Genomic DNA, 67,814 nt, shown 5'->3' with positions numbered 1-67,814 from the left:
ATAGCAAATTTCAGCAATTACTTGTTTTCTTTGAATTTCTTGGAAATCTCTATCCCTTGGATATTTTCTCCCTTTTTATGAGTACATGCTTGGGTCGATCTGTGGAAGGTTTTCACGCAATTTTATATGTCTGCGAATCAGAGAGAGAAAATATAGTATTAGAATTCTCAATAAGTCTTTCAATAATCTCATCTAAATCATTCTTATCAACAATTTTTGAATTTTCTTGTGACAAGTGATTAGCGATATCAAGAGTATTAATAGTGCTTTCACTAACATGATATTTCATGTTAACATCAATATTAAACTTAGAAATCTCACCATCAAATTCCATAGTAAGGGTACCACTATTAACATTTATGACAGACTTGGAAGTTTTCAAAAATGGTCTTCCTAGCAAAATTTGACTGTTTAAATCATCATTTTTCATGTCAAGCACATAAAAGTCAGCAGGAAAAACCAAATTTTCAACTTTCACAAGAACATCTTCAATTGCACCTCTAGGATAAACAGTGGACCTATCAGGCAATTGAATCACAATGCCAGTTTCAGTCAGAGGTGAAAGTTCCAAATAATTATAAACAGAATCAGGCATGACATTGATAGAAGCACCCAAATCCAACATAGCATTTTCAAGTCTAGTATCGCAAATAGTACAAGGGATAGAAAACATATCTGGATCACTGCATTTGATGGGAATAGTTTTTTGAATAACAGCAGAAACACGTTCTCCTACCTTTTTTTCTTTTACAGCCCTTCAACTTATTTCTCTTTTGTGCAGTACGCAATTCTTTTAAAAATTTAACACAACGAGGTACTTGTTTAATAACATCTAATAAAGGAATATTTACCTCGCCTCTACATAAAGTGTCATTCAACTCCCTAATACTTTTACATTTTCTATTCATTGCATGAGGGAATGGAGGAATAAGTTTATACTCAAATAGAGGAGAAAACTTACCTTTCGAAGCATCATCTTGATTTTATCCTCAAATTTTATCTCATTTTCTTCCTTTAGCTTGACTGATGCTTTGAAACGTCTGCCGTTTTTATTGCTTAAAAAGTACTAGAATTTTTTTTTAAACCTCACTTAGCATCGGCCGAACCATGATAGGATCGATTGACGTGTCAAGAGTGTTTAGAAGGGGGGGTTGAATAAACACTCTCAATTAATATTGGTCTTTTCGAATTTTTGAGTTCAGTTTGGTGACAAACTGATTATCGGAATCTTGTTGGTCAATATCAATCAGTTAAACTGAGGTAGTTGCGGAAGGTAACTGACTGACAGATAGAATACAGAACTGAAATAAAATACACAAGGATTGTTTCTGGATGTTCGGAGAATTTAATTACTCCTACGTCACCCCTTCTATCACAAGCATAGGATTTCCACTAAAAGACTTTGATCAAATACAACACTTGTACAGACCCACTTCAGTTAGGACTTACCCACTGCCTAAACTGAAACTCTTAGTATTACAAAATGATCTCTGTGCGTAACTGATCTTAGCACTATTGAATTAACAAATATTACAGAGTGCTAGTTTGCTCAACTTGTAGCCTTGATTGCTACGAATAAATCAAATAAGAGTGAGCTGAGATTTTGACAGAGTAATAGCAAGTTTTGAATGATGTATGTGTTTTCTTCTTTTTCTTCTGCCATATTTATACTCTTCTTTTCCAATGGTAATCTTGAGATAAATTTGAATCTTTGTATCCGTTGGTTTTCACTTGATTATTCCTTCGATATTGTTTGCTTCATTCATTGTAATTCGGCGTCTTAATTGCATTGTCCGGAATGCGTTGATTTAAGTAGTCTTGGTTGTTGTGCGGTGCTCTTGTAATCTGTTATGTCTTCTTTGTTCTTTCCCGAGACATCTTCAGTTGAGAGACTTTGAGGCATTCAGCTGAATGTTTTAACTGATCAGTTCCAACTGATCAGTTTACTCTGTATCATTGTATCAGCTGATTTCAGTTGATAAGTTCAGTTGATTCATATTTTGTTAATCGATTGATTCATGTTTTGTCAAACTCCAGAATCTAGTTACCAACAAACCATAAAATATTTTTGACACCATTTTATAAATAAAACATCTAACTAGTACTTGAAAATTCAAAGAGCAATAGTCAGGACAATAAATCGTAAAACGTTTTACCAAACCTAAAAAGCAATAAATATTTGAAAAGTGTAGCCCATACTACCTCTCAAAAACCTCTCATAAGCATAAAGTAAAATGTCGTAAAAATCTTTAACTTAAAGTCATAAACTTAAATGCGGAAATAGAAGCGCTAGTCCTCGGGTTATGTGCACCGACAGTCCAGCAAGTCACTCGTCAAGACCTCCAATATCATTGCTATTTAGGTTTGGTAAAACGCTTTACGATTTATTGTCCTGACTATTGCTCTTTGGATTTTCAAGTACTAGTTAGATGTTTTATTTATAAAATGGTGTCAAAAATATTTTATGGTTCGACCGATGCTAAGTGAGGTTTTAAAAAAAAAATTCTAGTACTTTTTAAGCAATAAAAACGGCAGACGTTTCAGTTGGTATCAGAGCCGACCTCTCTTAGTACGGTGTGGTTCGGGGACGAACCAAGCGAAAGCTGGTGGGCATGTGAGGCCCGGGGCCGAAGAGGGCGGGGGGTGATCGCCGGTGCCATCAGTTGCACGGACAATGAGCGGCTCCTGGCAGGCTTCTAGGTGGAGGGAACATGAATGAACCGACCCACACGGGAATGAGAGGGATTCCGAGACTGTTCAATGTAATGGACTGTACAGTTGAAGAGGGCTTAAAAGATTTGATTTGTACTACTCATATCACGAAGGTGCATCTTTTTTTCGGTAGCTCATCACATAAGAACTTCAAAGTTAAGCGTGCTTGACTTGGAGAAATTTTGGGATGGGTGACCTTCTGGGAAGTTTCCAAGGGTGCGTGTGAGTGAGGACATTAGCACGCTGGAAAGACTCGTCTGGATACAGTGAGGACAGTCATCAAATCTGGGATGTTACATGCTTGTACCCCAATCTCTTGAACCTCCAATTCTTCACAACTCAAAGTAATTGCACTCACATTCTCCCTTGGATTCACCACTTTCTGAGAAGGTAGATTACCTAAATTTTGTGCTTCCAACTTGTGAATTGCGGTCGCCAACTTTCCCACTTGAGTGCTCAAATTCTGAATGCTAGCCCTCATTTCTTGTTGAAATTTTTGAGTGTTCTAAGCTAAGGCCCTCACAATTTCATCTAGGGACATAACTGAGTACTTGAAAATTGTCTTTCAACATGTGTAAATCATTCTATTAGACGTATCCCACAAAATACACTAAAACACTTACTTAAAAAATTAGTTGTTGAACAAAAAAGAATTACAACGGTCAGGAAGATCGAGTAATGTTAACTTTGTAATAGAGAAAGGTTGAGTCACCATCAGCTGCAATCACATTTAATGTTCTTCAGATATGCATTAAATGTTCTCTTTGCTGGCATTTCCTTGAGTCCCGTTCTGAAGATTTGGCTACAGAGTTTCCTTTTATGGTGACTGTTTTTATCCTCAGACTTTTCAAAGATAAATGATCTTTCCTGTCTGGGATAGTGATATAAATTCAGATCATTCTCGGGACTGATGTAGGATACGTTGATTATAAAATCGGTGCAAGCTCTTGAATGTCTTGAACCGGTCAGAGAATGTCTTTCATTAAGTAGAAAATAAATAACCTTCTTTAATAATGTCTTTTAATCAATCGGTTGAGAGTTTCATCTTCTTTTATTCTGAGCCGTATGAATTACTGACGGTCTGAAAGTTAGGCGGTAAAGTTTCCCTAGTATATCCTTTGATATAGCGGTTAGAACTCTTTTGTCTGAAGCCGGTTGAGAGCTGGGCGGTAAGCTAAAATTTGTTACAAAAGATAAGCATCTGTCTCTTGAAATAGTGAAGTGTTATTTTGATTTTTTCGATCACCAAAACTTCTTGGGTAATAATTTCTTTAACAATTTATCCCTTTTTGGTGATGACAAAACCCAGCTGCAATGCTATACAATTTTTACATATTATAATGGTAGGCTAGCACTAAGACATAATCAAAAAGTGTATTCCATTGAGTCGATGAAATTACAATATCTATCACGAACCTAAACAGTTTAAACAAAAAAACAGATATTTAAAAAATGCTTTAGAGGAAAGAAAACCTTGAGGGAAAAGGGTAAGAAATGATCCAGTGAAGAAGAAGGAAGAAGAAATATGAAGAAGCCTCTAGAAAAGGGTTTAATAAGCCATTCCCACGCCCAAAAATATGAAAACCCGATTTTACTGTTGGACAAAGCGGCGCATATGCGCGACACCATCCGGCGCATATGCGCGCACCTTGCTGCCCCGCTCGCGCATATGCGCAACATCAAGTCGCGCATATGCGCGGAAGCTACTGCCAGGGAGTTCCGAATTTGCAAAAGTGGTCAACATAAAAGTTGTAGTCCTATGTCTTTTCTTGCATCTCCAGTTAGTCTCATGTCATTTGAAGGTCTGAGTAAAGAGTTATGCTCATTCTCCCAACATGTGTCAGTGCAGGAACAATGATACACACGACACACTTCGGGCCACTTTTGGCTCCTCTTCCCTGATGATTTGAACAAAACTCAAAACATGAAAGTTGTAGCCTTGGATCTTAGCTTTCTAATGAACTTGGCCTCGCTTTATTTGGATCAATATACAAATTATTATGCTAAAAACCTTAAAAACTGCCATAATTTTCATACCATTTCTGCACTCCAATCTTCTAAAAACTATAGTCATCAAAGCATCTACTCCAAAACCTCCACCAAATCCAATAACAACACAAACTCAAACCATCCAACAAACATCAATGAACTCATTCCCCTCTATAAACATCAACAGCTATGAAACATAACGCCAAAAACAATAACCATATTCCCTAAACACCAAACCAAATAATAACATCATAAACAATAAAATCATAAAAGGTTGGGATATTACATCTTGATTGTGCAGGAACTAGGGATCCTTTTGAGAGTTGTTTGATAGGTGCTGCAAGAACTGCTAATGAAGATGATTGGGAAGTGAAAGAGCAACTCATGGCTCTTGATGGATTGCAAAAAGATAGAAAAAACGATGCGCCACATGAGAAGTTGAATGTAGATGGAAAAACCAAGGTAATACTATCTTCCCTTGACTTGAAGGAACTGCCAAGCCACCTTTACTATGCATTTTTTGGTGAGAAGTCGACATATCCGGTAATCATTTCTTCCATCCTTTCTTGTGATGAAAAAGATAAATTATTGAGAGTGTTGAGAAAATATAAGACTGCTTTAAGATGGTCGATTTCTGATATTAGGGGAATTATACCCACTATATTCATGCATAAAATTTTGATGGAAGAGTCGTATACTCCTTATGTGGATCATCAGAGGAGGTTGAACTTAGCGATGAAAGAAGTTGTAAAAAATGAGGTACTGAAATTATTAAATGTTGGTGTGATTTATGCTATTTTTGACAGTAGTTGGGTATCTCCTGTGCAAGTTGTACCTTAAAATGGTGGAATAACTGTGGTTAGAAATGAAAATGATGAACTAATATCTACTCGTACTGTAACTGACGCGAGTATGTATTGATTATAGAAAGTTGAACAATGCCATACGTAAAGATCATTTTCCACAGTCTTTTATTGATCAAATGCTTGATAGACTTCCTGGTGATTGTCATTATTGGTATTTAGATGGTTATTCAAGTTATAACCAGATTGCTATAGCGCCAGAGGATCAAGAGAAGACTACTTTCACGTGTCCCTATGGCACGTTCACTTTTAGGAAAATGCCTTTTGGGCTATGCAATGCTCCTGCTACTTTTCAGAGGTGCATGATGGCCATATTCACTGACATGGTAGAGGAAATAATGGAAGTCTTCATGGACGACTTCTCAGTATTCGCCTCTTCTTTTGATCATTGTTTACATAAGCTATCCCTTGTTTTGAAGAGATGTCAAAAAAGGAAACTAGTTCTTAATAGGCATAAATGCCACTTTATGGTTCAAGAGGGTATTGTTCTTAGACATAAAGTATTTTCTAGGGGATTAGAGGTAGACCGGGATAAAGTGGTTGCAATCAAGAAACTTCCTCCACCAAAGAACATCAATGGAATAAGGAGCTTTCTAGGACATGCGGGGTTTTATCGTAGATTTATTAAAGATTTCTCTAAGATCACTAAACCTCTGTGTAATTTTCTTGAAAAGGAGTCTACTTTTAACTTTGATGATGATTTTTTGCAGGCATTTGAGAAGATCAAGAAGTCATTGGTGACTGCACCGATTATGATAATCCCTGACTGGAAGGAGCCCTTTGAGCTAATGTATGATGCGAGTGATTATGCAGTGGGCGCTGTGTCATGCCTCGGGACGGGGGTTGGTCGACACCGGCATTGCTCTCAAATTTACATTTGAAAACAACAAGCCTCAGAAGTACAAAATTTAGAAACCAGCCTTTTTATTCATAATACTAAATAATCCATTATCTGTTACAACTCAAATACTAATGTTTTACAGTGGAAACGTAAAACCATACATAACAGTATCTTAACGGATGCAGCGGGAATAACATAAACTAGAATCAGAACTGAGAAGTGGCAGTCTTCTTCACCAGTCCCAAAACTGGATTTGCTCTTCTTCTTCTAATATTTTTTCCTCGTTCTTATCTGAGATGGTTTTGGTAGGTGAGTGATATGATCGTCACTCAATAAGCGGGGGCGGGAATAACTCCCAGTTTTCGAAATCATTTCAACAGAAACAGCAATACAAATAATATATAGAAAACATCTTATTTTCAGAATAGGAATCGGTATTCAGAACAGAAATACAAGTAAGTAAGCACTAAGAATGTTTGTGAATTTCATGGCTAACTGATATCAGTCCCCTATATGTTCTCTCCTCTAAGGGGTGAGGCCAGAATCAGAAATCAAAATTCAGAAATGTTTAGAATATATATTCCTACCATTAGTTCACTATGTTTCAGTGCTTCAAAAATCAGATATCAGAAATCAAACATACAGAAACTTTGCTTTAAAACAAAAGTCATCAAACTGGTTTCAAGATATTTATGCATAAGTCTACTTACCGTAATTTGCTATAAAGTTTCGGTTGGAGTCTGGAATATGCTTGTTCTTGCTACTGGTTTCTACTGCTCGAAAATAAGCAATCTCTTAGCTCGAAAATTCAAGTGATAATCTCCAGATTTGTGTAACACCAATTCAAGGTTTGAGGGTGTTATTTATAGGCAAAATTCTGACTGTTAGCCTCCCAATTAATGGCCATAATCTGACATTAACAGCCTTTATTTCATGTTAAATGCTTTAGTTACAAGTCATAAGCTGAAACAGTAACTGTCTGCTGGAATCTCGCTCTTCTGCTGCTGGATTTTACCTGTTGTCTGCTGCTGGATTCTAATCTGTTGGAAAAATACCAGCTTCTGAAATATTAGCTTCTGCTGGAAATTTTGAACTGCTGCTGAATTGCTGGAAATTCGGGTTCTCACACGCTGTCTTGGGCCAAAAAAGGGAAAAGATGTTTAGGGCGATCTACTATGCAAGCCGCACAAAGGATGCCGCAGAGCAAAATTACACTACAACTGAGAAGGAGATGCTTGCAGTAGTGTTTGCTTTCAACAAATTCAGGCCCTAATTGATCGGCACAAAGGTAGTTGTTTTTTACTGACCATGCAGCTATTCGCTATCCTATTCACCAATAAGGATGCAAAACCACGCTTGATAAGGTGGATTTCGCTACTACAAGAATTTGACTTCGAGGTCAAAGATAAGAAATCAAGTGATAGACCACTTGTCGAGACTTGAGCTGGAGGAGAAGAAAGAAGAGGGAGCTATACATGAAACATTTCTGGATGAGCAACTCTTCGAGGTAAACTCTTTACTTCCTTGGTTTGCAGATTTTGCAAATTTTTTGTCTTGTGGTACCCTCCTTCCAGATTTGAGCCATCATCAGAAAAAAAGTTCTTCCATGATATAAAATTTTTCTTTTGGGATGATCCTTTCGTGTATAATAGATGTGCTGACCAAGTTATTCGAAGATGTGTGAACGGTGTTGAAGAACAGGAAATTCTGGAGCAATGTCATTCTTCACCATATGGTGGACATTTTGGGGCATCACGAACAGCGCTAAGGTATTGCAGTCTGGTTTTTATTGACCTAATTTGTTTAAAGATAGTTATACCCTAGTGAAATCATGTGATAAATGTCAAAGGTTAGGAAAACTATCTAGGCGTCACGAATTACCACTGACAAATATATTGGAAGTGGAACTTTTTGATGTCTGGGGCATAGATTTCATGGGACCCTTTCCCCCTTCTTTTGGTAATTCTTACATTTTGCTAGCCGTGATTATGTCTCAAAATGGGTGGAAGCAATTGCCACCAATACTAATGATGCTCGTGTTGTAGTTAAATTTGTGCATAAGAATATTTTCACCAGATTTTGAACGCCGAGGGCCATCATAAGTGACGAAGGTACGCATTTTTGCAATAAAATTTTCAAATCACTTTTGGCTAAATACAGTGTGATGCATAAAGTGGCACTAGCATATCATCCTAAATCGAATGGACAAGATGAAATATCAAACCGGAAAATTTAACAAATATTGGAGAAGACAGTCAACATTAACCGGGGCACTCAAGTTGGATGATGCGATATGGGCATACCGAACTGCATTCACAACTCCTATTGGGATGTCTTTCTATAGGCTAGTCTTTGGGAAAGCATGTCACTTGCTGCTATAATTGGAGCACAGAGCATTTTGGGCAATAAAGAAGCTGAATTTTAACTTGAAGGCTTCTGGCGACGTCAGAAAACTACAGTTAAATGAGATGGAGGAATTTCGAAATGAAGCATATGAGAATGCCAAAATCTACAAAGAGCATACCAAGAAGTGTCATGACAGACTCATTGTACGAAGGGAACTCAAATCGGGACAACAAGTACTACTATTCAGTTCTCGTCTGAAGTTGTTTCCTGGTAAGCTGAAATCGCGTTGGTCAGGGGCATTTGCTGTGGAGACACTGTATCCTCATGGGCTATCGAGCTAAGGTGCAGTGATGGAAGAACCTTCAAGGTGAACGGACAGCGGGTTAAGCCTTACTATGGGACTGAAGTAAGGAATATCGACATTGTTAGTTTGAGCGAACCGAACTGAGAAGACTAGTGATAGTTGGGCTGAAGACGTTAAACCAAACGCTTGTTGGGAGGCAACCCAACCAGTATCTTTTATTGATTTCGTTTTCTTTATCTATTTTTATTTTATTTCAATAGTATTTTTTTTTTTTGCAGTTTTTATGTTATTGAACTAGGCATGTGATGATTAACATTGATATGTGTTCTATTATGCAGGTAAAAGTTGAACCGGGCGTGGAACGAAGCTTAGCAGACAAAATCTCGGGAGTGTTAGCGCCGCAGGACCACAAAAACAACGCCGCAGTGCTCAGAACATGCGAAGATGTATCGCCTAGGCGCTAAGAATCCAGCGCATAGGAGCCAGAATTTCGAACAACAAAGCACCTAGGCTCTAGTTGTCATTCGCTGCGGCGCAGACAAGGCCGAGCATTAGCACCGCAGCGCTACTTACTCAACACAGCGGCGCTAGTTCATTCTATATAAAAAATAAGTGACCGAACATTTTCAGAAAACCTAAGAAACCAGCGCCGCGGCTCCCCTACTCCACCACCGAGAAAATGCCTCCCCTCTACAATTTCTCCTTCAAAACACCACAAGACACAACACCATTCTCTCCCAAGCGGAATCCACATTCATATCTCTCTCCTAGTTTCCTTCAGATCAAGATTTTCGACGAGAATTCTTCAATGAGCCGACACCGGACGAATTTCAAGAATATTTTTGGTACACTATCACAAGGTAATCGTTCTTGGTGTTATGAATCTTCAATATCATGTTAAAATTTGAAGAAATAGAGTTCTAGAGCTGGTGCACACAAGGTGTTCGATAAATTGCATGAATGAGTTTGTGGTTGAGAATTGTTGGATTTGGAATATTTCATAGTAAAAAGGAACCGTAGATTGATTAATTTTATTGATATTGTGGGTGCTATATTTTTGGAATATCGTGTTGTGAGGCGTTGTTGAAAAAAAATAAAAATTGTTGAGCGAAGTTTGGATGAATTGAATCATGCCTCCGAAAAAGAAAATTAAGCGTGGTGCATTTGGGGATGGTGAGTCGTCTAATGCCAATTTTAATAGACGACGGTTCTGGGATGCAATAGCCGTTGAAAATTATGCTAAGTTGTTAGAAAAGAATATGCAGCGGGAAAGAGGCATGGATCAGAGTCACCTAGATTGTCCTACATTGGCTCGTGCTCGAGCGTTAAATTGGTATGAATTTGTGAAGCCCCCGGCTCATTCTGTAATGTCCCTTGTGAGGGAATTTTATGCTAATCTAAAGGTTAAAATGAAGGTTATCACGTGAAGATTTGGGGAGGGGGGGGATGGTTGCCTTCGATAACAAAACATTCAATTCTCAGTACTCGATGCCCGATTACGACCCTGATGAGTACACGTTGTTCATGTGAGAGGCTTATCCCTACAAGACAGTCATAACCACACTTTGTGAGCCGGGCACGGTTTGGAAGCTCAACAAACAACGAGCCCCAGTCACATTCCCTGCGACGTCTATGAAGAGGGAGGCATACAACTGGTATCACTTTGTAGCCTCGCGGTTGATGCCATCACATCAGTACGAAAGGCGATATCTCATTAATTGAGCCTCTCTCGAGGCATAAGAGAAGTAGACAGATTACTAGTGGTCCGGGAGAGGCTTCAGGGAGTGGAGCTATGGGGACCCGGACGCTAATCATAATCTTAATCATCATTTGGGACAATTTAATCACTAATAATAAACAGGGTCTAATTTTTTTTTTAAAATGCAATATGAAATGCGGAACGTAATGTAATTCAATCTAATATACATATCAGTATAAAGGTACAAGTCTTGTACTACAAAAAATCATTCAACTAAGGTTTAACATCTAAATCTCAAGTGTCTAAACCCTATCTTTAATCAAGTCCGTAGTCTCCACTCTAATCACGATCTCCCTTCATCTCCTCGACCCTGAACCTGTCCCACCTGTTGCCATGCACACATACAAACACGACAACAGCCGGATAACTCCGGTGAGATAAATATCCCAGTATAAACAATGTAAACATGCAGTCATATAAAAGCATATATAGAAGCATGAAACACATATCAATAACATGTATCAAATCTGAACAACATGTATCAATACCAACTCTGAATCAAACTCTGTGACTCCTAGACTCTGACTCGACTCAATCTAATCTAGGGATCCCGATCTGAATAAGAACGCAATGTTCTCCCATCTACTTTACCCCAGCTAGATGGTGGTACGTTCTTAGTCCTAGACTTTGGCTGTCTATATCGAAGATCTGCAATAGGATTCGGTCTTCTCCTCAGTCTATCGATATATATATCCAAAAGTCCAGTGACTTGGCGGTTCTGCCATGGTGGTTCTACCAAAGACTAGGCGGGTCTGCCCAACTCTGACTCATACTTTGCTATAATCAATAGAATAAGCATATCAATATCAAGCATTGCAATATCAAATGCAATAATAATCATTCAGTATGTGATTTTGGGAAACTCAAGTTAAAGTTAACTCGAGTTGTGCAATCCCGAATCAACATTTATTTATACCTTTCTTTCTGTCTATCTGACTTTGTTGAAGTCTCGGATTCACAGCCTGTCAATATCAATCTGGCAATGACAATATCGAAGGAATACAATATCAATACCTTCCTCAATCAATACTGGATATACTCAGAACTCAATCAAATTCTGTTTCAACAGGCATAACTGCACAATCTTAATATACTCAGCCATACAAATCGATACATATCAATTCCTGCAACTCATGGTCAATAACGATACACATCTGATATCATATCTCAACCCAATCAACTCTGAAATTCATAACAATTCTATAATCAGTCTGTTTTTCAATCTGTCTTCGGTTCTACGATGTCTAACATGTCAAGAACATCATATATGAACCACATCCGATTCTGACAATATCATAATTCCAAGACATATCAAAATGTAATAAAAATTACGTCCAGTTGTAGCCTGCGTTGATAGGAACATAGTACTGAAGTCGGATTGAAAATCAAACGGTTAGATTTTGCACAATCGTGACCCTATGATCCACGAATAATTTTTGCAAAGTTTCCTTCGATTTCTCCTTTTTGTTGCTGAAGAAATGTAGTTTGATACGTTTATATATATATCCTACATGTTGTGAAGCTAGGTGGCTCACCCTTTTAAAACATGTCTCGCGCATATGCGCGACATCACTCGGCGCATATGCGCGAGACCATATGTCTCGGCGCGTCCTCTGCACAGCACCTCGTGCATATGCGCGCCCTTATTCGGCGCATATGCGCGAGGCCTTTGTTCATTTGTCCAACTCTCGGGTACCCTCGCGCATGTGCGCGGATACATGTCGCGCATGTGCGCGAGGTTCTATGGACATCTCGCGCATGTGCGCGCTCCCCATCGCGCTTGTGCGCCCACTTCTCTGGAGTTGACTTTAAATCCTCGCACAGCTCGCGCATATGCGCGTGCATATGCGCGCACACCCACCGCGCATATGCGCGAGACCCTCTGCCCGTTTCGCGCATGTGCGCATCTCATGTCGCGCATGTGCACGAAAGGCACTGTCCTCGCACTTACATCTTTTCATGCTGAATCAAATCGTGTCCCGATTAATCCTCTCATAATTATATCAAATTATAAATCAATAATTATAGATTACTAGGATTAAATTCTTGGGCATTACAGGAGCACACTCACAGCCCGCCCCACAGCCATCACACACACGACAGGCGGAGACCGGCAGTGGACAGACCGACCGCCACCATCTCGATGAATTAGAGCGCATGATGAGGAGACTATGATGGATCACACGCGAGCACATGGAGTACGTGCACGATTTTAATCGAGTGCTTGCACAACGTTTCCCTGCGACCAGTCCATCTGATGAGCCATTCCCACCACCGCCAGCATTTTCACACAAACCTATTGAGGATGACATTGAGTATGATGATGAGGAGGAGGTTGAGCTATAAGGCGGGGACATCGAGTCCTGATGCTCGATGTATGAGGTACGTAATCCCCTGTTTTTCTTGGTTTATTACTGTTCATTGGACACAATGCACGTACTTAATTTTGGGGGGTCGTTAATTCTGCTTTACTTTTGAGTTTCAGTTGCTTTTGAGTTCAGTGGTTAATTCGTTTTTATGAATTGCATGATTAGTTATTCCTTGCACGGTTGAGTGTAGTTTGGTTATAAAAAAATTATAGAGTCGTTAGAAAGAGTCATGGATATGTCATGGTGTGGCCGATAATGAAAATGAAATCTTAGTTCTATAGCATATATGTATTCATGCTAACTTGGGAGTCACATATCTTTTGAAATTTCTGTTGATACTATTGATGCTTAGATACAATTTACATACATGTGATGCTAATTAGACAATGGAGTCTGATTTTTAGTAATTCTCACATGACATTAACTGAAACTTTTCCAAACACAGAGATGATATAGGCAATTTTCCTCAATATCGTTGGGTGTGTTTTCATTGTTTATTGTCAATTGTTAGCCCATTGAGCCTCGGGTTGATTGAGATGCTTGACTTTTCTTTTTGCACCTATCTCATATATAATTTTGTTTGAACAATGCATGTGATTGGTTTGCATGAGATGACTAATGGATTGATGGAAATCTAGAACTTGCCTGAACACTTTTCGAGGCAAAATACGGATAATATGTGACATAAGAATGATTTAAGCGATCTTTGGAATCGTTTGAGCATTCGAGCCTACCAAATGAACATAAAATATCCCTAGTTTCCCATTTTGAACATACTAAAAAAATCAAGTGGTGTGTGCCAATGACATACAACTAGCCCCCACTTGTATCTATTCTACATCCCACAACAACTACCTAATGAAGCTCATACACACCTATTGTCCTACCTAATTTTGAGAGAAATAAGTTCATTGGTATTAAAATGATTCAAATACTCCCTAAAAAGAAAAAGAAAATTCAATGTGTATAAAGGAGTTGACAAAAAAAAGAAGGAAAAAAAAACAATAAAAAGCAATGAATCAAAAAGTGGTGAAAAAAGAAAATATGGGAAATGGAGAATATGCGTGTGAAAAAAATAATAAGGGATGGTGAATGAATGGAGAGTGAAAATGATGAAAATTCAAATATTTCTCTCGAATTTTGATTTTCATACCTTTTATTGTAACCATGAGCCATAGCCTAACGTTATAAGCCTACAAGACATATTAACCTTGTCGTGTTTATCCAATATACTAGTGGAGAAAAATTAGTTCAAGTCAAGCTTATGAAATACCTGAGAAACATGATTAGCAAGTATAAACTTTAATCATTTGCATGTAAGCATCTCATTGTTTGACATCATTTTTTGGTATACTTGTATTGAAAATCTTATGAGCCAAATAATCATCAATAAAGTCCTATGAGATCTGTGTAAGTGAATTTGTAATCTAAATGAAGTGTGAGTTGAACTGAACTGACGATCTCTTAAGTTTATAAGGCGAACGAGTGTTGTAAATTTATTTGAGAATTTGATTGGATAAATGAACATTGACATATCACACACATACGTGACTCTTGAGAAATTGTGAAGTACATGAAAATGGATAAGTCGGAGGCCAATAACACTGATTGCATATCCATGACTTATAGTTCTTAGTATTTTAGTTTTGATTAAGTTCTTATTTTTACTTGTATTTTACTCGAGACTGGACAAAATTTCAAGTTTGATGGGTTTGATAAGTGCAATAATTGCACTTAATTTATATGTTAATCAATGTGAATTATATTAGTTTCGAACATAATTACGCTTGGTTTTTTGTTGTTTTTGTGTCGTGCAGGAAATAAATCATTTTTTGGACGAATGATGGCGATTAGGAGCATGTTTTAATTGTGAACTGCGATAGACGAGAGCCGCAGCGCCACAAGGTAGCGTCGCGGAGCTCATTTGTTCGAAAGACAAGCACCTAGGCGATGCCCAAGTAGCGCTGCGACGCCTCACTGCTGAAGAACAAGCTCCTAGGAGCTAAGGAACAAGCGTCGCGGCACATACACCCACGAAGAACGGGCGCCTAGGCGCTGCACACCCAGCGCCGCGGCGCTAATTGCGGCGAAACAAGCAATTCGGCTTTCAACTTACGGCCCGGATGCGGAAATAAAAGAAGAAACGAGGGTTCAGAAGGAGAACAGCCGTTCTAGAGATAAAAAGAGACGAGAGAGGAAGAAGAACACCAGAGGAAGATCCGGAGTGCGAAGATCGATCACAAATACGAAGAACGACGAATCTAGGGACAGAGACGACTCTTCGGATTTTTCATATATTCTTTCATTTCTATATTTTCTTGTGTTGCGATGTCTAAAACTTCGAACATATCTTGTTTTTGCTTGAATTTTGTTAAGAACTAATTTTCTATTCTAGAGGATGACGTAGCTTTGTCGATACGATGATTTGACGTGGTGGTTTTTATGATTGAATTTCGTTTGGTTTAATTGTGTCTCTTTGTTTTTATTCGACTGCAATTTAATGGCCATAAATTGGTGTTGTCTGATTAATTCTACAACTCGGGAGAGAAACTAGAGTTATATATCATTAGAGACGTATCGTTCAATTTTTATATTGTTCGGAAGGCATATAACTTTAGCGAGACCTAGGTAAGAACATTGTTTGCATATATCAATTGAACTTAGATTCTTATCAGTAATGTTTGGATCGAAGTTTGAATGGTATAATTTATTCGTCACTTGGGAAATGGGGAATAAAACAATTAAGAATTCTTGGCCATTAAATAATATGAATTTATGAGTATAAATTCAATCGAGAATAATTATCGTGGAAACTTCTTGAAATCACTCATCTAGATATTTTCTCTCGTTGATATTTCTCCATTTGGTGATTTGATTAATTATTTATTTGCAATTAAGTTGTTTTAAATAAACCAAACCTCTATTGATTTTTCTAAATAAAGTCGTGATTATTTTAATCACAAGCACTGATATATTTTCACATACACACTCCTCGTGGCAACGATACTTTACGTACATATAATAAAACTTGACAATCATGCGCTTGCGAACGGAAAATGAGTCAAAGTGCAGTGCTAGTATATAGAGTCTTCATGTTGTCCCGGATCAAAAGACTAATGGTGTACAACTATAACCACATACTATTTTATTTGATAAGTTACTAACTATTTGGAAAGTTCGAGGGAGAGTTGTTCAATGATCCATCCCATGATAACCCCTCTGTATGAATAGATGGATATCTTCATACATTTCCGAATGAAACGTGGCGTAATCACATATGCTAGTCTCGATCTCGAACAATCTTTATCCTTATTTTAGACAGTTGAATTGACTAAGAACATATTTAGAGTATAAAATACACGTGATTAATCTCATGATCAACACTGCAAAATCGACCTCATGGTACTAAAATATATTCAAGATCTTTATCAATGCAGCTTGCATAAGTATAAAGATAAAATAAATATAATAATTGGATAAAATCGTAAAATATTATTTTAAAAAAATTAATTTACATTAAAGTTGATAAAAAACAAGCCACAATTTAGCTTGTTGATACCTACTCTAACAAAAAGATCATTTGAATTATCATATACATGCATTTATATTCAATGAGACCACAAATATTTGATTATATGCATTCTTTAAACGAAAATTCGTGTTTTCTGATCAAACTTTCAGTTCCATTGATAGGATGCTTGATATAACAAATGATGAGCATAAAATCAAGTTTAGATTGATGAATTTAATACAACGAATTCAAATTTCTCAAGAACGAACAAAATTCATTAAATGTCAGTAATGAAATTTCAATAATAATTATGTGTGTGGTGGTCTTTCAACCTCTTTCAAATAAAATTCGTCCTTTCAAATCAATTCATCAATCCAAAATAGTATTGCCTGAAATCTAGGAATTCGTGTGACCTTATTTCTTCCAAATGCTTTCGTTGAAATAGCTTTTCAATTTATGTTATCATCAATCCCAATATTAATTGCACGACATCAAAAGTACTAAAGCATGGTCAAATTAAATTAAAATTCCCATTTTAAATAAAACGATGCATGTTGGGCGATGGATTACCTGGTCGTTCCATTTTTCCTGAAAAAAATATCTTGCATGAATCTACTCCACATAAATCCTTACAAGTTTAATAAATGTGATTTTAGAAACATTTAATTAATAATTTGCAATATGGTAGATTTTGTTCTTTAATATTATGTAAAACAAAATAGAAAATATGAAATTTCTAAGGTTGAAATTAGAAGGGATAAGAACCATTAACCATTATTTTCTCCTCTTTTATCGATTGATCATTAAATAAATGTATCTGATTACTTCTAATATTACTCCCAAAATCAGTATCACCAAAATAATATATCCACTTTATTTCTTCATGAATGAACACTTGCTTTTCTCGCCTTTTCTTGTCTCTTCATCAACATACCATGCAAATACAAAAACGAAAAGGAGAGGAGATCAAGAAAAGTTGAGAAAAGCACCCACCATTTCCGCCGCCGTAACACCACCCTATTTCCCAAGAAAAGAGGTTTTTGCACTACCATAGAGGCGGCCCAAAAGATGAACGACCTTTTCTCACAATCTTTCAAGAGATACCAGGACCTCAAGATCGGTGATCTCGAGTCCGGAGGAGCCAATGGGATGGAAACCGTCGACCTAAACCGGTTTTTTGACGAAGTCGAAAAAATCAAACAAGACATGAACCAAGTGGAGAAGCTCTACAAACGGCTCCAAGAATCCAACGAACAGAGCAAAACTGTCCATAACGCCAAGACGATGAAACAGCTTCGAGCCCGGATGGATTCAGATGTTTCCCAAGTCTTAAAACATGTAAAATCCATCAAAGGGAAGCTGGAAGCCTTAGAGAAATCAAATGCTGCCCAACGGCGCGTCCCAGGCTGCGGACCCGGATCCTCCGCCGATAGGACTCGAACCTCCGTGGTCAGCGGACTCGGTAAAAAACTCAAAGACCTGATGGATGATTTCCAGGGCCTTCGAGCTCGAATGAACGAGGAATACAAAGAAACCGTGGGGCGGCGATATTTCACCATCACTGGAGAGAAGGCGAACGATGAGCTAATCGAGAACCTGATCTCGAGTGGTGAGAGTGAAAATTTCCTCCAAAAGGCAATTCAAGAACAGGGCCGGGGCCAGATCTTGGACACCATATCGGAAATTCAAGAAAGACACGACGCGGTGAAGGAGATAGAGAAAAACCTGATGGAACTGCACCAGATTTTTCTTGACATGGCGGCTCTGGTGGAGTCTCAAGGGCAGCAGCTGAACGATATCGAAAGCCACGTAGCGCATGCGAACTCGTTCGTGAGGCGGGGGACAGAGCAGCTTCAGGAAGCGAAGGTGTACCAGAAGAGCTCGAGGAAATGCACCTGCATTGCCATTGTTCTCATTATAGTTGCTGTAATCATATTAACTTTTCCAATTTGGTACAACGTTTTGTTAAGTGCCATATTTTGATTTTCTAATTCTTTCTTTTGATCATTTTTGTCGTATATATATTGGGGCACCATTTTTCTCGCACCCAAGGCGCATCGGAAGTTCAAAAATTTTGTTTCGACATTCAAAACATTTCTTGGCCATCGCATGTTAATACAAACATTCATAAGGCGTTTAGTGTTATACTTTCGCCTAGAAAACGCTTGGCTCTAAACTATTCCGACAATTAAGCGGAGATAGTTTTTCTTGTAAATCTCTATGAACTGTTCACCAGATTTGATCGCTTAATTAATTCCACGATTGAAAACTAAGTTCCTCGCTTGGATTGTACTAGAAATCGTAAGCAATTTGTGCATGGAGACTATGAAGTCCGAATTCCAAAATTCGGAGTCGGTACAGTGTTGCACAAGCAAAGGGATTGATGTCTCATAAGCGATCCAAATATATACTGAGAAAGTTCCACATAATCCGAGAGATTGTGGGAAGAGGAGACATATCGGTAGAGAAAGTCCCCTCTGCAGATAACATTGTTGATCCACTTATGAAGCCCTTGGCAGGAGCATTGTTTGAGAAGTATCGTGAAACAATGGGTCTAAAACCTATGAGTAGTTGGCTATATTGATTGTTAGAGTAGGTGCCCAGTATGCCAACTTGTGGGTTTGGATTTTATTGACTATAATGTAAACGATCTTTAATTTAATAATATTTTATGATTTTATTCAATTATGACATTATACTTTATCTGTATACACATGTAATATGTATATATAAGGTCCTTAAATGTACAATAGGTACCATGAGATCTGTCTCGCAATATAAGGCCATGAAACTCATTAGGAAGTGTGCCGTATATTTTGAACATGTTTCTAGTCAAATCAGCCGCAAAAAACAAGGATAAAGATCGCTTGAGCTCGAGATTAGCATCTGTTATGTAAATGTCATGTTTCATTGTCAAGGGCAAGGAGATGTCCATTCATACAGATGAGTGATCAGATGATGATGCAATGAACAACCTCCCTCGAACTGTCCTAATTGATTCTCACTTATCGAGTGGAATAGTTCACGGTTATGGTTGTATACTATTAGTACTTCGACCCAAGACAATGCAAGGGCTATACATACTAGCATGTACTTTGATTCGTTTATCGACTCCATTGGGGGTCATCAGGTGGGGAGGTTGGGTGTAGTTTTGAAATACGTAGGAACAAATGTATCGTAGTCGGGGATACACCGTTTGCCTACGGGTGAAGACATCCAATGTGATTAGATGTGTAAGATCCAGGAAATTCGAACTACATAACTTGATTGAATGCAATCTAGGGTTTTATTTAAAACACATGTTTAATGATTTTTATGTATTTCATGCATGATTACTGCATGGTTAGGGTTTATTTCATTATTTTTGTTAAGTTTCACGCATTAGGGTGTTTAGATGCATTTCGCGCTCGAACGAGGAACGAAGACCGAGGATGTTCAGGAAAAATATTTTTATTGAATAATTATTTTTAATTATTTAATATGAGGTATTTTTAAATATGATTTTTTAAAATGAGCCTTGGTTGAGTATTTTTACTCACCGGGTTATATTTTTACCGAGACGCAAATTTTAACGAGTCAGATGACTTTTTGAGAGTTAGGACAATATTTTCTAAAACATATCAAAACGAAATATCTTTCGGGAGTGTTATTGGGCTTGTTGGGTTTGCTTTAATGCGTAATGGGCTCAAAACCCTTTTAAAATGCAAATTAGGGCCCATAGTGCTTAGCATTTTTATTTAAACACTACCCTACTCTAACCCTAACCCTAGTAATACCCTAGAAGCCGTCCCTCCCCTCCACCAGCAGCCCCCACTCGAGTTTTCAGTAGAAAACATCAGCTAACCTTCAGCCCCTTCAAGTTTTCAAAAAAAGCTTCTTCCACGCCTCTCCAGTCCACGTCTCGCGCATAGTTTTTCGAGCTTTTGATCATAAACGCTAAGGCACGCCATGTATATTCTTTTCCATCATTCACGTCGTATCTATATCCTGATATGCATGCCATTTATAGATAATGCTTGGTCTTTGCACGGTTTTACGTTTATGCTTAGACTTGTTTATGAAATCCGCATACATATGCATTCAACTCACGTTTTTATGATTCATGTGCAAGGGGCTGCCGATTTTTTGTTTCTAAGAGGCTATACACATTGAGTAAGATGACGTCTAGGTGCTGGGGTCGAAGTTCAGGTTATTATAGGTGAGGACCAAGCGGATTGATTGGATTACTATCCTAGCGGCTAGGCGACTAGGTTGAGAGGTTGGGGTGCGCCGGCTGTGCATAGGTCATCCATAGTCTTGGAACAGGCCTTGGTGGGTCTAAGACGTGGCCTAGGATGGGTCGAACATGGCTGGAGTAGTGAAGAGACCGACAGAGCAAGGGGTGTTGGTGTGTGTCTCGGTTGGTGTGATTTTTGGTGATTAGCGAGCGTTGTGTCGTGGGGCTTGCATGGGGTTGAGACCAATGCTTTAGTCAGTCTAAGAGGGTCCTAAGGTGGGTCCTAAGGTGGGCTAGGAAGCGCTGGTCAAAGACTGGTCCTTGAGGGTTAGGTCTAGGATTGATGAAACTTAAGTTTGGCGCGGCTAGGGTTTGAGAATTTACTAGGGACAAAAATCTAGCGGTTTGCAGGGGCTTAGTGGTCTTTTCTAGATGGTTTAACGGCTGTTAGGAGGTGAGTAAGTCATGTTAAAATTTTTGGAAAAGTTTGGTTAAGTTTTCGGGTCTATTCGGGTTAAAATTGGGATCCCTGTCCAAGTTTTAAAACGAATCGTATAGATTGCGGAACGAGCTCGAGATTACCTTTAGTAATTGTTTATATATAAGTTTTGAGGTGTCTTAAGGAGTTTTTTTGGCTTTGGGTCTAAATTTTGAGGTCCAGAGGTAAAATGATCATTTAGGATTTCCTGGGGTAAAATGGTCATTTTGCACACGAGCCGAGTTTTTAATCCTGGCAGCGTCCTGATCACAAATTTATCATGTTTTTAAATGTTATGTATCACAAATATAATTTCTATGTAATTATGAAATACGTTGCATGCTTGATTTTTAGGAAAAACTACGTATGTGCTTGACTTTGATAAGTGATGAAAATAATGATTTTTTGAAGGATGGTTGACTGACGATATATATATATGTATACGATGAGCTGTAAGGCCAAGGCTTAGTGGATGGGTAATACTGTCGCTGATGTCCCCGCTGTTGGGTACCACGGTTATATGTAGATGGATCAATCGAATAGAACTGATACGATATAGCTGATATGAAAGTCACAACTAATGAACTGAATTAAATTAAACAAAATGTATACATTTATGATGATTGGATGAGACATGTTTTGACATGTTATGCTATTATACGACATGTTTATGCCTTTAAGTTCATGAAATATATTTTATTACGGTATTTTTTACTGTTGTGTGCTATGTATATATATTTGATATTAACATTAAAGGTGTGTTGAGTCTTTAGACTCACTATATGTTAATGATGCAGGTGGGAATGGTTATGAGGAGGCTGGAGGTGCTGAAGTCTAAGTAGGCGGGGCTGGATGAGCACACGTGAACCGGAGGACCATAAATTATTTGCACATCATGATTTGAGATAGGAGTGGACATGAATATTTTTTTCCTCTTTCACATTTATTATGTTATTGGTTATCAGGATTTTTCTTACTTGTTCATATTTCTTTATTTTCCAACTCATTATTTTCATCTGGTAGATGATTACTATTATTTTTGAAAGGTGAAATTTTCAGCAGGGTTACATGCATGCATAATTTATCAATTTTCCAAAATGAGCTTGGAAAAAAAATATTTCTAGTAGTATTTCAAGTAGTAGATGTTTCAGATGATATCAGAGCAAGGTTCCTGTATGGTTTTGTGCCTTAGCCAACTTCTGCAGCTCTGTCTTCAAGCCTCTAGTTTTTAAGCTTTTATGTTTTAAATGTTATAAATAGTTTCTTGCTATCATCTGCATGATTTCATGATTTTTGTTTTACAGTGATTTATAGGACATGTTTAGCTGCTTTCATGATTAAATGTTTTAAAAACTAGATTAAATAGCATGATGAGTTACGTTCAGAATTTGGACTGTATTCATATATCATATCTCCAAGACGTTCTTCAGTACAGATCGTCAGGATGATATTTCCAAAAGCGGCAGAGGCCCACCTCCACCACCACCACCACCACCGCAATTGGAAGCAGCTACCCGTGTACTTGAGGGTATGGCTAGACATTTGGAGCAGGCACATCAAGCTCCTCGACCTCAGACAAATATTTTTGAGCAATTTCGACGGCTCAACGCGAAAGATTTCGGGGGTATTACTGACCCTTTCATAGCGGAAGGTTGGATTCGATCTTTGGAGCTACCCTTCCAGTACCTCCAGATGATGGATGGCAACTGGGTTAGGTGCGCCACTTATATGTTGAGAAATGATGCATTCCTTTGGTGGGAGGGAGCAGCTCATGGGCCGAACTTTGCTACCCTCACTTGAGAGCAGTTCAAGGAGGTGTTCTATGGAAAATATTTTACAGCAGACGTCAAGGGCCGTCTGACGAGAGAAATTACGAGTCTCCGCCAGGGGGACTTGTCTATGGCCTATTTTATCAGGAAGTTTGACATGGGCTATCATTTTGTGCCCCTTATTGCTAGAGATGCCGCCCAGAAGTTGAGGCATTTTGTGGAACGTTTGAGACCCACTTTGCGCGGGATGTTATGCTGATGAGACGACGAGCTATGGTGAGGCCACTGCTTTCGCCTTTTAGGCGGAGCATGCCCTGAGGGACATTGATTTTGAGATGCAGAGTAAGAGATCTCAGGCCCAGTCCAGCTCTCATCCATAGAAGAGACAGTTCACAGGGCCACTGAAGGATCGTTTGTTGAGCATCTTTTGAATGCTTCAAACAAAATATTCTCCAATGAGCCGCAATAGCTCATGTTCTAAGAACATTAACACCGATGAATTAAATCGAGTTTGGTTAAAAACCAAGCGGAAGAAACTCGAAGTAATCCTTCGTGAAGAAAACTGTTATATTAGAAAATGTTTTAACTTATGTTAACTGAATAACTTAAAAGGATAGATTAGTTTTTGCATTCATCAGTTCAGTTATAGTGACAACTGAAATGACGGATACTCTAACTGATCCAAACAGTTTGAAAATAATAGTTAATCAATTAAATACACAAGATATGTTTATGGATGTTCGGAGACTTCAACTGCTCATACGTCACCCCTTCTACTACCTCGGGTAGGATCCACTAGAAGACTTTGGTTTATACAAATCTTTGTGCAAACCCACTCAGCTAGGACTTAGACTACTGCCTAAACTGAACTCTTAGCTATGACTGAAGGCAGCACCTTCCAGCCAACACTTCTTTAACGTGTATGTGTCGAAGACTAGATACACAAGTTTAACGTCTTCGTGCAAGACTGTATATGAGTCGTTGAGAGAATTTGTGTGTAAGAACTGAACAAGGATGTTCTCACATACTGAGGGAAAATGGCTTCTAAACTAAGCAGATAACACGTTAAAGTGTCCCTCTGGGCTGAATGCTTCTGAAAGCGGATGTGCAATGTGCGAGCCCTTTCTTTTCTCCACTGCTTCTACGTCACCCTTTCTACCACCTCGGGTAGGATCCACTAGAATACTTTGATTTATACAACTCTTTGTACAAACCCACTCAGCTAGTACTTACACAACTGCTTAAATTGAACTCATAGCTATGACTGAAGGCAGCACCTTCCAGCCAACACTTCTTTAACGTCTATCTGTCAAAGACTACATAAACAAGTTTAACGTCTTTGTGCAAGACCGTATATAAGTGGTCGAGAGAACTTGTGTATAAGAACTGAACAAGGATGTTCTCACACACTGAGGGAAAATGGCTTCTAAACTAAGCAGATAACATGTTAAAGTGTCCCTCTGGGCTGAATGCTTCTGAAAGCAGATGTGCAATGTGCGTGCTCTTTCTTTTCTCTCTTGAAGAAGCTTTTTGTATTGAATCTCGTTCTTTTTCTTCAGCTTTTTTTTCTTTTTTTTCTTGTTGTTCTTATTGAGTCTTCACTGATCTTTTCTTTATATAGGCGAGAAAATTGAACGTACAGTGAGACTCATTTATTGTATCCGTTGCATCTTGAATTTTTTTCTTGGACTTTATGTCTCGACTTTTTGACTGCCCTTCTGAAACGTTTTGTCTTTAATGCTGTGATGCAACGTCCATTCACTAGTAGAAAAATCGCTTTTTACTTCCCGTATTCAATGAAGTAATAACGTAGTTAATTGCCGAAGTATATGGACGTGAAGTAATAGATGTACCTTTTACTTCGCATAATAACCGAAGTTGTATGATTGAAAATACTGAAGTCTTTGGCCGGTTTTCGAAGGAAAACCGGTCCAGAATTGAACCTGTGCCGAAGTAAGAAATGTGTTTTACTTCATCGATTTTTGTAAATAGTGAAGTAATATATTATATTTAACTTCGTCTTAATTATTATTTAGCGAAGTAATTTATAATATTTTACTTCACAATTTACATTGAGTGACGAAGTAATTCATCTGAAAGACTTCGTAGTTATGTATTTTGGTGAAGTAATAGACACAAACAACTTCACAATTTATCCTATTTGTTGAAGTAAATATAATCTATAACTTCAGCATTTATCCTATTTGTTGAAGTATTTTATATTATGTTACTTCACAATTCACATTTAGTGACGAAGTAAGTGGTTCGAAAGACTTCAATAATTTGTATTTTGGTGAAGTAATTGCGCAAAACAACTTCGTTTTTACAGAACAATGTTGAAGTAAATTAATTCTATCACTTCGTCTAATTTCTTATTGACGAAGTATTTAATATTATGTTACTTCACAATTTGCAAATAACAACGAAGTAATTTACCTGTTACACTTCATTATTTTTTATTTTGATGAAGTAATTGTTAAAAAAAGACTTCTAAATATATGACTTAATACACTAATATAATTAAATTCATAAATTATCCATCTAAAAATGATAAATATCCACGAATCCACAATTACATATTCATCAATCCACAAATAACCCAAAAATGTATCCACAAAACCAAAAGTATATCCAAAAATCCACAATGACAAACAAAATATTTATCCCAACATACACAATCCATTTAAGCATCTACATAGGAGTAAACAAATTCACTCCATTCACTTCTGACCTCGTCATATTGAGATTGGGTGTAATATTGGTTCTTGATGCATCCTGCAAACTGAAATTTAAAAAAGAAAATACATTAGATTCTTTTATTTCAAATAAAAATTGACAGATATAAAATATATCAGTACTGATAGAGGCATGTTTCATTTGAAAGTACGAACTTATTTCATTTGCATCTTGAAATAACACCGAATAAAAATTCATAACATGTCACCACTCTCCAAGCTGAGATAGCGCCTGTTGTTTCCATCAAGTCTACATCTATTACAAATTACCCCAATTGCATGAAGACAATTGCACTTACTAAACCAGAGATCCTAATCTCTGTTGAAGCCAACGCAAGAGAGATAGGAAAAGAATAATGCATGTAAGGACCGTGTATCGTATTATCGTAAATCCTATATGATTAGCGATAATTCATGAATTTGATATGTGATTATACATTTGATGTATATTTTGACAATGAAATTGAGAAATGAGAATTGAATATGACTTGACGTTGTAAGAGCTCGAGTAGAGAAGTCGGACGCCAATATAGTACAAAAATAAATATTTGTACAGAATGTGTGGCGCCCAGGCGGTAGAAAATGACCGCTCGAGCGCCAGGATATGTAAAATGAGTATGCGGACAGAACATGCGCGCCCGAGCGATAGTTTGTGACCGCCCGAGCGCGGTACAAGTGGAGGCCGGGGGCAGAATGTCTCGCGCTCGGGCGCGAGAATTCTACCGCCCGAGCATGAGAGGCGGTGGGATAAGAATAAATTCTTCTCTTTCCTTCCTCCTTCAGTTAATTTCAACAATTTCGAGGGAATTTGAGAGATTTCGATTTTTTTTCGTCCGAATCGACTTCGAAACACTAGTCTAAACGCGAAACAAATTATATATTTGTGATCTTCGCTCGAGGGCTTCTGATTGAGGTAATTTTCTTCTGGTTCCAGCAGCTCTAAATATCAAATTGCTGGAATAACATGTATTTGAAGTTGAATTTCTTATATGTAGTAGAATAACCGACAAGAAACTTATATTCGAAGTCGGAATTGAATTATGATATTTGAAACTCATATTAATAATTTTGGAGTATGTTATTGATTGGAATGAGTATGTTATTGATGTAGATAAAGTATAATATCGATATCTTCAGGCTACATCAACTGGAAACGAAGAATTGAGGTATGTTGCGACCGGGTAACATACGACAGGTATCTGTATTATATGATATATGTCGGATTGATTTGATTGACTGAAATGAGATTATGTGTCTATGTGCCTTATTTGTTGATTAATGTGGCATACATGACATTGAGATTGAGATATCGATGTATAAAATAAATGTTTTGTTATCACACATCATTTTATGCGTACATCGATACATGACATGCACGTTGAGCTATGATCCTTGGATACCCTGATATCATTTGATTGGATTCCGGGGTTTGTGAACCCAATCGCTATGCCGGTATTATATGACCCGTAAAGCATAGACAATTGTGGCCCCATATGATTGGATATGAGATTTGGGATTTGATGGCGCTTCGCCGACGCTATCATACGAGTATCCCATATTGGCCGGTGTGCCAGCTCGAGCATTGATTTGATAGCGATTCATTTGATTCTGACATGTGCTCAGTGGATGGGCATTTGACCTGATACCTCCACGACATACATGCATTGCATACCATATATCGTTGTTTAGATACTTGTGGTATATATGATTGGTTGTTCCATACGGAGCTTTGCTCACCTCCAAGGGGGGCTGTTGTTGTCTTTGTGTGTGGACAATGGCAGGTACTCCAGGATTTCAGGAGACCGGAGAGGGTACTTCTGGAGGGAGCCACAGCTTGGGCTGAGGTTTTATGTTTATGTCTTGTGATTGCTCCCTACTGTAGTCATTGTGGAGGTAAACATACTATCGAGCAGTGTCGAGGTATGTTTGGTACTTGTTATCAACGTGGGCAGGAAGGCCATTTCTCTCGAGTATGTCCAAATAGGGGTACAACTTCTACTCAACCCCAGCCAGGATTTAGAGGTGGCCCTGGTATGACGAGACCTGCTGTTCCTGTTCCATCTTTTCAGCAGTCGAGTGTCCCACGATATCAAGGACCGGGTGGTCAGAGTGCCCAAGTTCCTCCTCAAGTGACAGTGTATGCCATGACTGAGAATCAGGCGAGAGAAGCTCCTGGAGGCGTGATTGCAGGTATTTGCATGCTTTGCGATTATTCTGCACGTGTTTTATTTGATACAGGAGCATCTCATTCATTCATATCTCATGCATTTGTTGCATCTCATGATATTGAGTGTACCCCGTTGTATGATATTTTGTCGATAGCCACGCCAGCAAGGAAGATTATTTTGTCTGAGAAAGTTGTGCATAATTGTGTATTGATATATAAGGATAATGTGGTATTTCTGAATTTGATTGTCCTCCCAATGCACGACTTTGATTGTATTGTTGGCATGGATATCTTGACAACAAATCGAGTTACTATTGATTGTTGTCATGGAGTGGTTCGATTTCGACCGATTGATGGACCCAAGTTGAATTTTTATGGCAAGGGTTCCCAAGCCAAAATTCCATTGGTATCTTCCTTGGAAATGTCCCGATTGTTGACTAGCGGAGATGAGGGTCATCTTATCTACGCTATTGATATTTCGAAGAAAGAGTCTTCTTTATTTTAGATTCCAGTTGCGAAAGAATTCCCGGATGTATTTCCCGATGAGATTCTTGATTTTCCTCCTCATCGAGAAGTTGAGTTTAGTATTGATCTTGTGCCGGGGACTGCGCCTATTTCTAAAGCTCCCTATTGCATGGCACCCCTGGAATTGAAAGAATTGAAAGAACAATTACAGGATCTTCTCGATAAGGGATATATTCGACCGAGTGTATCGCCTTGGGGAGCTCCAGTTTTATTTGTTCGGAAGAAAGATGGTACTATGCGAATGTGTTTCAATTATAGACAATTGAATCGGGCTACTGTGAAGAACAAGTACCCACTTCCTTGTATTGATTATTTATTTGATCAGCTTCAGGGTACTTCTGTATACTCGAAGATTGATCTTCGTTCTGGGTATCATCAAGTACGAGTTCGAGACGAAGATGTGCCCAAAACTGCTTTTCGTACGAGGTATGGCCACTATGAATTCTTGGTTATGCCTTTCGGTCTCACGAATGCTCCTGCTATCTTTATGGATTTAATGAATCGGGTCTTCCGAGATTATCTTGACCGATTCATTATCGTCTTTATTGATGATATTCTGGTGTAATCGAAATCGAGAAAGGAGCATGCTGAACATCTGAGACTGGTACTTCAAACTCTTCGTACTAGTCATTTATATGCCAAATTGTCCTAATGTGAATTCTGGATGGACAAAGTGGTATTTCTGGGCCACGTCATTTCGAGACATGGCATATCTGTTGATCCTGCGAAGGTCGAAGCTGTATTGAATTGGCCGAGACCTACGAATGTTCCTGAGATCCGTAGCTTCATGGGTTTAGCGGGATATTATCGACGTTTTATCGAGGGATTTTCGAAAATAGCTAAACCTATTACTCAACTGACACAGAAGAATCCGCGATTCATTTGGTCAGATGAATGTGAAGCTAGTTTTCTTGAATTGAAGACGAGATTGACCACAGCACCTGTGCTTACTATTCCCTCAGTTACCGGAGGATTTGTGGTGTGTACAGATGCGTCTGGTAAAGGTTTGGGCTGTGTTCTGATGCAACAGGGCAAAGTAGTTGCTTATGCATCTCGTCAACTGAAATCTCATGAAACTCGTTATCCTGTTCATGAATCTTGAATTGGCTGCCATTGTGTTTGCCCTGAAGATTTGGCGCCATTATTTGTACGGAGAAAATTTTGTTATATATTCGGACCATAAGAGTCTGAAATATCTCTTTTCTCAATCCGATTTGAATATGAGGCAACGCAGGTGGATGGATCTCCTGAAGGATTTTGATTGTGAGATTCAGTATCACCCTGGATCGGTGAATGTTACTGCGGATGCCCTTAGCCGTAAGGTGCATGATTCTGTGTTAGCTTCTGTCAATGTCGCCAAGGTACATGAGGATATATGTACTTCTGGTTGGACTTTTCACTCGAATTGAAATTCTGTCACTGTCTCAGCATTGCAAATTGATCCGAACTTGATATCGAAGATTCGAAAGGCCCAACGAAGCGATGCTCAGATCCAAAAGTCGAAAGAACTTGTATCTGCTGGACATCAGTCTGGATTTCAAATTTCTTCTGATGGTTCTTTACGACTTAATGGTCGGCTGGTAGTTCCTGATGATTCTGATTTGAAATCTGCTCTTCTTCGAGAAGCACATTGTAGCAAATACAGTATTCACCCTGGAGGTCGAAAGATGTATTTGACAGTGAGACCTCAATTCTGGTGGAAACGTATGAAGAAAGGACATTGCTGAGTTTATTTCGAAATGTCTTGTCTTCCAGCAAGTGAAAGCCGAGAGAATGAAACCTGGAGGATTGCTCCATAGTCTTGAAATCCCGAAATGGAATTGGGAACATATCGCTATGGATTTTGTGACTCATTTACCTCGTTCGCCCAAGGGCTGTGATGCTATTTGGGTGATTATTGACCGGCTTTCGAAATCTGCGCATTTCATTCCGTATGAGCGGACTTATCCTTATAAGAGAATGACCCGTTTATACATTGAGAATGTTGTGAGACTGCATGGTGTGCCAGTCTCAATTGTATCTGATCGTGATCCCAGATTTGCTGCTAAATTCTGGGGTAGTTTTCAAGAAACGATGGGTACGCGTTTGGCTATGAGTACTGCTTATCATCCACAAACTGATGGCCAGACTGAGCGTACGATTCAAACTTTAGAGGATATGTTGCGTGCTATTATGATGGACTTAAGAATGGGATGGCAGGATGCCTTACCATTGGTCGAATTTTCTTATAATAATAGCTTTCAGACGAGTATCGGTATGGCACCGTTTGAAGCTCTATATGGAAGACGATGTAGATCACCGTTATTCTGGGATGAGATTGGTGAGAGACAATTGACTGGACTTGAAATGATACATGAAATGAATGATAAGGTTCAGTTGATTCGGCAGCGAATGAAAGCTGCTCAAGATCGTCAAACGAGTTATGCGAATAAACGAACGAAGACCCTTGGAATTCCAGAAAGGTGACAGAGTGTTTTTGAAAATATCTCTCTTTAGAGGCACTGTTCGATTTGGCATGCGAGGGAAGTTATCTTCTCGTTATGTTGGGCCATAGGAGATTCTGGATCGAGTTGGTGATCTTGCGTATCGATTGGCATTGCCACCAGCTCTATCTGCTATTCACGATGTGTTTCATGTTTCTATGCTGAGGAAATATGAACCGGATCCATCACATGTACTTGCACCTGATGAGGTGGAACTTGATCCTTCTCTTTCCTATGTCGAACAACCTGTTCGAATTATGGATCGAAAGGAAAAGATATTGAGAAATAAATCGATTCCTTTAGTACGAGTGCAATGGACATGACATGGTGTTGAAGAATCAACGTGGGAATTGGAGAGCAAGATGCGAGATTCGTATCCGCATTTGTTTGATTCTATGACATCTGTTCCATTGTATTCGATGTATTCTGATCCTTTTTCTGATTTTAGTTTTGATATGTACTATAACAGGTGACATATGTATGTTTGCCAATGTTATGTATATAGAAATGTTTGAGATTTCGAGGACGAAATCTTTTAAGAGGGGGAGAAATGTAAGGACCGTGTATCGTGTTATCGTAAATCATGTGTGATTATCGATAATTCATGAAATTGATATGTGATTATGTATTTGATGTATATTATGACAAGGAAATTGAGAAAAATGAATATTGAATATGAATTGACGTTGTAAGAGCTCGATTGGAGAGGCCGGACGCCAATTTAGTACAAACATAAATAATTGTACAGAACGAGTGGCGCTCGGGCGGTAGAAAATGACCGTCCGAGCGCCAGGATATGTAAAATGAGTATGCGGACAGAACATGCCGCGTCCGAGCGGTAGTTTGTGACCGCCCGAGGGCGGTACAAGTGGAGGCCGGGGGCAGAATGTCTCGCGCTCGGGCGCGAGAATTCTACCGCCCGAGTGCGAGAGGCGGTGGGATAAGAATAAATTCTTCTCTTTCCTTCCTCCGTCAGTTAATTTCAACAATTTCAAGGGAATTTGAGAGATTTCGATTTTCTTTCGTCCGAATCAACTTCGAAACACTGTCTAAACGCGAAACACATTATATATTTGTGATCTTCGCGTCGAGGGCTTCTGATTGAGGTAAATTTCTTCTGGTTCCAGCAGCTCTAAATATCAAAGTGCTGGAATAACATGTATTTGAAGTAGAATTTCTTATATGTAGTAGAATAACCGACAAGAAACTTATATTCGAAGTCGGAATTGAATTATGATATGATTTGAATTTGATATGAATTTTGAAGTTTCAAATGATATTTGAAACTCATATTAATGATTTTGGAGTATGTTATTGATTGGAATGAGTATGTTATTGATGTAGATAAAGTGTAATATCGATATCTTCAGGCTACATCAACTGGAAACGAAGAATTGAGGTATGTTGCGACCGGGTAACATACGACAGGTATCTGTATTATATGATATATGTCGGATTGATTTGATTGACTGAAATGAGATTATGTGTCTATGTGCCTTATTTGTTGATTGATGTGGCATACATGACATTGAGATTGAGATATCGATGTATAAAATAAATGTTTTGTTATCACACATCATTTTATGCGTACATCGATACATGACATGCACGTTGAGCTATGATCCTTGGATACCCTGATATGATTTGATTGGATTCCGGGGTTTGTGAACACAATCGCTATGCCGGTATTATATGACCCGTAAAGCATAGACAATTGTGGCCCCATATGATTGGATATGAGATTTGGGATTTGATGGCGCTTCGCCGACGCTATCATACGAGTATCCCATATTGGCCGGTGTGCCAACTCGAGCATTGATTTGATAGCGATTGATTTGATTCTGACATGTGCTCAGTGGATGGGCATTTGACCTGATACCTCCACGACATACATGCATTGCATACCATATATCGTTGTTTAGATACTTGTGGTATATATGATTAGTTGTTTCATACGGAGCTTTGCTCACCCCCAAGGGGGGCTATTGTTGTCTTTGTGTGTGGACAATGGACAGGTACTCCAGGATTTCAGGAGACCGGAGAGGGTACTTCTGGAGGGAGCCACAGCTTGGGCTGAGGTTTTATGTTTATGTCTTGTTCCCAGTATATATGTATATGTATCTATATACCGGGACATGTCCCGATGATATGAGTTGTTTGTATGTGATTGGTTTTGATTACGTGTGGGCATGTTTTATGATTTGAGATTAAATACTATTTTCAGTATTTAAGTTATAGAAGAGATATTTTGGGCTCATTGTAAAGAAATTTTAAACTCGTTTTCCGCTGTAATTAGTTAACCCTAATCAGATTGCATTGTAATAACGATTAGGAGCTAAGGGCCCCACAATGCAGCTCACGAAAAAACATATTACCGAAATCAGAAGGAAAATTGTCAAAAGACAGAAGTACTGAAGCTCATTCAATCAACACCGATAAATGAACTACTCAAGCAACAACTGGAAAGCATAAAAAAATTCATTAGCAGTAATGCGAAGAAACAAAACAACAATAAACTAAGTGCAGTAGTTGTTGAGTAATTTATTTAGACTACTAAATGCATATGTCAAAAGCCAATCAACAAGAATCAAGCAAACAAAATAATGGTATAGAATAGAGTACATATCCCAGAAACCACAAATAAAAAAGAAATCATAAAATTGAAAATTATTAAATCATGACACGACGTTCTCCGAATAATCAAATAATAACAGAAGACATGAAGATGACAACTTGGATAACTAAAATATCACTAATATAAAATATATCACAATGACAACAATTCATCTCAAGTAATTATCTCAACAATAAAATATATCTTAATGGCAACACATTACCTCAACAATAAAATATATCTTAATGGCAACAATTCATCTCAATCAATCAACAAATTTATCCCAAGAAGAAACTCACTATCTTCTCCAACTGTGGATCATCGCAATCGACTATCTCTTTCATGTACCTCATCACACAATATCCACATTCAACCGAACCACTTTGTTTCAGATTACCCTATAATGGAATTGAAAAGTTAATGCAACAATCACAATCTAATTAATAACCACTACCAATTCATGTATTCATAAATAAGTACGATACATGCCTTCAATATTTTAAAACCTGGCCCTTTAGAAATACCCTTCGAGGCATTGTACATCTTCACCCCACTACATTTTAAAAAGTAAGAAGTTATTTTTTTTGCTTATTTATAAGTTAATGTATTCAAAATCAACATAAGCTACTACCTACTTTGTCACAATAGTTTTCCACGTATCATCTCGGTTCCTGTTAGACGTAGAATCCAATAAATATATCATATTCTTATCTTCGTTGACGATTGTCAAGATCCAATGGTACCTGAAAAAATGAAATTACAGCATTGACTATCATGAAGTAGAAATCTATAAATAACTAAATTCTTATCCAGTGTTGTATGGGATGAGGCAGATGCTATCTCTACACACTGCTTCCAACTGGTTAGCAATATGTTGTGATAAGTCACGGTCATCTGTGCCAATCGGGCATGTAGGTATATTACCGGGATCCACAAACAAAAAATAATCAGCCTTGTCTGTTTTCTTCAAATATTTGTAGAGGTGACTGCATGATATAGATGCACAAATATATCGTTTAGAAAATTTTCAAAATATGAACAAGTACCACAAAAAATATTATATAAATGCACAAATATTGTAAGTTAGACATTATATATACCCCATCTAAACTAAAATTTGTCTGGCACCTATCTCCCTCATCTCCATAAAGCGTAAGATATCTTCTCTTAGCAACCGTATGCTTTTACGACGTCCAAACATAGCGTCCTCAAACTCAATGTATATGGTATCTGATTCATTCAGCAATCTAACAACATGAGAGTAGATATACTTGCACGACATGGGTAATGTTTTCTCAATTTCTTTGAACTTTTCGCGCTGACCAGAAACATCCGCAAGCGCAAATGATTGAGGTTTCCCCTTCCTGTACAATTTAAAATATTATTCATACAAGTATTTTAAAATAAAACATTGTTCGAGCAACATATCTGACAGTTGCAAACACAAAGTCAAATGAAAACCTTAAGTACCTTTGTCGTTGCAAAAATAACCAACTCTTTAGGCCAACCAACAATGACTCCAACAGCATCATTGATGATTGTTGGTCCAAACTTAATTGGGATCGAAAGCTGTGCTTTTTCATCTAAGACAACATCAATAGATACCTTGAAGTTCTCTTCCCCAAGTGGAACATGGTGAATCATAACATTTGGACCTCCTTCTGATATTATTGTGCCATAAGCCACCACGTTTTAGCGTTCTTTTACAGACAGGTGACATTTTATTCCCCTTTCAAGAACAAAAAGACATGATATATTTTTATATGGAGGTGAATAGAATTTAATTGACATTAAATTCAGAGACATACAACCTTCGTATTTGAAGTGCCGCAATCATAAACTTCTTCCACATCATCTGACAATTTTGAGTCTTTCACTCCTGAGAACTTGTTTGATACTACAGTCTCAGAAGATCGATCATTGATTAATGGAATCACAACAGCAAGTTGAGAGCTCAGCATCTCCAATTCAGCTTTCAAACTTTTAGTCTCCTTTGATTGTGCTTTTAAATTTTCAATCACAGCTTTTGAGATTGTTTCTCTCTTCTTTCCTGGAGTTTTAAAGTATACTTGTGGTTTTACGAAACCTCCCACACCTCGAACCCTTCCATAGTGTTCTAGGCTTCCTAAGGCAGCGGTTAACACAGTCATTCATTCCAGAAGATTTGAACTCTCATTTGCCTTTCTTTTCCAACAATTCATCCTACAATTGGAGACATGACAAATCAATTCACAAACTACAGTGTTATTTATCTAGGAAATATGGCGATTGAATAAAACTAAACATTTACAATTTTTTCAACTACTTCTGATGTCTCCGAACATGTTATGTTGCCAGATTTTTCTTCTCGAGCTTTACGCCAAAGCACAGATCTATCAACTTCCTAATCTTCAGCAACCAATTTTTTGTTCCGCTACAATTTCAAAACTCGTATGTTTAATAACATGAAGAACATGCTAAAATTACAAATATATTGCTCTGTTTCTCACCAGTTCAGCCTCCAAGCCGATGTAACCCTTGCGAGACATTCTGTGGTGATATTTACAATGCATGGTCCGTTGTTTTTGTTTTTCAAGAGTAACCTGCATCATTATGTTGGCTCAGTTAAGTATTGAATTTAATAAATTCGTGAGGAAACATATCAATTATTAAAGTACCTCCCATGATGGATCCAATCTCGCATCCACAAATGATTTCCAATCCCCTAGTGGGAGTTGATACTGACTTGGTGGAGAAATCAACTTTTCAGGAATTATCTTTGTTCGACCAAACAAATCTACTAGTCAATTTGTTTTTGAAATCTCGCCACTTCTGAGATGCTGAATTCATCACAGCATACTCACTTTGTGGCGCTAGTTCAAAGACATTCTGCAACCAAAACAGATTAGTTAGAGGTGCAAGAATGACTGTAAATTCAAATTGAAGCTTGTACTTACCCAAATCTCTTCCCACAGTTTTTGTTTTATGTTTTCTGGAACTTCAGGCCATGACTTTATACTGATTGGCACCATGGCTCTAGCAATAGAACCAATGTATGATTGTAAAGCCCTTCCATTTGCATTGTATGCTGGCCGCCCCATGTCATCATAATCAATCTTTGCCTTTTCCCCCATTTGGCAATAGCAATTAGTTTACCCATCAACGTAGGGCCTCACTTGTTCCTCTGCACATCTACAGGATGTTCTTCTCCATCTGTAAGTACAGGGTGCTCTGCATTAGTAACTTCATTTAACTTATCATCATGTACTCCTTGTATCATCTCAACTATAGCATTTGTTTCCTTTTTTTTACGACCCATTGAGCCTTTTTCTACATATTTACATGAATGAAACCAATGTTAAAACCTACACAATAACATTAACCATTAAAATAACATAAACAATAATTCTAATAAGACATGTATAAACATGACATAAATAATATCAGAAACAATAATAACATAAATAATAAACATGACTTGTAGAAACCTGACATAAATAATAAACATGACATAAATAATAGCAATGAGGTTATGTTTATAGCATAACAAAAAACATGACATAAAAGTGAAAAACATCATTTTTTCTTGTTCGTTTCCCAGTCCACCCTCAGTTTCTGATCTAAAGTAACTTTCATGAGCCGGAATACAATGAGTATCAACATCATCATTTGGTCGAGAATCAGGAATACTAGTCCAACCATCATCATCTCCCTCGTAACATCGATTTGGCACAGGGAGTACAATTGACCACCCTTTATGTAATGGGTCATCAATATAAAAGACTTGATTGACTTGACTTGCAAGGACAAATGAGTCATTCTTGTGCCCTATTTTGTTCATATTGACCAAGGTGAATCCACATTCATCATTGTTGATTACTCCTTTGTCATTTGCAACCTACGCACACTTGAAAAGAGGAACTTGAAATTGATGATAGTCCAACTCCCATATTTCTTCAATCACTCCATAGAAAGTCACATCAGTCATCAAGGGATTCTTATATTTGGAACCACAGACAAGCATGGTGCTAGCAACTAGAGAAGCCCCACTGTTTTGGCAAACTCTCTCATCATCCCGTGCCTTTGTTTGGTATAAATTGCCATTTATCACGTAACTACTATACTTAATGACTTGCCCACGTGGATCATGAGCCAGCCATGTCAATGTTGATGTCGTTCCACCATTGCAGCTATCTATTTCAGCATCCACCTGACATTTATACAATTAGAATAGAGTGATTAAAATACTAGCTACAAACTGTTCACCGCAAAATGCATAAAGCAGATTTATCCACCTAACCTTTGAACAAAACTAGTCAATGAACTTCTTATTGTGAGCAACTTGTATCCACCTTTCATCTTTTTCTTTTTTCGGAAACATTGACTTCAGGAAATATTTATGTTCACTGTGGAAATATTTATATAGCGATTTGTGTTGGATTATTAAATATTGACAATCCCATGGGTGCATAATTATAGATTAATGCAATACACTTACATAATGTAGGGAGATACTTCTTCTGTATTTTCTAGCACAGTCAAATGTGCTTGTTGAAGGTCAACTTGTGGCACTATAATTGGTGTTTTGCATTCTAAGAAGCCATCAATGTTTGATTTGGGATCGCGATTTGATTGAGGGACCCCAATAGGATCAAGGTCATTTAGGTATTCCGAACAAAACTCAATTGCTTCTTCGACTGAATATCTCTGAACAATGCAACCTTCAGGATGTTTTCGACTGCCTACATAACTCTTAAGCACCTTCATGGATCTTTCGAACGGGTACATCCACCAAAAATACACTGGTCCACATAATCGAACTTCTCGAACAAGATGAACTGTTAAGTGAAGCATGACATCGAAGAAAGAAGGGGGGAAATACCGCTCCAATAAGTAGAGTGTAACAACCAAGTCAGATTGCAGCTTATCTAACTTGGCTACATCTATCACCTTGCAACAAATATCTTTGAAGAAGAAGCACAATCTTATGATGGCATATCTAACATGTTTTGGTAACGATCACGTATGAGTATTGGCAGGAAATGCTGCATTAGAACATGAAAATCATGAGATTTCAAGCCAATCAATTTCAACTCAGACAAGGACACAAGATTTTTCAGGTTCGATGAGAAACCTTCTGGGACTTTTATATCCATTATCGACTAACAAACTTGTAACTTTTCTTTTTTTGTGAATGAGCATTCAGCAGGAGGAAGATACGTTCTTTTTTCACCAAATTTAGGTGCCAATTCAGGCCTAACTCCCATTTGAACCATGTCCAACCTAGCTGCCACATTGTCCTTGGTTTTTCCTTTAACATTCATCAAAGTATTAATGAGAGATTCGAAGACATTTTTCTCTATGTGCATCACATCGAGACAATGCCTAACATGCAGGTGTTTCCAATAAGGAAGATTGAAAAAAAATTGATTTCTTCTTCCAACATTTTTTGAAATCTGTTGATCCAAAATCTTTTTCTTCTTTACTATCTTCCAAATTATTGTCCTTTGCATTCTTTCTCTTTTTACCTTTCATACTAATCTTCTTTCCGAAAGCACACCTTATGTCAGAAAGCTTGTCAAACAAAGCAACCCCAGATAATGGTGTAGATGATTCTCCATGTTCTTCCATACCATCGAACTCTTTCATTTGCCTCCGATATTGATGAAACCGTGGTAGGAATCATCAATGACAAACAAATGACATTTTCTTTCCATTTCCAAATTCTTTGCACAAATATCTTCTTTGCATACTGGGCATGCATAATAACCATGTGTAGTACATCCAATAAGGTTACCATAGGCTGGAAAGTAATTGATGGTCCATAATAAGACTGCTTTAAGAGTGAAAAATTGTCTTTGATAAGCATCATAGACACCATCAACTTCATCCCACAATCGTTGCAAATCTTCAACTAACACATCAAGATAGACATCTATAACGTTTCCTCGCTATTTAGGCCCTGGAATGAGCATAGTTAGTATGATGAATTTTCTCTTCATACACATGTTTGGAGGCAGATTATAGGTGACCAACATAATTGGCCAGCAATTGTACCGACTACTAAGGTTGCTATAAGGATTAATGCCATCAGCTGCAAGTGCCAGGCGAAGATTTCTTGGTTCAATTTCAAAGTCGGACCACATATGATCCACCAACTTCCAAGATGTTGAATCAGCTGGATGACGTAACTGACCGGGAACTCCTTTGGTTTCTGCATGCCATGTTAAATTTTTGGAGGTATGTAGAGATTTAAACATGCGCTTAAATCTTGGTATGGGAGGGAAATACCACAACACCTTTGCAGGAACACCTTTCTTCTCAACGTTCTTCTTGGTTAGCTTCCACCGTGACAAGCCACATTTAAGGCAGTTTACGCAGTCTTTATATTGCTTCCTACAAAGAATGCAATCATTGGAACAAGCATGAATCTTTTCATGACTCAACGCCAAACAATTCAATGTCTTTTTTACATCATACATTTTGGTTGGCAGGTTGTGATTATCTGGTAGCATATCCCCAAAATCCATTAGTAGATCGGAAAATAGAGCGTCACTCATCCCATGCTTTGCTTTGGTGTTGTATAATTTCACAATTGCACTCAACTTTGTGTAACGCTTACATCCATTATACAAAGGTTTCTCTACTTCCTCAAAAAATTTCATAAACGCTTCTAGATTTTCTGTATAGTTATCATATACTGCCTCACACATATTAGTGGTTTCAAAGTGTCCGTGATAGTTACCAATTGGCTCCTTGTTGGTGCTCCAATTTACTTTGTCATTTTCAGCAGACTCACCGTGCCAAATCCAATTCACATAATTTTGACTAAAACCATGGAAATAAAGATGCTCTCGAATGGACTTAGCTGGTCTTTTTTTAAGATTTTTACATTTGCAACAAGGACAATGAATTAAATTGGGGTCAATATAGGGATTCTCTAAACAACCTCTGATAAACAGTTTCACACCATCCTGTACTGTTTTGACCTTCTATCTGAGTGAATCCAAGATTTATCCATTTCAATACAGCAAAATACCAGAAATATATAACAATAAATTTGATCTAAACCTGAAAATATTACATTTAATAATGTCATTTTCAATTTAATTTCTTGAACGCAAAAAAAAAAAAACGAAAGAAGACTACCTATTGATGAAAATAAAGCAACATTGTTCCTAATTAATTTTGATTTGAATTACTCTCACATGTGCCAAAAATTAGGAACCCAGAGACGGACAACCAAGGCGACAACAAGAAATTAACCAATTATCATTCCAATCAATACCATACCTCGGGAAACTGGTGATGGACTAACACAGGTAAAGCAATATCGTTCCAGTCAAAATGGAGAAGAAACAAAGGCGCAGGGGATGACGGTTGTGTATCTCAATCGCTTCTTCCGTCTTAGTGCTTTGAACGGTGGTGGTGGTGGTGGTGTTTTGCTTCCCTCTCGGTGAGGGGAACGGCGGTGGTGTTGGTGGTTCGAAGCGAACGTGGTGTATCTCCAATCGCAACTTCCCTCTCGGTGCTTGGAACGGTGGTGGTGGTGGTGGTGGTGTTGTTCGTCCCACCTTCTTCTCTCTCGGTGGTGGAACGGCGGCAGCGGTGCGTGGAATGGCGGCGACGCGGCGCGGTTCGAAGCGAAGATGCTGAAATTAGGGTAAATTTTGAAGTAAAATGAGGATCGATCGAAATGAGCTCACGCGTCTAAATTGAAGGAATATATATATGATATAATCGATATTAAATTAATTAAACTTATCGGTTCATCTTTTTACTTCAGTATGAACTTATTTTCCTTATTTTTTACTTCATCAACATTGATAGGCCGAACTAAAATATAATAAAAAAATACACTAAAGCCCGTGTTTTTAAAAATCCGAAGTAAAATATATTATTTTACTTCGCTTGTGTTACTACTGAAGTTATTGATAATGTATTACTTCGTAACTTATTATTGCTGAAGTAACGCCTGACGAAGTAAAATCCGATTTTTCTACTAGTGATTATTGTCCTTGGATTGGACAATGACTTTGTACCTTCACGTACAGCTGACTCCACTGAAAGAGTTTGTCTTTATCCATAACTGAAAGATTCTGACTGATGCTTCGAACTGGTGAGCTGAACTGATCTTCAGTTGGGCTGGTGAAATCAGTTGACTCGTCAGTTGAACTGATTTTACTCTTGTTTAGTTGAACTGATCAGTTGGGTTTCTTAATCAGTTGAACACTCCTTCGGCTGGCCAGGCTTCTAAGTTCTCTTGCTGAACCACCTATCAACTGGACAATCAGATGGACTGCTCAATTGACGTAACAGTTAGACTAATTCAGTTTGTGCGATCAGTTAGGTCTTCAGTTTGCGATGTAAACAGCTCGAAGTGATCTTAGATACTGTACACTAAGGTAGATTACTAGTAACATAATTAACAAGTTTTGTTATCATCATAATCAAGTTTGCGAACTTGAAAAGTTCCAACAATCTCTCCCTTTTGATGATTACAAAGACTTGAGCAGTTAAGCGCAATATATTCAGTTCAAGGGTTAGTATATTCAAACATCATTAAAAGCTCCAACTTTATAACTGAATTCAAAGAAGTTTTGAAATACTCCCCCTCCAAAACAGAATTGAAAAAACTTTTTAAGAGAGATAACTAGAATTAATAAAATACTTTTCAGTGGATGAAAAAGAAAGAATTTTTCTCAACAACTGAATTTTAAACTGATCTGAAAATAATTTCAGTTTGAGAGTAAAAGGAAAAACTCCCCCTCAGAGACTGAACCCATATTTGAAAGATATTTATTTAATCATTCATTCAGAGATTATAATCATTCAAGAAATGTAGACAATAAATCTGGAAATATCCATTCACTCACAACGAAACACAGCTGAACAATTATGATGTTTATTAAAATAAATTTCCTTGTATTTACATCTAAGTACATACATCAGTTGAACAAGAAAAATTACTACAACAGTAGCATATTTTAAACAATATCAGATATCAGTTGGTTTATGCGATAGAACTGGATATACAATCAACTGGTTGCTTGACTGCTTGAAATGCTGCATCGGTTGTGAGTTCAATTTGCTAGAGAAATGAGTTAAACTGCTTGAACTTGACTTCTTCGCAGACTAACAAGTCAAGCAGACTATGACTAGGCTCAACTGGAATACAGCTGGTGATTTACTCAACCAACGTCCTAGCACGGATGAGTTTCTTCTGAAAAACAGCTGACTTGGTAGGTTTGCAACTGAAAACTTGTTCAACGAGCAATTTAGATGTGCATTTTTTCAGTTGATTCTCAGTCCCATCCAGGCTGATTAAAACCCCTAAACAAAGAGTCTAAATAATTGGCTACAATATTAGTTGCAGCTCCAATCCTCTCAACTTTTTACTAAAGAGCGAAATATAAATATTTTCAAATAGTTTTGAAAATAGTATGAAATATTTTTAAATAGCTTTTAACACTATTTTTTAAAAAATTTTAAAACACAGTTTTCTTGCAAATGTTCTTCTTAGAACAACTAGCTTTGATACCAATTAAGGATCATTGGCTGAGCATCTTTCGGATGCTTCAAAAAAATATTCTCCAATGAGCTGCAATAGCTCGTGTTCTAAGAATATTAACACCGATGAATTAAATCGAGTTTGGTTAAAAACCAAACGGAAGAAACTTGAAGTAATCCTTCGTGAAGAAAACTGTTATATTAGAAAATATTTTAACTTATGTAAACTGAATAACCGAAAAAGAGTAGATTAGTTTTTGCATTCATCAGTTCAGTTATGGTGACAACTAAACTGACGAATAGTCTAACTGATCCAAACAGTTTGAAAACAATAGTTAATCAATTAAATACACAAGATATGTTTATGGATGTTCGGAGACTTCAACTGCTCATACATCACCCCTTCTACTACCTCGGGTAGGATCCACTAGAAGACTTTGATTTATACAAATCTTTGTGCAAACCCACTCAGCTAGGACTTAGACTACTGCCTAAACTGAACTCTTAGCTATGACTGAAGGCAGCACCTTCCAGCCAACACTTCTTTAACGTCTATGTGTCAAAGACTAGATACACAAGTTTAACGTCTTCGTGCAAGACTGTATATGAGTCGTTGAGAGAATTTGTGTGTAAGAACTGAACAAGGATGTTCTCACATACTGAGAGGAAAATGGCTTCTAAACTAAGCAGATAACACGTTAAAGTGTCCCTCTGGGCTGAATGCTTCTGAAAGCGGATGTGCAATGTGCGAGCCCTTTCTTTTCTCTCTTGAAGAAGCTTTTTATATTGAATCTCGTTCTTTTTCTTTAGCTTCTTTTTCTTTTTTCTCTTGTTGTTCTTATTGAGTCTTCACTGATCTTCTCTTTATATAGGCGGGAAAACTGAACATACAGTGATACTCATTTATTGTATCTATTGCATCTTGAATTTTTTTCTTGGACTTTATGTCTCGACTTTTCGACTGTCCTTCTGAAACGTTTTGTCTTTAATGCTATGATGCAACGTCCATTATTGTCCTTGGATTGGACAATGACTTTGTACCTTCACGTACAGCTGGACTTCACTGAAAGAGTTTGTCTTTATCCATAACTGAAAGATTCTGACTGATGCTTCGAACTGGTCAGCTAAACTGATCTTCAGTTGGGCTGGTGAAATCAGTTGACTCCTCAGTTAAACTGATTTCACTCTTGTTCAGTTGAACTGATCAGTTGGGTTTCTTCATCAGTTGAACACTCCTTTGGCTCGCCAGGCTTCTGAGGTTCTCCTGCTGAACCACCTATCAACTGGACAATCATCTGGACTGCTCAATTGACGTAATAGTTAGACTGATACAGTTTGTGCGATCATTTGGGTCTTCAGTTTGCGATGTAAACAGCTCGTGAGTGATCCTAGATACTGCACACTAAGGTAGATTATTAGTAACATAATTAACAAGTTTTTTTATCATCAAAATCAAGATTGCGAACTTGAAAAGTTCTAGCAGCCACCGAGACATTAGGGGTAGCAGAAGCCCAGGGACAGATTAAGAGGCCGAGTCAACAGAGGCCACCGTAGGTACTGGAGGCTCCGAAACCTACAGAGGGGCAGCCATGCAAGTAGTGAAACGGTTTCACCTCGACAAATGTTTATGGGGAACCTACAAATGCTTCATTTGCGAGCAGGAGGGCCATAAGGCGACGGATTGCACTAGGAACAAGGGCCCTACGATCGGTAGAGTATGCATGCAGAGGAGGCAGTGGCTGAGCCAGACTCTACATTGATCACCGGTAACCCTTATGTTTAAGATTTTAATTTATCGCCTTGATTGCATTGGTTATATGATTGTTGTGGGAATTAATTTCCAGAATTGAGAACACCAAGTAAATTAGGATGCATGCTCTATGTAGTTGGATTTAAGGATTGAATTGCTTGAATTGAGAATTTTAAGGACTTAATTGTAATAACCGATAATATGAGGACTTAATTGCAAAACTCAAAATTTTAAGGGCTGTTTTCGAATTTTTTTGGATTTTTGTTGATAAAATTGTTAATTTTCGAGAATTTTAAGATTTATTGGAGCAAAAATTAGAAAATTATGTGCGACAAAATTGCAATTTCGAGATATTAAAGGGACAAAAAGTAATTTTCGGAAACTTTAAGAGCCAAATTATAATTTCAGAGAATTTTGAGGACAAAATTCGAAACTTTTGAGGAACACTTGGGTTAAACCAGTAATGTTTTGAGGATTTTGGGATAATTGCTGATAGAAATTTTGCGAACAGATTTGATGGTATATTTTGCCGTAGGAAGGATATATATTTCAGGTGTAGCCACGCATGCATTGATAGATTCCGGAGCTACACATTCGTTTATATCCGAGACGTTCATCCAGCGACTAGGAATCATACCGATGGCAATGGATTCAGGATTCAGAGTATTGATTCCATCCGGGGATCAGATGTTCACTTCTCGGATACTGAGGGGATTTGAGCTTCGGTTAAAAAGGAATGCAGTACAAACAGATTTGCTTGTTCCACCGTTACTGGAGTTCGACATCATTTTTGGCATGGACTAGATTTCTTCTAATGGTGCTATCATATATTTTCGACGAAAGTGAGTATCCGTCCGATCGCCCAGCGATAAGCCGTTTGTGTTTGAGGCAAGCCAGACATCAGCAGATGCCGCACATCATTTCCTACATCTGTCTGAGGAAAATCATGAGAAGAGGTTGCAAGGTGTTTTTGGCCAATATTGTGATAGTGTCAGAGCTATTCAGTCAGAGGCTATAAGAGGTTGAAGTAGTCGGAGATTTCACCGATGTTTTCCCTGACGATGTTTCAAGCATTCCACAAGACAGAGAGGTGAATTTTTCTATCGAGCTTATGCCAGGTACCATGCCTATTTTTAAAGTGCCCTATCATCTAGAACCTGCAGAGATGAAAGAACTGAATGATAAGATTCAGGAATTGCTAGATAAGGGTTTCATTTGCCCTAGCTTTTCTCCACGGGGCACATCGGTATTTTTTGTGAAGAAGAAAGATGGCAGCATGCGGCTTTGTATTGACTACAGGGAGCTGAACCACGTCAAAATCAAGAACAAGTATCCACTGCCCAGGATCGAGGATATATTTGATCAGCTTCATGGAGCATCATTTTTCTCGAAGATAGATATCCGATCTGGATATCATCAGCCGAAAGTAATAGAATCTGACTTGCTTAAGACGGCATTCATGACGCGTTTGGGCAATATGTGTTTATGGTAACGTGCTTTGGTTTGATGAACGTGCCAGCGATCTTAATAGATCTCATGAATTGCGTGTTTCAGCCATATTTTGATAATTTCTTCATAGTTTTCATAGATGACATCCTAATCCATTGGAGGAGCAGAAATGAGCATAGTCAGCACCTGAGGACTGTACTGCAGACTTTACAGGACAGACGGCTGTATGTCAAGTCCAGTAAGTGCCAGTTTTGGCTTGACAGACTGGTATTCTTGGGCCATATTGTATCTCAGGATGGTATAGAGGTCGACCCCAATAAAGTTGAGGTAGTCAGAGATTGGCGAGTGCCTAAGAGCGTGACAGAGATCCGTAGCTTCTTGGGAGTGGCTGGATATTACTGGAAGTTTATTCAGGGCTTTTCTTCTATTGCATTGCCTATGACCGCCTTGACTGAAGAACAATGCCAAGTTTATTTTGGGATCAGAGTGTCAGGAGAGTTTTGACAGGTTGAAGCAGGTATTGACCACAACACCAGTTCTAGCATGTCATCGGGACAAGGAGAATTTGTGTTTTATACAGATGCTTCGAAGCTCAGCTTGGGTGTAGTTCTGATGCAGCATGACAGATTTATAGCTTATACGTCCCGACATTTGAAGGTCCATGAGAAGAATTATCCGACTCATGACCTCGAGCTAGCAACAGTTATATTTGCCCGAAAGATCTGGAGATATTATCTGTATGGGGAGAAGTGCGAGATTTTCACTGATCACAAAAGCCTGAAGCACTTCTTCATAGAGAAATATACATGAGACAGGAGAAGGTGGCTAGAGCTAGTGAAGGATTAAGATTGTGACATTATCTACCATCCGGGTAAGGCTAATGTAGTTGCAGATGCCTTGAGCAGGAATACTGCAGTAATTGTTCAGCTATCAATACATAGACCGTTGTAGGTAGAGATTCAGCCGTTTGAGCTTGCAGTTTATGCTAGGGGAAGTGCCCCTAATCTTGCTACCCTTGTAGTGCAGCCGACACTTAGAGACAGAATTCGGGCAGGGGCAGACTTCAGAAGAGTAGCTACTAAAGTGGAGACAGAGGGATGTGGCTAAGGGCCGGAGGCTGTATTCAGTTTTGGATGACATAGTAAGATATAGGGACCAACTGTGGGTTCCTAGCAGTGATTGCCTGAGAGAAGATATCTTGAGCGAGGTCCATAGCACCAGTACTCCATCCATCCAGGGAGTATGAAGATGTATAATGATATTTAGTCTCTTTATTGGGTGCCAGGCTTGAAGAGGGATATTCTGCGTTTCGTCTCCTAGTGTTTGACTGTAAGCAGGTCAAGGATAATGTGAGACCTATGGGAAAGCTGAGACTACTCCCTATTCTCAAGTGAAAATGAGAGAATATTACCAAGGATTTCGTGAAAGGGCTTCCAAGGACGCTTGGATGATATTATGTTGTTTGGGTGATAGTCTATCGGCTCACTAAATCAGCACATTTTGTACCGATCAGGAAGACTTTCATCATGACTTAGTGCGCAGAGCTGTACATAAGAGAGATAGTCAGACTGCATGGGATTCCAGTGTCGATCGTGTCCGACAAGGATCCGAGATTTATGCCTCTTGTTGTTCTTGCACCAAATCTAGGGCTTGCTTTTCAGTTGGAAAATTTTCAATGATTAATTGAGTTTCATCCGATTCAATTAGTTCTTTTTCTGAAGTTTGGATGGGCACTTCAGTTTGTTTTTCAGTCTCAGCAGATATTTCTTGCTGAATTAATTCTTCAGCAACAAGAGACTCAACTGGTTCTTCAGATGATATCTGAACCTCTTGTTCTGGTTTCTCAGTTGAAGGAGCAACTGATTCAGAATTTATTGCTTCTAGCTGAGCTTCCAGGGCTACTGTCTAAATGATTTCATCAATATTGGCAAAAGTTAATTCAGCCTCGGAATACATGTGTTTATCAGCAGATGATTGTGACACATCCTGAGCTGTTTCTTCAGTTGTAACAATAGTTTGTTCTAAGCATGGCTCTTTCCGCTGAGAGGAGGGTTCTTCTTCTTCTTCTTCAGAGGCTTCCTCAGGAAGAACTAACTCCTGATCCAGTTCCCAAAATCTGATTTCCCTTTGTAGGTGACTAAGATCTGAGTTCAGTTGGGTGAACACAGCTCTATCATGATATGCAGTTGGACCTATGAGATTGTAGTTGGATTTCAACTTTTCAACCATTCTAGTCAGCTTTTGGCTCGAATTTGATCAAAGAAATATTTTTGCCTCTCCTATGCCTGGGCAATAGTAGCAGCTCTGACTATATTCAACACAATCGCTTCAAGTTTAATAAACTTTTTCAGTTGGAATTTGTGCTTCAGCTCTTTGGCAAAAATCTCAGTCCTAAAACTCTTCCAACTATCAAAAGATTTTAGTTTCGATGTGGCAAATGCATTTACCTGTTCCCAAACCAGGTCAATGTGAGTTTGAATAGCATTAGATGGTCTTGGATCTTCAACTAGCGTGCCCTTTCCTTTTTCAGTAGTGAGAATGTGAGGAATATCCAAACCAGAGTGAGTGGTGTCCACTTGTTCCCTTAATATAATGCCTTTAGATCTGGCCGGAGGCAAAATGGTAGGGCGATTTACATGAGTCAAGGGAGCTCTTACTTTAGTGGGTGCCTTTTCTTCAGTAACTGAATCATCAGGTGGAATAACCTGCAAAGGGATAGCCTGTATAGGCTGTTGGGCAGGTGATTGAGTCAATCTCTTAGTTGAAATGAATTCCACCGCTTTTATTGATTTAGTTCTTTGCGTCCTCGGTCTCTTGACAAGCTTAGGAGAAGGAGTTTTCTCCGAATCTGATTCTCTGATAATTAGTTTTCGTTTTGCAGTCTTCAGTTGGGCCAAAGTTTTGGCCGTCTTGACTGGTGTTGGAGCAAGTGGTTGCGTCCCAATCTCCTTCTTGATCTTCAAAAACTGTTTGGGAGAAATGTTCAGTTTGGTCTTTGGCGGCAAGATGTTCTTGGCAGTGAATACCTTGAACTTTGATGATTTTCCAGCATTGTCAGCTACCAATCCCTTTAGTTTCAGAAGATAACTGATTGGAATTAGCAAAGCCTCTTGATTGTTTGGTAGATTGAAGCATGTTCTTCAGAATATTGAAAATAATATGCCTCAAGTTAGCTTTCTTCTCTCCCATGATGATGGTCATCACTTGGAATTTTTCAAGAGTAAGGGCAGCATAAGAGCCTGCTTTAGCCAATATGCCATTCGCCACAATGTCGGCTAATAACTGAATTTCTGATTTCAGCTCTTTCTTTGGATCGGAAACTTTGATTTTCCGCCCATCAGCAGACAGTAAAGATTGCATTTCCTCAATGTCAGATGTTTTGACTTCAGAGAAGCTGACGTACCCATCAGTTGGTAAAGAGAAAATTTCTCCAAAGGCCTCTTCAGATAGGATCAACAGCTGATCATTGACAGTTACAGAGATACTTCCATCAGTAGTGACAAACCCCTTCAGATAGAATTCATTTACTTCCTTGGGGTATATCTCCTGCGAAGATTGTCCCAAAAACATCCTGAGACCAGCAGATTCAATTTTCAGAAAGACGTTCTTAATTTCAGCTTCTTGAACTGATAAAACTGAGTCAAAATCAATGGCCATAGCGTTCAACACGTGAGCTGGGATTTGATTCGCCATTTCGAAAGATAAAACGATCTGAAATTCGTAAAAGATAAGCTCTGGAATTAGTATGCTGTTAGGAACTGATTGTTGTGGGGACCCGGACGCTAATTCATTCCTTAATCTTCTTTAGGAATAATTCAAACAATGATAATAAACAGGTTCTAATTTTTATTTTTTTTTTAAAATACAAAGCGGAAACGTAATGTAATTCAGTTCAAATTACATATTAAACATAACCATACAAATCTTGTACTATCTACAAGAATTCAACTAGGTTAAACTATATATCAGTGCTGAATCCTAAGTTGCTTCGAAGCCCGGATCTCCACGCTATTTACTCCAGCCTCTTTCTCTTCTTGACCCTGATCCTATCCCACATGTTGCCATGCACACATACAAACAAGACAACAGCCGATAACTCCGGTGAGAATTACATTCTCAGTATAAATCATGTATACATGAAATCATATGATAAACATAAAAGCATGGATAGATAACAGCAATATATATCAAAAGATGAAACATAATCAATATCAAACTGTCGACAATGCTCATGACTCCACGACTCAGGCTAGACTCAATCCTAGCCTAGGGATCCCGGTTTCCAGATGTGGTATTCCTATATCGACCAACAGTAATAGAAAAGACTCCAGTTCTATCCACGTTGATATAACCATAACACCCAGGTGTAAAGATGTCGGTATTCCTATATCGACCAACAGTAATAGAAAAGACTCCAGTTCTATCCAAGTCGATATAAGCAAAGATCTAGTTTCCTGACCTAACCATCATGGACTGTGGTCCTATCACCAATACACTATCTTGTGACATCGTGCAATGTGCCCGTGACGATCCCACCACTATCAGGCACTTCTGTCACAAGATTACTCGTCTAATACCTGCTGTCTATAAATCAAGAGAATAAGTACGTCACTCAAATCAATACAATAAGGTAAAGTATGTGATTTAGGGAAACTCGAGCCAAACCTCACTCGAGTTGTGCAATCCCAACTCAACATTAATTTATACCTTTATCTTCTCGCTCTGACGAAGTCCTGAATTCAACTCTGTCCATTCTCAATCTGGTAATAACAATACCGAAGAGACACAATATCAATATGTAACTCAATTCAGAACCTGTTCTGATCAATACTCAAATCAACATACTATCTGATCAATGTCAATCGACATACAGTACAACAATACAATCTCAGTCAATTGTAAATCTGATCAATATCAATCTACCGAGGTTTCGACGACATAAAAATACAGTCTCGATAACCCCGTAAATCCCAACATCTCAGAAATAATACCAGAACTCATAATCAATACCGGTATAACTCATAATTTCAATGATAATACAAATCTGATATCGAATCTCAGTCAAATCGATTCCGAAAATCATAACAATTACAGAAATAGTCTGTTCTTTAATCTGACTTCAATTATACGATGTCTACTGTATCAAAAACACCATATATGATTCCTATTCAATTCTGACAATATCATAATTTCAAATCATATCTAAACGTAACAAAACTTACGTCCTGTAGAAGCCTGCGTCGATAGGAACACAGTACTGAAGTCGGATTCAAAATCAGACGGGCGGATCTCGTAAAATCGAAATTCTACGATTTGGAACCCTTTTCTCTTTCCTCGAGCTTCTCCCTCGATTTCTTCTGAGAATTACGTGACTATATGTATATATATATATCCCAAGTGCATGCCAAGATACGTGGCACACTTTTCATTTTGCACGTCTCGCGCTCGGGCAGACATAAAGTTCCGCCCGGGCGCGGAACTCTCGGCCCTCACAAAATAAACAATCGTGCTCGGGCGGACATAAAGTTCCGCCCGGGCGCGATATGTTCGGCTTTCTTCCCGGGAACATGGGCGCTCGGTGGACAAACACTTCCGCCCGGGCGCTACACCTTCGACCCAACTCTTATGCTTTCATATACTTAGTCCAAATCTTATTTCGGAATGGCCCGGCTATAATCACATCAATTCATAATCAATAAATCATCTCAGATTACAATAATCAAATTCTCGGGCATTACATTTCTACCCCCCTAAGATACGATTTCGTCCTCGAAATCTTAGGTACAGAAACCAACAGAAAGCTCACCTCAATGAAACAATTCTGAAATCTCTGTCTCATCTCAGATTCTGTCTTCCCAATAGTTTCTTCGATATTCTAACTACTCTATTACACTTTCAACAACAGAATGGTCTTCATTCTGAATTATCTTTCTTTTACTGATTCTGATCCCCGACTAGAGGAGTCATTTAAGAAGTATAATATCAAAATTCTATTCAAATTACTTGTGATAGAATCAATCACAACTATCGGCTATACAACATCCGTATATACCAATCAACAACTCGATAGCAAATCAATATCATCATCTGTTAATCCTATTCAAGGATATATTCAATCTTTGGCCTTCCATACCAACAGTCATCATCCGACGTTGGCTTATTTCATATCAATTTCCGAGCTATCTTCATTTGCTTCAGAATCAGTTTCATTTTCTTTATCAGATCTCTGATCCTATCAAATCCAATCTCAGGCACCACCGCAGTATCATCCCCATACGAAGAAAATTCGCAGCTTCTCACTGTACAATACCTCAACTAAAGCTATTTCGATATTCATCTGATAGCTATTATGGTACCATAATTCATAAAGTGACAAGACATCAGGTCACTAGTGCAAAAATCCAGCCACAGTTCCTGGATATCCTCCAGTATCTAGATAGTTCACTCCGACTATCCTTCAATCTATAAACCATAGATGAAAAATCATGCTATACATTCTGTCGAAAGTACAAAATCAATCAAAAATCACGGTATGATATAATCACTCTGGCATTCAATACAATCTGACCCCTTTTATGACATACATCTAAGTCGTCTGATCATATCTATACGTCATCCTGTACAATATAACATCCGCAGATTTGAACAATCGTTCAATAATAATCACATCATATCACCGTCATAGCAAGATTTTCGATAGTTTCGTCACGAAATTCATAGAAATGTACCCCCATTTCTATTCAAGAATCGATAATCTGTATAACCAATCTCCTGGTTTCTATCTTTCTGTCTTCATCTGTCAGCGATTTAGACATTTCAATACAAATTCTGACATAACTGATTTCATTTGTTTACATCAAAACTGTCCGTTCGAATTATCACACATTTCCTGTTACCAGAATAATACTGAATCTATTACTGTGTGCATCTGACAATACCTGTCATTTCAAATTCGAAATATCTGGGACAAACAAATCAGCTAGTTATGTAAACTAAAATATTACCTACCTGGTATTCTAATCGACGCACTGTTCTGACTATCAAAATCAAGTTCTGAACAGTCTGATCAAACTTCTGAACTGCTGTAATTCTCAAAATCAAATCTGAGTCGGCTTGAACTGTATATAATCTCAACGGTTCATAACAATCGGCATCAAATACGGATTCAGAATAACAGCAATATCGGATCGGATTCAAAATACCAATCATTTATACTAATCTAGTAAACACATAAAACGCAATTTCTGACATTTCTGACATTTATGAAGTTCTGCCATTTTCAATGTCGTTCTCATCCACAGATCACGGTCTCAACTGTGATATAGTCAGTCAATATACTATCTTCAGATATCATAGACTCTGAATACCCTCTGTTACAATAAAGATTCATATCTGAACAATTCTTTATACAACAATCTCAGTTTCCAGAATATTCAATAAAATTTCAACTGTTCGATTCAATTCAATCATACGCTACGAATATATCACAATATCATAGATAAAATGAGCATGAAATCATCAGAACACTTCTGAACACAGGATTTATCAACCCATACACAGAACTGAAGTATTTTTTAGAGGAACACATAATCAAATGTAACTCTAACTCTCAGGCAGTAAATCTTCTCACTGACATTTCAATTCTTTCAATTCAATCAATATCATTCTGTACAGAAGTCTAAAATGAAATCCATACCTGCTATCAAATCAAGGCTGAAGTCGCTCTCCCTGATATAATACAAACCCGAAATTTCATCTGGAATGACTATAGCAACTCTCCTGCTACTGGCAAATCATTTCCTGATATGTTCAACTCCAGTAATCAACTGAATACATAAGGAATTACTCCATTCTTTTCGATAATCATCAAATCATACATAATACGGATATCAAGGAATTCAAAATCGAGAATCCTTACCATATATCATTCATTCTTTGGTCATTTCAGGTCCGAATCTTATCATCTCCTGGCAAGAATCTATAATAGTTATGTACTTGTTAGCATATCAATATCAGTAATGTAGTCAGAATCAGACAACACAAGTACAACACAATCTAATTCAATCCCATTCCCTTTTAACTGTAGTATATAATATATCACATAATTCACTGATATCAATTCCTCTCCCCAAAATGTACAAAGATCAATACTACAGTAATACAGACCCAACAGGTATAACATATATCAATCCAACTCAGTCAAAGATAATCGTAGGGAATGCATTAGTATATATCAATACTTATGCAATATAATCATAAAAGAACAGTACCTGCCACTATGTCATTGCGTGTGTCCTGGGTCTGTTCCTCGATCACTACCACCAGATGATTCTGCTCCCTGAAATCTTCGGGAACCTCTCTGCGGACAGACTCTAGCAAAATGTCCCGGCTGTCTACAGATATTGCAACTACCAGTCACTCCCTGGCATTGCTCTGTGGAATGTCTCCCTCCGCAAGTCCTGCAATAAACTCCAGTATAACTCGGGCTAGAACCACTGGAGCTAGATGAACCAATCGGTCCACTTCCTAACTTCTTAAACTGTTTCTTTCAGGCTTTCATCCAATCTTGCTTCCCACTCATACTGCCACTATCAAATCTGAAAGGGGATTGCTGTGTTTGGGGTCGGATCACATCCCACCTTTCTCGTTGTCGAATCAGACTCACCTCAGCTCTCTTTGCCCTACTCAAAGCATCAACAAAATGGTAGGGTTGCTGCATATTTATCAATGCAACTATCTCTGAATTCAATCCTTTGATGAACTGATCAACTACAGCTTCATCGTTCCCAGCTAAATGAGGAGCAAAACGCAGTAGAGTAGAGAATTTAGCAACATATTCTTCAATATTCAGTTGGCCTTGTTTCAAATTCTCAAACTCTGCTTTTTTGTCCTCCCGATACGAAACTGAGAAAAATCTTCGATAGAATTCAGCTTTAAAGACTTCCCATGTGATCACAGCACCACGCCATTCTAATACTCCTTTGATTGTAATCCACCAACTCGTGGCGGCCTCTCGTAACTGGTTGGGCAACAATTTCATTCTCTGTTCACCTGGATAATCCAGTAAATCAAACAGTATTTCTATGTCATCTAACCAATTCTCACAATCTTCAGACGTCTCAACACCCCTCAGAATCGGCGGGTGAAATGACTGAAATTGTTTCAACTGTGTTTCCATCGGAGTTTCTGATACATCTATCTGATCAGTCGAAGTACTACCCCTTTTCGGAATTCTTCGAGGAGGTATATCTGATCACCACAAGGGTTAGCAATCACAGGAGATAAATCCATCTCAGTCCCTTCCTGATCAGCTTACCTCTGATCAAGAATTGGTTCTGATTCATTTTCAAATCAGACATATTACCAAATCAATTCAGATATTCAGGTAATCATGTAATTAAAAGCAGTAAATCATACTTAGCATGCTAGCATACACAGTGTAATTCAACATTATAATAAATCACATGCTAGCAATCAAAAGCAGGAAAGAAAACTCAATCTACCCCGCTCACTAGCTTCTATCTCAGTCTCAAGAACCTACAGTTCTAGAACCTATTGTTCTGGAACCTAATGCTCTGATACCACCTGTTGTGGGGACCCGGACGCTAATTCATTCCTTAATCGTCTTTAGAAATAATTCAAACAATTATAATAAACATGGTCAAAATATTTTTTTTTAAATACAAAGCGGAAACGTAATGTAATTCAATTCAAATTACATATTAAACATAACCATACAAATCTTGTACTATCTACAAGAATTCAACTAGGTTCAACTATATATCAGTGCTGAATCCTAAGTTGCTTCGAAGCCCGGATCTCCACGCTATCTAGTCCGGCCTCTTTCTCTTCTTGACCCTGATCCTATCCCACCTGTTGCCATGCACACATACAAATAAGACAACAGCCGGATAACTCCGGTGAGAATTACATTCTCAGTATAAATCATGTATACATGAAATTATATGATAAACATAAAAGCATGGATAGATAACAGCAATATATATCAAAAGCTGAAACATAATCAATATCAAACCGTCGACAATGCTCGTGACTCCACGACTCAGGCTAGACTCAATCCTAGCCTAGGGATCCCGGTTTCCAGATGTGGTATTCCTATATCGACCAACAGTAATAGAAAAGACTCCAGTTCTATCCACGTTGATATAACCATAACACCCAAGTATAAAGATGTCGGTATTCCTATATCGACCAACATTAATAGAAAAGACTCCAGTTCTATCCAAGTCGATATAACCAAACATCTAGTGTCCTGACCTAACCGTCATGGACTGTGGTCCTATCGCCAATACACTATCTTGTGACATCGTGCAATGTGCCCGTGACGATCCCACCACTATCAGGCACTTCTGTCACAAGATTACTCGTCTAATACCTGCTGTCTATAAATCAAGAGAACAAGTACGTCACTCAAATCAATACAATAAGGTAAAGTATGTGATTTAGGGAAACTCGAGCCAAACCTCACTCGAGTTGTGCAATCCCAACTCAACATTAATTTATACCTTTATCTTCTCGCTCTGACGAAGTCCTGAATTCAACTCTGTCCATTCTCAATCTGGTAATAACAATACCGAACAGACACAATATCAATATGTAACTCAATTCAGAACCTGTTCTGATCAATACTCAAATCAACATACTATCTGATCAATGTCAATCGACATACAGTACAACAATACAATCTCAGTCAATCGTAAATCTGATCAATATCAATCTACTGAGGTTTCGACGACATAACAATACAGTCTCGATAACCCCGTAAATCCCAACATCTCAAAAATAATACCAGAACTCATAATCAATACCGGTATAACTCATAATTTCAATGATAATACAAATCTGATATCGAATCTCAGTCAAATCGATTCCGAAAATCATAACAATTACAGAAATAGTCTGTTCTTTAATCTGACTTCAATTATACGATGTCTACTGTATCAGAAACACCATATATGATTCCTATTCAATTCTGACAATATCATAATTTCAAATCATATCTAAACGTAACAAAACTTACGTCCTGTAGAAGCCTGCGTCGATAGGAACACAATACTGAAGTCGGATTCAAAATCAGACGGGCGGATCTCGTAAAATCGAAATTCTACGATTTGGAACCCTTTTCTCTTTCCTCGAGCTTCTCCCTCGATTTCTTCTGAGAATTACGTGACTATATGTATATATATATCCCAAGTGCATGCCAAGATACGTGGCACACTTTTCATTTTGCACGTCTCGCGCTCGGGCGGACATAAAGTTCCGCCCGGGCGCGGAACTCTCGGCCCTCACAAAATAAACAATCGCGCTCGGGCGGACATAAAGTTCCGCCCGGGCGCGATATGTTCGGCTTTCTTCCCGGGAACATGGGCGCTCGGTGGACAAACACTTCCGCCCAGGCGCTACACCTTCGACCCAACTCTTATGCTTTCATATACTTAGTCCAAATCTTATCTCGGAATGGCCCGGCTATAATCACATCAATTCATAATCAATAAATCATCTCAGATTACAATAATCAAATTCTCGGGCATTACATTTGTATTCGTAAGAAAGAAAACTGAATTGAAGCGGGCATAGTACATTTGTACGTGACTATTCAAATTCGGGACACGTGTCAGTCCATGAAAAAATTTGAATAAAAATATGTGTACGTGTGCTGTAAGCATGTGTGCAAAAAAGTGAGTGGTTTAAAATAGGCCACGTTATGAAACTGCAGTCACGTTAGTTGATTTGGAATATAATATGAATAATAAGTTAACTTATGTGAGAAGATTAGTGAAATTCTCAACTGAACGATCAGTTGTAAGACTGTGTCCTTACAGTTGAGAGTTTACTAACATTTGTCTTCTCAGTTAACCTCTTAAAAACTGATATTCCCCCTAAATCGGTGCATAGAATAATTAAAGTGACGATATAAAAATAAATTTAAAGGTCAGAAAGATTATCGTTTGCTGAAACGTTGACGGCCCTTCAGCTTCCATGATTTTCGGCTATAAATAGAAGTAACACGGTTAGTTTCAGTCATATTTGTGAAAATATTCAAGACAAAAAGAATGGCAGATGCGAGTAGCTCGAGTGCTTCGCCGTTTGCTCTGGAGACCAGGAAGGCTGTTGTAGAAGATGAAGTCTTCTATAAGAGTCTTCACTACTGGGAAAAGTTACAGAAGCTTGAGTTCCTGTATAATACTGGAGATGCTACCACTCCTGAACTGGTGGCAGAGTTGAAAAGAGTGCGGGAGCACTTGAACATAGCTGTGTGGGTGGACATCTTTAAGGATGGTCATATCTATCAGCTAATGCTTCGAAAGGAACTGAAAATCCTTAAGCGCATAGCTGTTTCTCAGAGCTTTGTCAAGATATCTACCGCACCTTTATCCACTTGGTTGAAAATGTGGATAATTGTTGTAGAAGAAAAATATTATGATGTAATCCGTGCAAACGTTTATGGTTGAATGAAGTATTTATATAAGCTTAATTTTGTTTTTCGCTTTCCTGCAAATGATAAATTTAATCAATTGTTATATATGAATTGCGAACTTAAGCAGATGAACTGATGAAAGACTAACTTATATAAGTTGACTATGAACTTAAATCAGTTAAGCATTAAGTAATAAATGACAAACTGATATCAGTTGATAATGAACAACTGATAAATAAGAAGCCTGGGTAAATGAGAAAAACGCTTCGGTTGACTTGAGACTCTTTGGTTTCTTCAATATTTAATGTCATCTATCTATAAACAAGACGAGAGAGATAAAATGTGAGACAATAACAGTTCACTATGTCGGATTCAAGTAATTCTGATGCATGCAGCAGTACGCATATTCAAGTTACTGAACAATTAAGTCCTTATTTAGAAGAGTTGAAGAAAACGATGGAGGAATATGTCTTGACGAAAGTGATGTCAACATGGTTCAAAATTCATGATTTGCAGAGGATAAGTAGAAGTGGTGCTGCTCCTTCTCGTGCTCAAGCAGTAACAGCAAGAAAATACATTGATCGTTTTGAAGTCAGGCATGTTACAGACCTGGTTGATCACAATGTTCTGTTACAAGCAATGCTATGGAAGGAATGGCCTGTGATTGAGAAGATTTCTACAACTGAATCATTTTCTCGAATCCGAATTTATGAGTTGAATAATTGGATTACAGAATGGCAAGATTCAATTGGTTCTAAGTTATCTTCTGTAAGATGAGATCGATTTTATTCTTAATAAAGTATCATTTCCAATTTGTTGTTGTGTTCTTATTTTCTGCAAAGAATTTTATTAGTAAAACAGCATCAATAATAATTTTAAGACAAGTCAATTAAACCAAGAATATTGCGAAAGTGAGAAAACTTAGTCTCGGGTAATGGTTTGGTGAAGATGCCAGCTGCTTGTTGCTTAGTTGAAATATACTCCAGTCTAATGTTCTTCTTCAAAGCATGATCTCTAATGAAGTGGTGCCTGACATCTATATGCTTGGTCCTTAAGTGAAGAACTGGATTATAGGTGATGGCAATTGTGCTCGTATTGTCACAAAATATGGGCGATTCATTTGTAATTACTCCATAATCTCTCAGTTGTTGCTGGATCCAAATCAGTTGTGCACAACAACTACCAGCAGCAAGGTATTCTGCTTCAGTTGTTTAGGTAGCTATGGATGTCTGCTTTTTGCTGAACCAAGAGATTAGTCTGTCTCCTAGAAACTGACAAGATCCACTTGTACTTTTACGATCAAGCTTACATCCTGCATAATCTGCATCTGAATATCCAACTAAATTGAAAGTAGAGTCTTTAGAATACCATAACCCAACATTTTGTGTACCCTTAAGATATTTCAAAATTCTTTTAGCAGCTGAGAAATGTGATTGCTTAGGATTTGCTTGAAATATAGCACACATACAGACAGCAAATACAATATCAGGATGATTGGCAGTTAGGTACAGCAATGAACCTATTAAACCTCGATATAATGTCGCCTCAACTGATATTATTTTGATCAGTGTCCAATTTTACTGATGAGCTCATGGGAGTATTTGCAACTGAACATGATTCCATGCCAAATTTCTTCAGCAGCTCCTTTGTATATTTAGTCTGACTCATGAATATGCCAGTCTCCAGTTGCTTCACTTGCAGTCCAAGGAAGAATGTCAGTTCACCCATCATACTCATTTCAAACTTATCCTGCATTAGCTTAGCAAACTTTTCGCATAATTTAGGATTAGTTGACCCGAATATGATATCATCAACATAAATTTGAACTAATAAAATGTGATCATTCTTGGCAAATTTGAACAAGGTCTTATCAACTGATCCAACAGAAAAATCATGATCAGTTAGAAATTTTGAAAGAGTTTCGTACCAAGCTCTGGGAGCTTGTTTAAGACCATATAAGGCTTTGTTCAAATGATATACATTATCAGGAAAGTTGTGATTGACAAAACCTGGAGGTTGTTCAACATATACTTCCTCTTGCAACTGGCCATTTAGGAATGCACTTTTTACATCCATTTGATAGACTTTGAAGTTCTTGAATGAAGCATAGGCAAGGAATATTTTGATTGCCTCCAGTCTTGCAACTGGTGTATATGTTTCATCGTAATCAATTCCTTCCTCTTGCGTATATCCTTGTGTTACGAGTCTTGCTTTATTGCGCACAACTGAACCATCCTCGTTCAGTTTATTTCTGTATACCCATTTTGTACCTATAATAGTTTTTGAAATTGGTCTTGGAACTAAGTTCCAGACATTGTTATAAGTGAACTGATTTAGCTCTTCTTGCATTGCATTTACCCAGTTAGGATCAGCAAGAGCTTGATCAGTTTTCTTCGGTTCAAGTTGTGAAACAAAAGCTGAAAGGATAAATAAATTTAGCATTTGATTGCGAGTTCTTACTGGATCAGATGGATTTCCTATTACCAGTTCAGGTGGATGTGATTTTCTCCATCTGTACTCAGTATTTGTTGTATCAGCAATTTCTTCAGTTGGTAACTGAACACAGTTTTCAGTCTCAGTTGGTGCTTTTTCAACTGGTATTTGAATGTTATTATTATGCTCTATCAACTGATCATTAGCAACGACTTCCTGAACATCTGATTGGTCCAGTACTAATGGTTCAGGTGTTTGAAGTATGTTTTGATTGCCATGACTTTCATTTTTGTCATCATCTTCCAAACTGATATCTGTAAATCGATCAACTAGCTCAACTTGATCAGTTGGCTTATCAGTTAGTTCAGTTTCATCGAAATCAACATGAGCAGATTCTTCAACATTTAGGGTTTTCTTGTTGAAGACTCTATAAGCTATACTAACTGATGAGTATCCAAAAAATATTCCTTCTACAGATTTAGCATCAAATGCTTTTAAATAATTTTTATCATTATCAAGAATAAAACATCTGCAGCCGAATATTTTGAAATAAGTAATTATACTTTTTCTTCCATGCCAGATCTCATATGGTGTTTTCATATGATTTTTATTAATCATTGATCTATTCTGAGTGTAACACGCAGTGTTTACTGCCTCTGCCCAAAATCTTTGAGAAATACCTAGAATCAGCAAGCATCGTTCTAACAGCTTCTTTAAGGGTCCGATTTCTTCTCTCAGCTACACCATTTTGCTGAGGAGTTCTGGCTGCTGAGAGCTCATGCTTAATTCCAGCATTTTCTAGGAAGTTTGAAAGAGTTTGATTGATGAATTCAGTTCCTCGATCAGATTTGATTCGATCAATTCCAACTGATTTTTCATTTAAAAGTCTTTTGAAGAGCTTTATTAGTTGCGAAGCAGTATGGTCTTTAGATTTGAGAAAAATTACCCAAGTAAATCTTGAAAAATCATCTACGACTACCAAGGTGTATTTCATTCCCCCTAAGCTCATGACTGGTATAGGACCAAAGAGATCCATGTGCAACAGTTCTAAGCATCGGGATGAAGATTTACAGCCCTTGTTTTTAAAACAGGATCGTACTTGTTTACCATACTGACATGGTGAGCAAAGTTTTTCTTTTGAAAAGTCTATTTTGGGCAAACTAGTTACAAGTTCATGTTTACTCAGATACGCAATGGTTTTAAAGTTTAAATGATTTAGTCTCTTATGCCACAACTAGTTTTTAGATGATTTGGAAGCAATAAAACAAACTGGTGCATAAGTTTGATCATTCCAACTGACTTTATATGTGTTTCCATAACAGTTTGCCAGTTAGTATGATTTTATCAGTTGAAGTTTTGACTGAACATGAGTTTTTGTCAAATTATATTGAGAATCCACTGTCGCATAACTGACTGATGCTAATCAAGTTATACTTTAGGTTTTCTACTAATAGACATCTTTAAAAGTAAAGTTACCTATGGATAAGCTTACCCTTACCCACAGTTCTACCTTTGGAATTGTCCGCGAAACTGATTTTTAGACCACTGTATTTGATCAGTTGAGATAACGCACTTGCATCTCCTGTCATATGTCGCCAACATCCACTGTCCAAATACCATATTGAGTTCTTGTTTGTACCTGTTACCTGCAATCACACACATAATATAACTTGGTACCCATATCTATTTGGGTCCTGAACTGATTAGTACCTTTGGAATCCACACTTGGATTAGTCTAACAGACTTTCCAGTAGCTGTATTCCAAATGGTTTTTCTCGGCTTTTGTGTGCTTGGTGTGTAGTGTACAGATGATACAATATGTGTTTTAGCTTTATTCAACTGATTGTTCAGTCTATATCTCTTCTGAACTGGCTTGCAGTTATAGTAATTGAAATAGCTATTCGAATAGTTCTTGTGAAACCTCTTTGATGACTGACTTTGTGAATCAGTTGAGAATTTTTGACTATAACCAATCCCATATCTTCTAGCCTTGTTCATATTCTCAGTAGGTTGCTCAATCAGTTTACTGGGCTCAATTTGTTCTTGTACCTCTGCTAGTTTTGACAAAGTGAATATATTTCCCTTTGTCTGTTTTTAGCTTTGGTTGAGTATCATTTGGATACATTTCTCCTTGAGTGTTGAACCCTAAACTAGTTTTATCAGAAACTGATTTTTGTGAATTCTGCATCTCATTCACTGCAGTAGATGACTTGTTCCAAGACTGAATGAGCTCAGTCTGTTTTGAGTTTTCAAGAATCAACTTCTGGATTAATGACTGATTTTTGTCTCTTTCTGCTTTTAACTCAGCAATTTCCCCTTTTAGACTTAACCCATCAACTGATTCATCAGTTTTGGTTTTATTGTCTGTGGGATCAGTTTGCTTTGCTTTGATTTTTTCAAATGATGATACAAGCTTTTGATACTCATTTACCATGTCATGTAGTGTTAGAATGAGTTCTTCTCGTGTGAAATCAGTTGAGCTGAAATCAAATACATGTTGGCTAGATGATTCTTCTTCAGCATCATTGGCCATTAAGCACTTGACTTCCTCATCATCACTAGAGTTGCATGAGCTTTCTGGTTTTGACTCTTCACTATCAGTTTCTGCCCATTTAGATTTGTTTTCTTCAGCTAAGAGTACCTCATGTTTCTTTCTGAAGGACTTCTTATCTTTCTTGGGTCTTCTTTTGTGCTCATATGATTTCTTTCTTCTATCAGTTGATCCTTGACTATCCTTCTTGGATTTAGGACAATCAGCAATAAAGTGACCTGATTTGCCACAGTTGTAGCAGACATTTGTTTCATCTTTGGAGCTGTTCTTTGGTATGGCTTCTGGAAGTTTCCTTGATTCTTTCTCATGAACCTTCCAAATTTTTTGATGAACAATGACATAGCATCATTACACAACTGATCAGCAGATTTTTTGACTGAACTGATTTGTTCAGTTCTGACAGCAGCTAGAGCAGTTGTGGCTGCAGGGGTGGATGGTTCTCCTTCTCTGGTCTGCAGCTCGAACTCATAAGCCTTTAAATCAGCAAATAAATCATGAAGTTCAATCTGGTTTAGAACTTTGGACTCCCTCATTGCCATGGTTTTGACATCCCATTCCTTGGGAAGACCTCTCATTATCTTTAGTGCAATCTCTTTGTTAGTATACACTTTTCCAAGTGTATTTAACTCATTGATGACACTACTTACTCTTTCATAATACTCGTGCATCGATTCTCCTTCTTTCATTTTGATGTTATCAAACTTTTGCATAGCAACAGAAAGTTTATATTCCTTGGTTTGATCATTTCCTTCATACAGCTGGATCAGCTTCTCCCAAATTTCTTTGGCTGTTTTACACATCTTTATTTTGTTGAAGGTTACTTTGTCCAGCGTTTTGTACAGAATGTCTTTTGCCACATTATCAAGATTTGCTTTTCTTTTGTCTTCAGTTGTCCATTCATCTCTGGGCTTTTCTATTCTTTGTGGTGCCCCTTCTGTTATGACAACTGCTGTATTTGCTTTTAGAATCTTCATGGGTCCATCAGTTATGACATACCACATGTCATCATCTTGTGCAGCCAAATGAGCCTGCATTCTGATTTTCCAATCATCAAATTCTTCTCTGGAGAACATAGGAATTTTGTTGAATGAAGTCATTCTAAGCAAGTTTATAGATCAAAAGTATTCAAGAACAAGATTCAACCACTCTGATACCACTTGATAGGATCGATTAACGTATCAAGAGTGTTAAGAAGGGGGGGGTTGAATAAACACTCACAATTAAAACTGATCTTTTTGAATTTTGAGTTCAGTTTGGTGAAAAACTGATTCTCGGAATCTTGTTGGTCAATGACAATCAGTTAAACTAAAGTAGTTGCGGAAAGTAACTAACTGAAAGATAGAATACGAAAATAAAATACACAAGGATTGTTTCTGGATGTTCGGAGATTTCAATTACTCCTACGTCACCCCTTCTATCTCAAGGATAGGATTTCCACTAAAAGACTTTGATCGAATATAAGATTTGTACTGACCCACTTCAGTTTGGACTTACCACTGACAAAAACTGAAACTCTTAGTATCACAAAATGTTCTCAGTGCGTAATGATCTTAGCACTATCGAATTTAACGATTATTACAAAGTGCTAGTGAGCTCAAATTTTAGCATTGACCGCTACGAATAAATCAAGTAAGAGTGAGCTAAGATTTTGGCAGAGTAACAGCAAGCTTTGAGTAGAGTGATCTTTCTCTATTCCAGCTGTTCTTCTGTCATATTTATAAGCTTCCCTTCCAACGGTAACTTGAGATATATTTGAATCTTTGTATCCATTGATTGCTACTTCATTATTTCTTGGTCATTGTTTCTTCATTTATTGTAATGCGGCGTCTTAACTGATTTAGCCGAAATGCGTTGTTCTAAGCTGTATTGATTGAAGTGCGGCATTTCATATTCAGTTGCAGTCTTCTATGTCTCTTTGTCGGTTGAGTGTTCTTTTCCGAGACATGTTCAGTTGAAGGATGCTTAGCTTAAAAGCATACGGCTGAATGTATCAACTGATCAGTTTCCAACTGATCACTTTTCTTTATTCGATCAGTTGATTTCAGTTGTTAAGTCCGGTTGCTGAATATAATCGCGCATATCAGTTGGTTGATCAGTTTAAAATCATACGGCTGAATGTATCAACTAATTGGTTTCCAACTGATCAGTTTTCTTTAATAGATCAGCTGATTTCAGTTGTTAAGTCCAGTTGCTGAATATAATCGCGCATATCAGTTGGTTCATAATTTAACAAACGCCGGAACTTAGTTTCCAACAACATCCATCGAATTATTGTCACGGGAGGAGTAAAACCCCAGCTCAAGGACTCGATCTTTCAGCTCAAAGCAGCTCAACCAAGTTTGTCCTGAAAAGGCCAAAAAGGGAGCTATAAGTTGAGGTAAGGTTTGGACAAATTAAATATGCAAAAATAATCAATGAAGAAGCTAAGGGTTAAGACAAACTTAATTTGCATGGGAGTTTGGATAATCATCCTAGAACTTGAAGAATGCATGGGAGTTTGGATAATCATCCTAGAACTTGAAGAATGCGTGGGAGTTTGGGTAATCATCCTAGAGCTTGAGGAATACATGAATCTTTGAACCAAAATAATGAGCAATCAAGCCTTTCTTGTTGACCAAGATTTCGGCCATGATGGGACTAGGTGGAAGGGTTTTTCTTGCCTATAAATACCACATGCTAGACTTCAAAACTTACACCAAAAGTTCCCCTCAAAACACCAAAATTTCGGCTCACTCCCCTTCATCAAACCTCTCCAAAATTTCGGCCAAGCTAAGCAAGGAAGAGGAAGGAATTTTCATGAAATCAAGTGCTGAAACTTTGCGTCAAAGTGCTACCGGATCGAGGGCAGCATTTGTCAAGGTTACGTCAAAGTGCTGCCCGATTTTCGACAAGAAACTTCCTACAAAAAAATCGGTAAGTGGGCTTTTGTTTTACGTAGCTTCTTTCTATTTTTAAACTTTGATATAGATAACATGACATGCATGTTGGTATGTCTTTTTTTCGAAAATATTGGTTTGCTCCGTTTAAAAATTCGATCGATTATGTTTTCTTGCTATGCTTCGAATTCTTTGATTCCGCTGTACATGTCTAAAAGTCTGAACTCTGAGAAATCTGATAAGTTCTGTATGTTACCTCTGAACTCTTTGTTACACTGTTACGAGTCAATTTGAAATGGGACGAGAATTGTTATTCTGTCTGGCCCCCACTGGTGGGTGTAAAACCATTTCTGTTTGGCCCCCAATGGTGGGTATAAAACCATTTCTGTCTGGCCCCCACCGGTGGGTATAAAACCTAGTTCTGGCCTCACCCCTTAGAGGAGTAACATATTGGGTACAATTTGACAATGAAAATGAGATGAGTAACAGTGTTCTGTTGGTTATAATCTGATCTGTTTCTGAACCGTTCTGAAAAATTTGATTCGTTCTGAATTATCTGTCTCATATTTGTTCATTTCGATATGATAAGTTAAAGGTATTAAGATTGTTAAAGAACTGTTTTAAAGAATTAAGTTCTATATGTATTTTTGGAATCGATCGACCCCCACTTGCTGAGTGTTTTCCCAAAAACACTCACCCCCTTACAATTTCAGATGAAAATGAAGAACAAATAAATGAGGAGGAGCAGGAAGCTTTCTGTGGTTGGTGATCGATGATCAAGAGCAAGAATCAAGTTATCCCTTTTGTTTAAGTTTTCCGCATTTCGCAACTCTGATGTATTTTATTTCATTGTCATTGTAAGAAAATACTTTATTTATGAAAAAGACTGGTTTGATTTGATACGAGGCTTTATTGTTTGCAATATAATTGTTAAACAATGCCAGGATGTCACCGACGCTTCGGACTTGGGGCGTGACATTTAAGTGGTATCAGAGCCACCAGGTTCATAATCCCGCTGAGATTTTGATAGACAAAATTTGGCGAAGTCAAGTTTTGACAAAAGCCTAGTGTATCCCAATTTGAGTCCAACTTTCACCTATTCTTGAAGTCTAACCTTCATCTGTTTCCTAAATTTCGAATAGACTT

At 37.9% G+C, this 67,814-nt stretch overlaps 1 protein-coding gene across 1 annotated transcript; it reads left to right on the top strand.

Moving 5' to 3' along the window:
• Window positions 1–17,558: 17,558 nt before the first annotated feature.
• On the top strand, window positions 17,559–18,818 carry LOC142527217 (syntaxin-125-like). The gene has a single exon (XM_075631957.1). It carries the CDS (start codon window positions 17,763–17,765, stop codon window positions 18,675–18,677), a length of 915 nt encoding a protein of 304 aa, XP_075488072.1. The 5' UTR covers window positions 17,559–17,762; the 3' UTR covers window positions 18,678–18,818.
• Window positions 18,819–67,814: the final 48,996 nt, after the last annotated feature.

The sequence above is a fragment of the Primulina tabacum genome, chromosome 15 (assembly GCF_025594145.1).
Source record: "Primulina tabacum isolate GXHZ01 chromosome 15, ASM2559414v2, whole genome shotgun sequence".
NCBI lineage: Eukaryota > Viridiplantae > Streptophyta > Magnoliopsida > Lamiales > Gesneriaceae > Primulina > Primulina tabacum.
Note: the sequence above shows the minus strand (reverse complement) of the source record. Positions and strands in the feature narration are given on the sequence as shown.

Excerpts from the sequence above, each read along its gene's own strand:
- LOC142527217 (XM_075631957.1), top strand. The coding sequence starts at position 17,763 with ATGAACGACCTTTTCTCACAATCTTTCAAGAGATACCAGGACCTCAAG.